The sequence below is a fragment of the Diabrotica virgifera genome, chromosome 5 (genome assembly GCF_917563875.1).
Source record: "Diabrotica virgifera virgifera chromosome 5, PGI_DIABVI_V3a".
Lineage (NCBI taxonomy): Eukaryota > Metazoa > Arthropoda > Insecta > Coleoptera > Chrysomelidae > Diabrotica > Diabrotica virgifera.
Window position 1 is genome coordinate 132,422,858 of NC_065447.1, and position 72,089 is coordinate 132,494,946.

A 72,089-nucleotide genomic window follows, 5' to 3' on the forward strand; every position below is an offset into this window, starting at 1 on the left:
CTTAATTTATCACAATTGCCAGATGTTCCGCTATCCTCAGCATTTCGCACGAAGAATATACATAACAGGATGCCATCTAGACTACCCGGTGTCCGGTCTAAAAATATCAATCGATCAAAATCGTCAAAAATGATATGGTGGGGTTAATATTCTCGTATCTTTATCCTATTTAAGGCAAAATAGTGGAGCTCCTCATTAGTTTATCGGGAATTATAAATACGTGTATTAAGTGTAATAAATCGTTTTCGCGCTCGGTTAACCTGTCGCGACGTAGGAACACATGTAAATACGGAAATGTAAATAGTGATAATAAGCCTAATGGTGATTATTATATTCCCGAAAAAAGATTAAGATCGCGTAAATTGGAAGTGATAGATGGATGTGTTTTAAAATTGACGCGTGCGTTTAAAAACAGAATTGCATCTTATCGTTTTAATAGTGATAAAAACTGGATTATAATGGATTTTTAAAACATGTTAAACCCAAAGTTTTGAACATTTTGAGTGAATATCACATCAGCACAATACGATTAAGGTAAATTTTGAAATAATTGCTATTTATCTAAAACCTGACACCAATCTATCAGATATCAAGTCCATGAACACATGCAATAAAATTATAACTATCAGCACTGAACTGTATGAAGTATTTGATGATTTCAATAAATATGTTAAATGCAGCACTTTTACATTGATTCTTATGAGAAAACAAGCACAAATCTGCTCATTTCCGGGGCCTTTTGAGCATAACGTATCACCATTCAGTGTTCCGTCCGACCAAAGTTTACTAAATACTTGACGCAACTTGTATTTTCTCATTCTGTTTCAGATCTTCCTTCAGTGCTTTGGTAAATCATTTACGTGTGCTCTGGTGAGTGGTAAATTTTGAAAATTTTGATTTTTTTTTAATTTTTGAATTTTTTTGATAATTTTTGAGTTTTTCCTAATTTTTGCTTTAAATTGGCAATTTTGAAAATTGTATTGTTAATTTAATATTAAATTTTATTGTTTTAATTTAACATGTTGGCTAAACTGTATATTTCATCCATCTTGGGGCTAATATCTGACAATTATAATGATAAAAAGTTAAGAAAAGGGTTGGTAGAGTGTAAAAAAGCGATTAAAATGATTCATGATAGAATGAGGTTTGTAAAGACGATTGGCGAAAAGCAGCACGTCTAAGCCCAGATGCGGCAGGTGAAAACATTAAGAAACCAACTAAAAGCCGAACAGAAGAAGGGGGCGGGACTAAAAACTCGACCGGAGACTGCAAAGCGTAGGGTAAAATGGGATGACTCTTTATCTACATTTAATTCAAGAATTCAGACTGGAGTCATTTCGAACCTTAAACACAAGGACCCGGGCAGTTTCCTGGTTGATTGTAAAGCTCTGTTCAAGCGACGAATCCAAAATGCCTTAAAAAATAACGCTGCAGTGAAAGTTAACATAGCATTTGGAGGAGAGTTCGAGATTGCTCAAGGCGATAAGATGATAAATGAAACCAAGTACTTCACTACTTCAAACTCAGCCATTTATAGAGACACCAATCTTGATGAATGGTTCGAGAAAAAAGTAGTGGAACCCATTAACAGAGACTTGGAAGAATTCCAAGAGAGAAATAGTGGCTGGGCACTAAAATCGGTTGTTAACCTGGGGGTTAATATAAACCAATTTACACCACAGCTTGGCTCCTCATACATTGAACTTTTCCATCAAATAAAAAGAAAGAAAGCCTGTATTAATGTTAAGAATGATGATGAGGCATGCTTTGCATGGGCTGTCATATCGGCATTATATCCATGTCAAACTAATTCTGCTTTAATGTCATCTTACCCACACTACTCAAATATATTAAAACTTAAAGGTATTCAGTGGCCAATGACCTTCAAACAGATTCCGAATTTTGAAAAGCAGAATAATATATCGATCAATGTATACATTTTGAAAAAGGAGAAAAAGAACTATACGACTCTCTCAACCTTCCTAACAAAAAACAAGAAGGATAAACATGTGAATCTGCTTTTGTTACAAGATAAATATAACGAGCAAGGTCCCATTAGATATCATTACGTTTGGATAAAAAATCTATCTCGCCTCCTTTCCAAGCAGCTTAGCAAAGATGGAACAAAATATTTCTGTGATGGCTGCCTCCATTACTTCCGATCACAAGAAAAGTTAAATATTCATAAGGCTTGCTGTAAAGGGCGATTGGATATTATCTGTGATCGATGTTTACAACCATTTTCATCATCTACACAGCTAGAAGCTCACATCAACGATTGTGAAAGAATAAATGAAACAGCCATTAAAATGCCTGAAGAAAGCCATAAAATGTTAAAATTTGAGAATTTCAGGAATAAACTAAAAGCCCCCTTCGCCGTATACGCAGATCTCGAAAGCGTTCTGGAACATAGTGCGGAAAAGAGTACCTATCAAAAACATATACCTGCTGCGATTGGGTATTACTTTAAATGTTCCTATGATGATTCTCTGTCATTTTACAAATCATATCGTGGAAAAGATTGCATGAAATGGTTCGCAGATGAACTAAATCAGCTTGCTGAGGATGTTTCTACGGTGTTTATGTGTCCATTTGATATTAATATGACATTTCAGCAAGAGAGTGATTTTCAAGCAGCCACTCATTGTCATATTTGCGAGCAGCGCTTCTCCCCCAGTGATAAGAATATGCGAGATCATAATCACCTGATCCCAGAAAATAATTATAGATTTGCAGCTCATGAAGGGTGTAACATTAATTACAAAGATGCTCACACTATCCCTGTGATATTTCATAACCTCAGCGGATATGATGCCCACTTCATTGCTACTGACATTGCTACTCACATCAAAGGTCCCGTAGATCGTCTTCCTATTACTAAGGAAAAATATATATCTTTCACTAAACACATTAATGATGCTCGAATTAAATTTCGTTTCATCGATAGTTTTCGATTTATAGCGTCTTCTCTCGATAAGCTCTCTTCTTATTTGACCGAATATCCTAATCTCCGCTCTCAATATGCTTTCCTTCCCGAGGAGCAGTTCATTCTTCTTACTGTGAAAGGTATCATGCCTTATAATTATATTGATTCTTTTGATCGGTTTATTGAAACATGTCTGCCGCCTATCGAGTCTTTTTATAATAAACTTGAGGATAAACCTTGTCCTCGTCGCCATTATCATCGCGCCCTCCAAGTCTGGTCCTCATTCTCTTGTTCTTCTCTCGGAGATTACGTCGATCTCTACATGAAAACAGATATTCTTCTTCTTGCCGACGTTTTTGAACGGTTCCGCTCCAGTTGTCTCGAAAGATATAATCTTGACCCCGCTCATTACTTTACTCTACCTGGATTTACGTGGGATGCAATGCTTAAATATACAAAACAGGAACTTGAACTTTTAACTGATCCAGATATGCATTTGTTTGTGGAGCGTGGCATTCGTGGTGGTTTGAGTCAAGTTTGCTCGAAACGTCGTGTTCATGCTAATAACAAGTACATGATATCTTACGGCCCATCTAAGCCCGACTCCTATCTGATGTATTTCGGATATACTAACATCGACGTTCTTAGTATTCCGGACGATTCTTCTGAAGGGTGTATTCTCGAGGTCGATCTGGAGTATCCTCAACATCTCCATGATCGTCATAAAGACATCCCATTCTGTCCCCAATCATTGAACCCGAAAACTATGAAACCTCCTAAACGTCCGCGAGAGCTGACCAAATTAATGGCTACCTTTCATGATAAAGAAAGATATGTAATTCATTACAGAGCCTTGAAGCAAGCGCTAGCTCATGGATTAATACTAAAAAAGATTCATCAAGTCCCGAAATTTAAGCAGTCTCCTTGGTTAAAGTCATACATCGACTTAAATACAAATCTCCGGAAGGCAGCAAAAAATGAGTTTGAAAAGAATCTGTTTAAGCTTATGAACAATGCATTGTTCGGTAAAACCTTGGAGTGTGTGCGCAGGCGCGTTGATATTAAATTGCTGACAGACTGGGAGGGTCGTTATGGAGCTGAAGCTAGAATAAGTAGCCCCCTGTTTAAAAACGCCACTATCTTTAATGAAAATTTGATTGCTGTTGAGATGCATAGAGCGGAAATATGGTTAGTTAAACCTATTTATGTTGGAATGAGTATTTTAGACTTGGCGAAAACGACCATATATGATTTCCAATATGGCTACTTAGCTAGCAGGTTCGGAGAAAACTTTTCGACCTGTTATACCGATACCGATAGTGTGATCGTGGAGATACGGGAAAAAGACCCGTATGAAGCAATGATACAAGATTGCTATAAATATTTTGATACCTCAGACTATCTTAAAGATAACATTTACAACATCCCTCTGGTTAATAAGAAGGTATTGGGTATAATGAAAGATGAGAATAATGGCTGCATTATGACCGACTACATAGGGCTCCGATCGAAATTATACACGACAAAAGCAGCTACCCCAGATGACGACATTATAAAGTTGAGGGGGAAGTTGAAAGAACAAGAGTATGAGGATGATGAAATTGATAATATTATACGAAATTGTGGTGTGACAAAGAAGGCGAAGGGGGTAAAGAAATCTGTAGTAAATACTAAAATTACTTTTGAGGACTACGTAGAATGTTTAGATTCCTTTACTCCGAAGATCGCCTCGCAAAATCTTATACGCTCTGATAAACACCAAGTTTATTCTATAACTCAAAGCAAGATTGCGCTCAGCTCCAATGATGATAAAAGACATGACATTCAGGGTTCTTGTGATACGCTTCCCTTTGGGCACTATTTAATTGATACTCTTGAGATGGATGTTGACTAGATTTAACAAAAAATATTTTAATAAACTTATTTTAACATTTATCATTGATGATTCGATTGACTTTATGATGGATGCTGATTGAATATAGTCATTTCTTAGAACTTTATTTATTACAACTGCAATATTGATAGGTACATCAGAATTATACAATTTTTTATTATATTCCTCTTATCACCATTTAATATCACTAATCGTTTTTACGTCACTAAAATTATTTAGATGATTGAATATTGTAATTTTTTACAACTTTATTTATTACAGCTAACATATTGACACAACAAAAGAATATTCGAAGACGTAACAACAATAAACAACGTAACAACGGGTAGTGACCATCGTATAGTTAGAGCAAAAATAAATATTAACATGAAAGAAGAGAGGAAAAGAATATTTAAAAAAACAACGCGAATAGATGCTTTTAAAGTAAAAACAAATGAAGAGCAATTCCGAGAGGTCTTAGCGGATAAGTTCAAATATGATCCTTCACATAATCAAGATGAAATTGACGAAATTAACAAAAACATCAATAGGGCAGTCCTTACAGTAGGGATCCTGGCCTATACAGAAAAATGCAGGCGGGTGTGGGGTAATACTGCACTTTGGTTGCATTGGTGGTGTATTGGCTAAACGTGCAGGACAGGGCAGGGTATGGTGCTGATAGAAAAGGCATTCAGGCATCAAATATCCAAAAATCTTTTCAGGCCATAATAATGAAAAGACCTTCTCCAAACGAAATAAAAACTTATACTGAAATGATGGCATCTCCTGAGGTAAAATGTTCCGGAAGTAAAATGAGCCTCCATTCGGATCTCCGGGTGAGGACTATCTCAGGGGGAACACCATTACAGGTTAGAAAAATCAGGATAGGGTCTTGGAATCTTGGTAGTCTTACAGGTAAGAGTCTGGAGTTAGTGGATGCGCTCAAACGAAGAAGAGTTCAAATTGCTTGTATTCAAGAAACTAGGTGGAAAGGACAAAGGGCGAAAGAACTAGGTGATGGATATAAATTGTGGTATGTAGGGAGTAGTAACACTAGAAATGGAGTTGGTATAATTGCTGATAGTGAAATGAAAGATAACGTAGTAGAAGTTGTAAGAACGAGTGATAGAATGATGTCAGTGAAATTTGTAATTGATAAAGAGGTATTGAATGTTGTGTGTGTGTATGCTCCTCAAACAGGTCTGGGTGAGAATGAAAGAAGAGCTTTCTATGATCAATTGGGAGACATACTGAGTGATATTCCAGCGGAGGAGAAAGTTATAATAGGAGGTGATTTCAATGCACATGTGGGCCAAGCCAAGACAGGATATGAAACAATACATGGGGGATTAGGCTTTGGAACTAGAAATGAAGCTGGAGATGACATGCTAGAATTAGCAACAGCATTGGATATGGCGATTGTTAACACATTCTTTAAAAAGAGAGAAACTCAACTTATTACCTACAAAAGTGGACAACATCAATCCCAAATAGACTACTTTATGATAAGGAAAGAAGACATACGTGAATGCAAGGACTGCAAGGTAATAGTTAGTGAGACAGTAAGCCAACAACATAAGCTGCTTGTTCTGGACATCGAAGTAAAAAGCGAAACTAAACAAAAATATCGGAGAGGACCACAAAAAATCAAGTGGTGGATGCTAAAAGATGAGAAGGAAGGTCTATTCAGGGAAAGAATAGTAGAAAAAATATGTTGGAACATGAAAGGAAGCCCTAACACAATTTGGAGAAAAATGGCCAATATTATTAGAGAGACGGCTATTGAAATACTTGGGAAAACGTCAGGAAAGAAGTTTGAAGATAAAGAGACTTGGTGGTGGTCAAATGAAGTACAAGGAAAAATAAAAGAGAAGAGAAAATTATATAAAAAGTGGCAAGAAACCAGATCGGACATAGATCTTCAAAACTATATGGTCGCCAAAAAGGAAGCGAAAGTAGCAGTAGCAAAAGCTAAAGCAGAAGCGTATTCAAACCTATACGATCAACTTGATACCAGGGAAGGCGAAACGAAGATATATAAAATAGCCAAACAGAGAGCAAAGAAAGCAAAAGATTTTAATCAGATTAGATGTATCCGAGATGAAAATAATAAAATACTAGTTCACGAAAGGGATGTCAAAAAGAGATGGAGAAAGTACTTTGACAGCTTATTAAATGAAGAATTTGACAGACAGCCTGTAGAGTCAACGGAGACAGTAGCAGCAATTGTCACCAAAATAACCAATGAGGAAGTGGCTCAAGCGCTTCAAAAAATAAAGAAAGGAAAAGCGGTAGGACCAGATGATATTCCTGGGGAAGTATGGAGAGCATTGGGAGAGACAGGAACAAGGTGGCTAGCAGGTCTATTTAATAGAATTATGGAAGTTGGACAAATGCCAGACGAATGGAGAAGCAGTATACTGGTACCTGTTTACAAAAACAAGGGAGATATACAACAATGTACAAACTACAGGGCTATAAAACTGCTTAGCCACACCATGAAAATATGGGAAAGAGTAATTGATAGACGGATACGTGAAGAGACCGAAATATCCGAGAATCAATTTGGCTTTATGCAGGGTAGATCAACAACAGATGCAATTTTCACTATAAGGCAGTTGATGGAAAAATACAGGAGTAAAGAAACAAACGCTCATATGGTATTCATTGATCTTGAGAAAGCATATGATAGAGTTCCTCGAGAGATTCTGTGGTGGGCACTCAATAAGAAAGGAGTCCCTGGTGAATATGTAAAGATTGTGAGGGATATGTATGAGGGAGTAACGACTAGTGTTAGGACAGGTGTGGGAGAGACTGATAAATTTCATGTGAAAGTAGGATTGCATCAAGGTTCTGTGCTTAGTCCGTATTTATTCTCATTAGTTTTGGACCAGATAACAGCAAAAATACAGGGTAACATTCCATGGTGCTTAATGTATGCTGATGATGTCGTGTTAGTAGGAAATAGTGAAAGAGACTTAGAACAAAAACTGGAACAGTGGAGACAAGCTCTGGAGGAAAAAGGTTTAAAACTTAGTAGGACAAAAACAGAGTATTTGGAATGTTCATTTAAAGATGGAGCTACTACAAATAAAATGGTATCTTTGGATGGTGAAATGATTGTAAAAAGCAATAGTTTTAAGTACCTAGGATCGGTATTACAGAGTAATGGAGAAATAGATGGAGATGCATGCAGTAGAATTAGGGCTGGATGGATGAAGTGGAAAGAAGCGAGTGGTGTGTTGTGTGACAGAAAAATTCCAATGAAGCTGAAGGGAAAATTCTATAAAACAGCCATAAGACCAGCTATGATGTACGGAACTGAATGTTGGGCAGTGAAAAAGAAAGAGGAACAGCGAATGCATGTGGCGGAAATGAGAATGCTTAGATGGATGAGTGGAGTGACAAAGAAGGATAAAATTAGAAATGAGTATATTAGGGGAAGTCTAGGTGTGGCACCAATTGATGCCAAAATGAGAGAGCATAGGTTAAGATGGTTTGGTCATGTTCAACGTCGAGGCGTTAACCACCCAATACGAAGAATAGCTGAAGTGCAGATTCCTGGAAGGAGTAGGAGAGGAAGACCAAAGAAGACCTGGGGGGAGACGATAAGGCAGGACATGTTGGTAAAGGGGATTAACATTGATATGGCCCAAGATAGAATTGTGTGGAGAAATGCAATTAGGGAAGCCGACCCCGCATAGGGATAAGGCAAAGAGAATGATGATGATGATAACAAAAACATCAATAAGAACCTTCTCGAAGCCGGACTACAGGTCGCAAAGAAAACAAGTACTAAAGAAGACAAAATAAGCAACGAAACTAAACAACTGATGACGGAAAGACGACAACTACTAACGCAAAACAAACGCCATACTCAAGAATACATAGAACTTAATAAAACAATTAGAAAAGAACTAAAACGCGACTTACAAAAATGGAACGAGAACTTAATAGAGCGAGTCATTGAAAACAACAGAGGTCTAAGACCCGCATTGGGTGTTCAAAAAATCATTAAAATTAAAGACGCCAATAGTAAGGAAGAGAAGGACAAATATAAAATAACAAAAATAGTCGAAGACTTCTACAAAAGCTTGTACAGCTCGCAAAGCCAGCCTAATGAATCAACAAAGGAGAACGTCAAAAGAAAAATAAAAAACGTTGGATCAGAAGTACTACCAAATATAAAGGGATTCGAAATAGAAAGAGCTTTAAAAGAACTAAAAAATAATAAAGCTCCAGGACAGGACGGTATAATTGCCGAGCTCTTGAAAACAAGCAAGACAGTAACAGTAGTGTGTATTTGTATGTCCAAACATGAGGAATATTAATTAGGTGAACATCCGCTGGCTAGGGTGAATATTAATTAGGTGAACAACCGCTGGCTAGGGTGAATATTAATTAGGCGAACATCCGTTGTATAGGGTGAATATTAATTAGTTTAATTAACGCCAGTTGAGTGGAAAAAAGGGGAACATATGATATTGTACTAGCAAAATGAGCAGGTCATCGACCTGGCGCATCTGGTGTGTCTAGACAACATCGAGAAGTAGAGGTAGTGGAAAGAGTAGGGGGAGGGTTATTGTGTATAAGAACCCGAGACGTGCAGACATGGATCATAATTTCAAAATGAGTGCTACATATCGAAACGTAGTCCTGGGTGAACGCCGGTTTTACCTGAACCCATCGAACTCAAAATTTGTTTCTGTTTGCCTAGCACATGAATTAAATTTTGAACCGGTAGTTGTTATCAGTGGTAACAAACAAGATCGCGTTTTGTTTAGTGAACCCGAGTGGTTAAACTTTTTATCACATAAAAGTGTAATTGACAGTTTTATGGCAGGGAATCCACAACAATCGATTAATGATGGTAAAGTACAACTAGAGTTCATGCATCTGCCCCACATGTCAGTTGTGAAAGTTACCAATGGTGAGTCACAGATAATTTTGGGTGCCAATTCCATTGTATCGCTGTGGACAACACTTCCAATAGTTAACTACCTTTTGGAAACTTTGAAAAAGGAAAACTTTATCAGCTCGTTAAAAATACTAAAGACGGGAGTTGATTCAAATAATCCTATTGAATCTGGGATGCAAATAATGGAACCAATAAAGAATATAAATAAAACAACTTATGGTATGGCGCTAGAGTTAATTCATAGATACCCAGAGCTACTCTATGATCAAATTTAATGAAAATGTTCGTATTCACTACATTGAATCAACTTGTTCCTGCAGAACAAGGTACTGGGAGTTTGTGGCTGCTGACAGAGTAAGATTTCAAAGTAGAATAAAAGAACTTGCTAAAATTATTAATCCTGTATTAGATGTAAGCCATAGAAATAAATATTTATATAAAAATTGAATATATTAATTTACCACACCCCTTCCACTACAGAAATAAATTATTTTATATGTAGGAGCACATCTTTTAAAAACTAATAGTCACCATGTGTCTAGAAGACGAGTCAGACAAACTGAATAGTTTTTATGGAAGGTTATCCACATTTAAAAACTGGAGGGGGTTGGTTCCTTCGATTGAGTTAGCAGCATATGGATTTTACTATCTACAAAAAGAAGATATTGTAAGGTGCTTTTGGTGTCATGTAGAAATTTATCATTGGTTGTCTACTGATGATGTGTATAAAGAACACATCAAATTTAGTCCAAACTGTAGTTTTGCACAAATAATTCACTCCAAATTTCCGAAATACCAGATCACTAAAGAAATCCAAACCGAAAACAATCAACCAAATGGAAAAATTAATTTATATGTAAATGTGCTTTTTAGTGTGGTACATTTTGTGTTTTTGCTATTAAGTATCTACGTAAGTAGAAAAATATGATCCAATATGTAGATATAAACAAAAACTGTATGTATGTTGAATTATTTACGCAAGTGAAATAAAAATATTTTTTTGTAAAAAAGTTTTTTATTTTAATATTATAATACATTATTTTTATTAATCCATGAATTATGAGTAGAATCCATCCCTAACCATTTCACAAACACCTTGTTACCCTTTCTTTTCAATACCTTCTCGACTAAGTAGACATCAGGATGCTGGGTTTTCATTAATTCTTCGCTGTAAAACGCCCCTTGAATTTCTTCTTTGCGTGAATCTTCTAGTAAGTAAGTCACTGGATTTGTCTGCTTGACTTTTCTTATTTTAAAAATCTCATTTGTCCAGTTGGGTAAATAACCCTTAGTAAACAAATTTCTATATCTCGAAATTCGGACGTAATCACCAACTTTGTATTTATTTTTTCGAGGGTCAATGATTTTAAGGTAAGTATATGCTGTTATATTCCTGGCATTCTTTTCATTAACTTTGCTAGGAATGGCACCTGTGGTTGAATGTTTAGTATTATTGTACTTTTTAACTATATCAGGAAGATTATTCACCCATTTGTAAGTACCTTGCAAGCTAAACTGCCTCCACAACATTGATTTTATTGTTCTGATGACTCTCTCAGCAATAGAGGCTTTTAAAGTCGAGAATGTGCTGTAGTGGTTAATACCACGTGACTTCAAGAGCTCATGAAACTGAGAATTGTAAAACTCTTTACCCAAATCTGTTTGAAGGTTTTTTGGTGTCTTCTTCATTTGATTTAAAATTTTTTCCATGGCTTTAGTAATTTCAGTCCCTGTTTTTCTTTTAACCGGTTCCGCCCATACAAATTTACTAAACGCATTAATAACAACGAGAATATATTGGTATCCACTATTTACTTTTACATAAGGAATCATTATAGCTAAATCTGCTTGAATCAGATCGTTTAATCCTTTGATGATTACATGTCTCCGTCTAAATTTTTTTTTTGCCGGTTTATGCAGTTCGTGTACGACTTGTGATTTAATGTTTGACATCTTTCTCTAAAGGACAACGAAGAGTAATATAAACTACAAAAGTAGAATCTTTATCTAGTTTAAAAGAAATTGTATCACCTTTAAAAATCTTTACTCCTGGTAATTGCTCATATTTATACTCTGTATTAACTGATTTAGAGGTTATCATTACATTTCCACTTGAAACATTAATTTGCACTTGATCAACAATACCACTTAGTGTAAATTGGTATGAAAATAAACCACTTTCTAACATATAATATTGTTTGTTCAATTTTGTTTCTTTCGTTCCTTTGAAAGTTAACACACATTTACTATAGAAAGAAGAAGGATCACACACAAAATATAATGGTGATGGAGATAAATCAGGAGTTTGACAACTTTTTAAAAAATGACTTCCAAATCTATTCATAGGCATTACTGTATTATACCACCTTCTCGAAGTTCCTCAATTATAGATATAATTTCATTCACCACTCCGTCGTTTCCTGCAGCCAATGATGCTAGGAGCAGTTGTAATCTTTCTATTAGTTCATTAAAATCATCAAAGTATTTATACTCTAATTGTTTGCCACTATATTTTTTGTAAAGTGCACCGCCTTTTTTATTCAATAATTCTTTAGCTAGGTTTCGTGTTATTATTCCTGATATATTTCCAGGAAGCGAATTTAAACGAGTTCTAGGTGGTTGAGGTCTAGTCTCCAAAGCTGGTTTAATAATAAAATTATATTTATCCTTTATTTTTGACGGAATACTTTTTGTAGGTAATGCAGGATTATTGTTTCTATGTATCGCATTTGTTCTACGTAATATATCAATATACTCATTAACATCTTCTTTTTTAAACGATACGGGATTAGCTTTAAATAAAAGCTCGTATAAACCAGGTGTTCCGCGATATGTAACGTCGTTGATAGTTAAGTCAGGTCCTTCAAAAGTAATTTGAGAATCTCCAATAGAAAATTTTTCAGTTTCAAGGTCGTGGTAAATTCCCAGGTCGTGGTCGAAATTACCTTCAGTGTCTTCAATGTTAGCTTTAATATAATTCTTTGGCAAGGGTGAAGTATAATTATCATAAAATTTTTTCATTACAGCTGGATTATTGATCATCTCATTAAATTCTCTAAGTGTATCCTCAAAATACCGATTAATATCCTCATCCGTGGTATTTGCTTGTCCTTCCGACACAAAAGTTTCTTCTGGTTGTATTGTTACTTCCCTCGGAATAATAGATTCATTTCCAAAATTAGTAGGTGTTTTCGATTGTTCATAAGTTACACTCTTATTTGGAGATGAATTTTCAAAAAATACACTCTTATTTGGAGATGAAAATGCTAAACGATAATTAGATTTTCGTATTTTATAGTCCTTTGGTGTGAGTGGTTCGTATTTAATATTTGGTTCTTGTTTAATAGATGGAACAGTATCGAGTTTGTGTAAAAGTTCATTAAGTGGTTGAGTAATTGGCTTATAGTTTTTTTCTAATGTAGACTGAGTTTGAGCTATATCCCTTTTTAAACTGCGATACTTTTTCTTTAATGCTTGTCGCGATAACAGCAGTTTTCGTGCAACTTTGGGATCCATTATGTATTCTAAACCACTTCTTTACAGCCTTATATACTTATCGAACCCACACCGATATCGCCCATTAGATTTGGGGGAGTCTTTATCAATGACAAGAAATCCATGTTTATCTTTCCAGCAGAATGAGCACAAATCCTTAAATTGTTGAAAAGTCATATCAATATTTACATGATCATCAAAGATATGTTTTAAATTCGTAAAGTCTTGGTGAAAAACTACAAGTAAATTAGAATTATCTCTAATTAATTGTTTTGGAATTGCACTGTAAGTTTGACACAGATAAAAACAATCCAAGTGTTTATGTCTTCCGTAACAATAATAATTTTGTATAATTTTTTGATCACAGGATGGAATATCGTCAAAAATAACTACTGAATTTTCTTTAATATCATCAGGAGGTGGTACATTAATGGAATCATTATATTCTTTATACCCAATTTCGTGTATAGGCTCAATCAAGTTTCGCAAGTATATATACTTTGGTTGGTACAAAGATTTGGAATATAAATAAATATTTTCAAATCTAAGACCATTTGGATGTTCAATTAAAGACAATAATACGTTAGTCTTGCCACACCCACTTGGTCCAACAATTAGAACCCTTTTGAGCCCATTGAAAAGATAACTATGTTCTAGTTGAAGCTCTTTGGTAATATCATCGTGGTTTGTAATGGGAAGAGAGAGTTGTTGTGGTTCAATCTTCATTGCGAAAATGAGTTTAAAACTTTGGGTATATATAGCCCAACACCTATATATATAAGAGGCAGACCATGAAAAAAAAGTTTCAACGAACTACTAAAAGAAAAGGACGTGGGTTATTAAACTCACTCATTAACAAGCTCCCTCTAGAACTACATCTTCCCGGATATTCATATTGTGGACCAGGAACTCGTTTACAACAGAGATTAGAGCGGGGGGATAAGGGAATCAATAAACTAGACGAGGCTTGTAAACAACACGATATTGAATACTCTAAACATAGTGATATATCAACCAGACACGAAGCGGATAAAATCTTAGAAAACAAAGCGTGGAATATTGTGAAATCAAAAGACACCCCGTTTGGACAAAAAGCAGCCGCCTGGTTTATAACAACAGCTATGAAAGGAAAACGTAAGTTGGGAATGGGTCTTAAACGCAAAAAAGGCGGTTCTCTTCGGAAAAGGATAAATAAAAAAAAACGAATAATTAAAACACCTAAAAAGGGAGGATTTCTACCATTACTTTTACCTTTATTAAGCGCACTCGGAGCCGTTGGAGGAATGGGTGCAGGAATTTACAAGGCCATCGGTGATGCGAAAGCTAATCGAATGAATCTTGAAGAACAAAAACGCCATAATTTAGCCATGGAACAAAAAGGCAAAGGATTGTATTTAAGACCGTATAAAGGGTATGGATTATACTTAAAACCGTATTCAAAAAACTAAACCTTCCTCATCACGCTTTAACAAATACAGATATAATGAAGTATGGTAAAACATTGCCATATTTTAGAGGTGTATTTATGAGAGACATGCTACCTAAAAATATTCATAAAAACGAGTGTGGTGTTATAAATTTAGATTCAAAACGTGGTGAGGGTACACACTGGGTAGCCTATGCAAAATCTAAATCCCATATAATTTACTTTGATTCGTATGGGGATTTGCCTCCACCACAAAATGTAATCAAATATTTTTTAAGTAATGGTGATGTACAAATATATTACAACTATGATAAAATCCAAAACGATTCATACAAGTGCGGTCATTACTCATTAGATTTTCTATTCAACTACTATAAATAGCAAATAATGTTAATTACCTGCGTAAAATGTCTTTAAACTTTACGCTTACTGGAAGCTCTTCAAATCTGAGCTATAATTTTAATCCTCCAATTTACCTCGACGATGAATTTGATTATGAAATTGGTCTAACCAGTTTCTATAGTTTTAATACTATTCCAAATGTTGATGAAAGCAATAACCTTTTTCTCTGGCATTTTAAAAATTTTACCCATAGCTACAAGTTACCTGAGGGGGCCTATGAGTTGGATGATATTACGAAGCTTATTCAAGAAAACAGAAAAAGATTGATAATGATGCGACTTTAGAAATTACTCCACAATTATCAACTTCAAAAGTTGTTATTAAGAGTAACCGAGAAATTTCTTTTCACCCCGTAAATTCCATTGGACTATTATTTGGTTTTAAATCACGACAACTAGCTCCAAACCAAACACATGTTTCAGATAAACCCGTGGAAATATGGGGGGCAAACACCCTGTGTGTTGATTGTAACATTGCTTCGGGATGCTATTTAAATGGGAATCCAGTTCATATCATCCATCAGTTCTTTCCGACAGTACCGATTGGGTATAAAATAGTGGATGCTCCTCAAAATATTTTGTATTATCCAGTTGGTATCAAGACAATCACCAACCTTACAGTAAAGATTATTAACCAAGCAGGTAAACTTATTAACTTTGGGGGAGAAGAAGTAACAGTAAATTTACATCTTAGAAAACGTATATAAATAATGGTTTTAGTTTTTTCCCACATACCAAAAACATATATAAAGAAATCACCTTCTAAAATAGTAACACCATCTATAAAAAAAACATATAAACGGAGATCACCTTCTAAAAAACCATCTATACCAAAAACATATAAAAGGAGATTACCTTCCAAAACAATAACATCATCAAATCGCCACTTTCTGCAATCGTTGGGACTTAAAGTCTTAATATAATGGAAATTCTACATGTTACTGGTCAACCTTTCAATGACAACACTATTGAAGAGTATCAATTTCACACATATCAACCATACATCCCTGGAAAGTTAGGTTATAATGATGAAATACGTATTCCAATTCAAGATTTAGATGCATACACATATCCGGCAAATAGTTATCTCTATATCGAAGGTCAACTTCTTACCCACGATAATAAAGTCCCAACAAAACTAAAATTTATTAATAATGCTATAGCTTACTTGTTTCGTGAAATACGTTTTGAATTAAATGGGGTAGTAATTGATTCAGTACGTGATGTAGGCTTAGTATCAAGTATTAAAAACTACCTTAGTCTTAACGAAAACCAAAGCCTGCAATTGGAAAACTCGGGATGGTTTCCAAAAAGAGGTAGACTGGAAACTAATAATGAAGTCCCCAAAGACAGTGTGTTGGTGGATTCAAATGGAAACTTTAACGTATGTATACCTCTACGACTGCTATCAGGTTTCTTCGAAGATTTTACGAGAATCATAATGAATTTAAAAATGGAATTAATACTTATTAGATCAAATGATGATATTGATGCTGTAGTAAGCGAAGATGAAAGCGAACGACCAAAGATTGATATTAATAAATTATATTGGGAGGTTCCACATGTAACACCAAGTATACAAGAACAGTTACGGCTTAATAAGATTTCACATACAAATCAAGAACTTCCTATTAAATTTCGCTCATGGCAAATGATTGAATATCCTGCTCTAAACAACTCTACCCGCCATACATGGTCTGTGCGCACTAGTACGAAAATAGAAACACCTCGTCACATCATTGTTGCTTTCCAAAATAACAGAAAATCGAAATTAACAAAAGATATGAGTAAATTTGATCATTGCAATTTAAAAAATATTAAAGTGTTTTTAAATTCTGAAAGATATCCTTATAATGACCTACAAATAGATTTTAAAACAAATAGATTTGCGAAACTTTATGAAATGTTTGCTAATTTTCAAGAAAGTTATTATCACATGGTGCTGAATCAACCTATATTTAATCCACATGACTTTAAAATGATTGCCCCGCTTATACATATTGACTGCTCTCGTCAAAAAGAAATCATTCAATCGGGGTCTGTTGTGTTACGTATAGAATTTGAGACAGATGACCCAACAACCTCTGATATCTCTGCTTATTGTCTGATATTACACGAAAAAGAATTTACGTATAATCCCTTAACTAAAATAGTAAAACAATTATAAAACTAAATATTTATATTATGCTGGACAAGTTAAGGTATATGTACATAATGAAGTCATGAGGCTATGACATTATATGGGGAACCCTCTCATGCGCATGAGTCAAATTAGGTTTATAAATATAGGTTAGACACCATACAAAGACAGACTTTAACATGTACCTAATAATAGATGTACAAGGTTTTAATACCGAGAAAAATAAATTTATCGCAAAAGAGTTGGCCACTTACGATGGTCAAACAATTAGTCATCATTTCTTCAAACCACCATATCCAATGAGGTTGCTGAATCCAGAGTTTCATAAACAAGCTGTATGGTTAATGAATAATTATCATGGTCTTAACTGGAATCATGGATTTACCCCGGTACATCAAGTTCATAATATTATCCAATGCTTGACAAGTAATGTCGATATCGTCTATGTTAAAGGAAGAGAAAAGTCTCAGTATATAAAAAAGTATAGTTTAGCTCCAGTTGTGGAATTTGATGAACAACCAGGTTTGGAAAAAATGGAGCCTAAATGTCCTTACCATATCAATAATAATAGTGTATGTGCGTTATCTAACGTATTTTATTTGTATGATACTTTTATGATGCAATAAAGATTTTTTTTTACATTTTGTTTTATTAATAAAAAACCTTAATAAAAAATAGTACTTTATTTAACCGCTATAATTGTTATATAAATTTTCAAGTGCAAATCTGCATAAACGGCAACTGGATTGAGCAGGAGCAGTACCTTCCTCTGTTCTCCATTCGGGACGATTGAAATGAACAAAACACGGAAGTCGAGTTCGAATTTCAAAATCTTGCACAAATTTCTGGGGTAGGAGATGCCAAGACTGAAGTAGTTCATATGGATCTACAGATTTTCTAATGTATGGTATGGTAAAGTTTTGTAGTTCTGCTTCTGTAAACAGGTATAAAGGTTTTTGCGGGTGTTGATTCATCACAATTCTTTTCTGGCAACATTCCATTATTGTTAAAACGATTAATGTTTTTAAACACCAAATCTATCCACTTTTGCTCCTCGATTGCAGAAACAAAAAATAGTCTATTTTCTTCTTCAGGAGGATAAACTCTTCCACTACGCAAACGCATCACTTATACTAAGTCGTGAAAAGTTTTTAAACATATATTCCTTATCTTTATATTTTCTTATTAACTGGTTAATACTCTTCTCTAACTGTTTAATATTTCTTGTTTTTTCATAAACTAAAATATCACGTTTTATTCTGTTAATACCTTTACTAAATTGTTCAACACGTTCACGAAGCCTTCTTGAGCACATACTGTTTACATTATCGATGTTTCTGTACTCTTATATCCTCCCTTCTCTCATTGACACCAGTTGCAGATGTGTGGGTCACTATCCCCCACTCCTAGACTTTACCAGATACGCGAGACGTGATCAGCTTGCGTGACTCATTCCCTTTGAAACTTGTTAAGCTACATCATAAACCAGATCGTTGTAAGCCACGTGAAACCACGCGTTGTGTTCAATTATGTCACACAAATATGCGGATAATTTTGACGATCTATTTAACTATAGTGGTGACGAGTGGGAAACAAGACTCCCCTTTTATTGTGTACGACAAAAGCTTTGTCTTATTTGTCGTAAAATGTGTGGAACTAAACTTATTCCAATAAGCTTAATATTTAAAGGGTGGAAATTGGTGTTTGAATTTTGTGGATTTTGTAGTGAGACTAGACCTATGGGGTTATCCCATCGAAGCGTAGGTTATCGTGATGGGCTAATGGAATCTCCACCATATACATGTGACTCCCCACGCCCAAAGTTAGATTTACTATAAATAGATGCTAAAATCTTGGTAGAGATTATTAAGATGGTATCATTAGACTTTATTGTTTTACAAGCAATTCTGCGAAATCTGCTTTTAATTCAGCAACCCATCAATGTTAGAGAAGTTTTTGTGTGCTTTGACAGTAATGGTACTCTAAATGAAACATGGCCTGAGACATGGTCAAGAATGAAATCATATCCGGGAAACAATTTTTTACCAACTTTACAAGCTGAAATACCATTAAATAGCACTAAATATAAATTGCGTTTTCGACATATGAGTGGTAGAAGCAGTGACTCCAAATGGCTAGAACTTTATAATGAAAGACCTAGAAAGGATACAGTCATATCTCCAATATTTTATTATATAGCTCTATGTTCGACTTTTTCAATAATTATGGTATTAATAGAATTGTGTAAGGTTTTAAATAAAAAAATATGTTGATATACATGTGTTTTATTAATACATAAAAATATACAATTTACAAATTTTACAAGTATGAATCATATTGAAAAGAATCGACTTGAAACAATTCTTCAAGAGGAATCTTTTCTAAATCGACCAATTCCGGGGTGTGTAGCAGCTCATTCCCAAACCTAATCAGATCATCTATAGTACCATTATGTGGACTAATTAAAAAATGACCCCAAGCAAGAGTTTTTACGTCACCGTTTATTACACAGCGTTTGTCATCCTTAGAAGATAATGCCACTTTATTCCTAAGTTCAGTATATATGGTATGTAAATTAGACACAAATACATACATTTTTCTAAAAATTACACCACCTTTTTTCACTAATAGTACATAATCACTCTTTTGCAACTGTGTTTTGGTTACGTGTTTTGAAATGCCTTTTGCTTTTTTTATTATTTTATTTGCTTCTATGCAATAAGCTTTAGCACCTGTACCATAGAAACATTTAATGGGTACAGATGCAAATTCATCTTTCATTTTTCCTAGTATTGATTGTGTTTTCGCTATCCTGTGAATATTTATCAGTTGGATAGTTGGAGGTATCGAAATGTTCTAAATTTCTTTTCATATCCTCATAGAAATTGGGGGTATATATCTCCATAATCAGGGAGTCTGTGTCTGTGTATAACAAGTTTGCAGCTTCCCCATATTTCTTTTTGATGTATCCATAATAAAAATCATATATCACTGTTTTTGATAAATCTAAAATTGTGAAACCAACATAGAGAGGCTTGTCATAAACTATTTTGGTTTTACCCAAATGGATCGCCACCAAATTCTCATTAAACACGGAACAAGACTTGAATTCTGGTTTGGAGATAAGTACCCTGGCTCCCAATGACCTTGTTTTTGTTTCCCAGCGGGTGCACAGGCGGATATCTCTTCTTTTTTCAACGTTCTCTAGAGTTTTACCGAATATTGCATTAACCAGAAGCTTAAAAAGATCCCGTTCAAACTCGTTTTTGGCCTTGTTTCTGAGTGATGTGTTTAGGTCAATATATTTTTTTAACCATGGTGATTGCGAAAACTCTAGTATACGATGAATCCTTTTTAGTACCAGACCATACCTAAGACACTGCTTAAGATTGCGATAATGGATAATGTATTTAGTTTTATTGTTGAAATTTGGAATAAGTTTAGGACATTTGCTTCCTGGAGGTACCATGCTCTCGGGACAGAATGGTAAATCATTATGTAAAGAATGTAAATGAGCTGGATATTCCAAATCCACTTCCAACACATACCCTTTATCCTCATCATCCTCCACCGAAAAACAGTTGAAGTTTTCTACATCGGTTACCCATTTAAAATTTCCATATGGAAGATATTGACACATGGCTGCACCATATAAATTTGTGGCGTCTAGATACATGATGTAAGACTTGGGTTGTTGTGGATCATAGTTAGGTACATATTGATTATTTGCCACGGTTTCTCGTTTGCTACATTGTGCCACACCTCCTCTTACTCCTTTCTTTAAAAAGTGTACCATGTCCACATCTGTAAGAAGCTCCAGTTCAATTTCGGTATATCTTAACATAGCATCCCAACTTAATGCAGGAGCAGTTATGTAGTGACAAGGATCCAAATTGTATTCTTTGTGACATATTTTTCTAAAATTTTCAAACACATCAGCCAATAATAAGACATCTGATACTAAGTACACCATAGCATAGTCACTCATAGATTTACAATCAAATGTGTTCCATACATCAATTGCTCTTGCATAATCTTCATCAGAAATGTGTTTGTTGGTTAAATTATTGTAGAAATTTTCTTTAGGTGGTAGTGTTTTTTCTTTAAGTCTATCAAATCCATCCATATATGAATAAGGAAAGACACCCTTGTGTCTCACAAGTTCAAAGTGTTTAGTATTTGGAAAATACTTTCTAATTTCTGTACACTGCTCCGAATTTAAGGTTGTGCTCAGAATATCCAAAGATTTTGCCAAAAATCTGTATGAATCAACAAATTTCAGAGTTATGTATTTATCTAGGCCATTTTTCGACTTTTCTACTAGTATTTTTTTAGAAATTGTGATATATTTTTCTTTCGTCTGTGCAATTACTGAAACTTTTTCACCAGTTGTTGAAAGCTCTTTAATAAAAAGATGACAATCATAATTACTCATGTTGTGAAAGAACACGGGTATTGTATTTGAGAGTTTGTTATTTAGATTACAGGAGTTATGGCTTGGTCCAAGATATAATGAATTGAGATGGTGATGATCTTTCACCTTACGATTGAAAGGATTAAATGGCTTTCCACACAAGTAACACTCGGTAGCAGTCTCATGTTTTTCAATTTCTTCTTTAGTTAACGGCGACATTGGTTTAATATGTTTAAGGTGATTGTTATATAGTTCATGCACTAAATCATCCAATTTCTGTATAAACACTTTGGGAGCATCCTGTCCTTCATATTTTATTAGTTTAGAAAGTGAATCATCATAGTTGCATTTAAGGTAAAATGCAAACGAATATGCTTGGTGTTCAGCAGTTTTAACGGAATATGAATTTCCATTGAAAGGTTCAGCATGGTCTATGGGTTTTAGCAAACTTTCAAAATCAGCATAGATCACAAATGGCACAGGTAACATTCTTTGGATATTTATAAATTTTAGTATATTTTCTGGCACCATTTCACCAAACTTATTAATTTTATGTTTCGTTGTGGGAAGTTCTGTGTAAATATGAGAACAGTCATTATTTTGGTGATTATGGAGCTTTTCTTCACTGTCAAAGAATTGTAGACATCCATCACATAAGTATTCTTTGCGACAATTTTTTGTTTTTTGACTTTTTACAAGTCTCGACATGTCTAGAATCAGACAATAATGACTTTGTTTATCATTTGTTATAAGCAAAAGGTTTACGTGAGTGAGATGGCGATTACTTGTAAAATGCAATGGTCCAACTATTTCATATTGCCTTTTATTATTTACGAAATTTGATTCTAGCCCATAAACATTTACTGAAATATTATTAAGGGTCTCAAACTTTTTAATGTCTTTTAGTTTCATCGGAAACTCAATTCCTTCAAAATTCAACAAAGTATCGTATGGTGGATATGATTCTGGTTTGGTTGGGTTGCCACTAGCAGGAAAAATAGCTGCAATAATACTCCATGCAAAACACTTATTATCTTTGTTTTCGATATTTAAAATAGCGTGTTTTCGTACTATAGGTATTGGGAGACGAATATATGTTGATGCGGAAATACTACTAAATTTGTTTATGTTAACATCTAAAAACATTATTTCCTGCAATACCCAATTTGAATCTTTCTCTTGAAATTCTGATGCTTGTGTCATCAGTTCTTCCTTAAAATCATCAAATACTTCATCCAGTTCAGTGCTGATAGTTATAATTTTATTACATGTGTTCATGGACTTGATATCTGATAGGTTAGTGTCAGGTTTTAGATAAATACCAAATATTTCAAAATTTACCTTTATGCTATTGTGCTGATGTAAATATTCACTCAAAATGTTCAAAACTTTGGGTTTGACATCGTTTAAAAATCCATGATAATCCAGTTTTTTATCACCACTAAAACGATAAGATGCGATTCTGTTTTTAAACGCGTGTGATAATTTCGAAACAGTTGAATCTATCACTTCCACTCCAAGTGGTCTTAATCTTTTTTTGGGAATATAATAATCCCCATTCTTATCACTATCCACATTTCCGTATTTGCATTTTTTTATATGTCGCGATAGGTTATCCGAACGCGAATACGATTTGTCACACCTGCTGCACGTATTCATGATTCGCGATAAACTACTGAGGAGCTCCACTAATTTGCCTTAAATAGGATGTTACAAGACCACTGCCCTCACACCATGTTACTTTTAGAGCCCCTCCTCTTCATTATTATACCGGATATTCTCCAGACAAACCGGATACTCTGTTTGTTGATGCGTGAACTACGGGTGCCCTGATTGTTGATGCTTGAAGACCACTGCCCTCACACCATGTTACTTTTAGAGCCCAAGTTCATTATTATACCGGATATTCTCCAGACAAACCGGATACCCTGCTTGTTGATGCGTGAACTACGGGCGCTCTGATTGTTGATGTTTGAACTATTTTTAGATGTGAAAAGCAGATGGTTATAACCCCATCCACTGATACATGTCAGACCCCCTCTATCCCTTCTACTTGAAAATACTATGCCAGACCCCCTCTATCTATACTACTTGATAAATATAAATTAATTTTTGTTTGCATTTATTTAGTTATAATTTTTGTAGTAACAGCAACAAAACCTTGAAATTCCAATGGACGACGTGTTAGTAAATCCCTTAGATATCATAGCACCGAGTAACGATGAAAACCTCGAAATTCCCATGGGTGAAGCAAGTGATAGTGACACTAACGACAGTTTTGTTTTTTCGCTATCTACCGAAACTGTATCAGACCTCGAAGACTGTGAAATCCTAGATATGGATTCTCAAGAAGTCGATACCAAAATATTACAAATGAATGATGTCAACAACAGGCGATTTTTGTCTTACGAATGCAGACAGACAGTATGTATGACCCAATGTTATTATGCTGTAGACAATCACACTTTGTGCCCATCGTGCTTTTTTGAGACTCTTCGTGGAATACCACCATACGTTCCTTCTGTCCATGTTACTGAACATTCAACTGGGAATTTGAGTGACATTAGTGCACATATTTGTGCGTGTTGTAATAATAATTTGTTCATTTATTGTTTAACTACATATTGTATTGTTTGCAATAATAAAAATCTACAATAATAAATAGGTTTTTATTTTACCCCTCCTTTTCAATATATATAGCATATGCTTTTTAATGATCAATTTAGAAATAATTTTTATAATAAACCAAGATTTTAAGAAATCTTTTCATAAATGACTTGGAAAATTAATTTTATTCATGTGTTAGTAAAAAAACTACCCCCCTTTGTATCTAATTTAAAAAATGAGCTATATATATTTTTGAATTGTTCATTTTTTTCCCTTTTCATTGATATATAACAATATTATATTGTTTTATGCTAAAATTCACTGTAAGGTAGCCCTGTTTCCAATAGTAAAATAATAAAAATAATATTAGTTTTAGAAAGATATTTCTTTTTAAAACAATAATTAAAAAATCTTTTCTTAATTTTCATAACTAACGTGGAAAATTAATATTTAAATCAATAAATACTTTAGCTAAAAATTTTATGGAGTACGTTCATGGCATTTATATACACCATCGCGAATCGGCTTTCGTTCAACCATGCTGTGTTTTTTACTTTAGCGGAGACAAACGTTCCTTCCCGCATCTAGCAAACAATTTACAACTATGGTGAGTAAAAGCCGATCGGTATATGGTAGATACACTTTTACGTTTAATATGATATATGATTATTATTTTATCAGAGGTTATTATTTTGTAAAAGTCACTCTTTGCTTTAAAAAATTTTTGGTTTTGCAACTTTTTTTGGGTTATGTTTTATGATAAAATTCACTGTAAGGTAGCCCTGTTTCCAATAGTCAAATAATAAAAATAATATTAGTTTTAGAAAGATATTTCTTTTTAAAACTTTAAGACAAAAAATCTTTTCTTAATTTTCATAAATGACTTGGAAAATTAATTTTATTCATGTGTTAGTAAAAAAACTACCCCTTTGTATTGAAATTAAAAATGAGCTATATATATTTTTGAATTGTTCATTTTTTTCCCTTTTCATTGATATATAACAATATTATATTGTTTTATGATAAAATTCCCTGTAAGGTAGCCCTGTTTCCAATAGTCAAATAATAAAAATAATATTAGTTTTAGAAAGATATTTCTTTTTAAAACTTTAAGACAAAAAATCTTTTCTTAATTTTCATAAATGACTTGGAAAATTAATTTTATTCATGTGTTAGTAAAAAAACTACCCCTTTGTATTGAATTTAAAAATGAGCTATATATATTTTTGAATTGTTCATTTTTTCCCCTTTTCATTGATATACAACAATATTATATTGTTTTATGATAAAATTCCCTGTAAGGTAGCCCTGTTTCCAATAGTCAAATAATAAAAATAATATTAGTTTTAGAAAGATATTTCTTTTTAAAACTTTAAGACAAAAAATCTTTTCTTAATTTTCATAAATGACTTGGAAAATTAATATTTAAATCATAAGATACTTTGACTAAAAATTTTATTAAGTACGCTCATGGCGTTTTCATTCACTATCGAGAATCGGTTTTCGCTCAACTATGCTGGGTTTTTACGTTAGCGGGGCGAATGTATCTTCTCCGCATAATGCAAAAATTTACAGCTGTGGTGAGTAAAAGCCGATCGGTATATGGTAGCTACACTTTTACGTTTAATTGTGGTCGTGAATATTTATTCAGAGGTATATGATTATTATTTTATAAAGAGGTTATTATTTTGCAAAAAGTCACTCTTTGCTTTAAAGAAATTTTTGGTCTACTCATTTTTGGGTTAAAAAATACCTGAAAAATTATTTCCTTTCGGGAAATTTTTTTTTTGAAAGTCAGGTGTGAGTTAATTTTCCGAAATGCAAGTAAAATTTATATTTTAGAATATATGTTTGTTTAAATATTTAAATTAATAATAAAATTTTATTACTTCAAATAGTTAAAAAACTGAAATAACTGAAATATTATCTACACTTTTTATTTTATTAAGATTACCATATAGTTTTCGGACATATATCCCGAAAAAAAAATTTTCATTTTAGAATAATATATGTGTTTACCTATTTAAACCAATAACACAATGTTATTAATTTAGATAGTTCCAACAAAGAAAAGTCAGGTGTGGGTTAAGAAAAGAACTGAAATATTATTTAAACTTTTTATTTTATTAAGATTACCTTGTTGTTTTCGCATATTACAAAATGAAAGTTAGACAATACAAACAATACAAATGCTTTTTATGCACCCCGTACACATATTTTTTTTTCATTTTCGTATCCAAGCCGACGACGAATTTTTGTTGTCGCGTTTTGATGTTTACATCCACTTGTTAGGCACCCCGTACTATTTTTTGTTCACTTGTCATGTTTTAAGATTTTTTATCACTTTTCATAATCCAAGCCGACGGCACATTTTGTTGTCACGTTTTGATGTTTACATCCACTTGTTAGGCACCCCGTACACATATTCTTTTTCACTTATTTTTTTTTTCATTTTCGTATCCAAGCCGACGACGAATTTTTGTTGTCGCGTTTTGATGTTTACATCCACTTGTTAGGCACCCCGTACTATTTTTTGTTCACTTGTCATGTTTTAAGATTTTTTATCACTTTTCATAATCCAAGCCGACGGCACATTTTGTTGTCACGTTTTGATGTTTACATCCACTTGTTAGGCACCCCGTACACATATTCTTTTTCACTTATTTTTTTTTTCATTTTCGTATCCAAGCCGACGACGAATTTTTGTTGTCGCGTTTTGATGTTTACATCCACTTGTTAGGCACCCCGTACACATATTCTTTTTCACTTATTTTTTTTTTCATTTTCGTATCCAAGCCGACGACGAATTTTTGTTGTCGCGTTTTGATGTTTACATCCACTTGTTAGGCACCCCGTACACATATTCTTTTTCACTTATTTTTTTTTTCATTTTCGTATCCAAGCCGACGACGAATTTTTGTTGTCGCGTTTTGATGTTTACATCCACTTGTTAGGCACCCCGTACACATATTATTTTTCACTTATTTTTTTTTTCATTTTCGTATCCAAGCCGACGACGAATTTTTGTTGTCGCGTTTTGATGTTTACATCCACTTGTTAGGCACCCCGTACACATATTCTTTTTCACTTATTTTTTTTTTTCATTTTCGTATCCAAGCCGACGACGAATTTTTGTTGTCGCGTTTTGATGTTTACATCCACTTGTTAGGCACCCCGTACTATTTTTTGTTCACTTGTCATGTTTTAAGATTTTTTATCACTTTTCATAATCCAAGCCGACGGCACATTTTGTTGTCACGTTTTGATGTTTACATCCACTTGTTAGGCACCCCGTACACATATTCTTTTTCACTTATTTTTTTTTTCATTTTCGTATCCAAGCCGACGACGAATTTTTGTTGTCGCGTTTTGATGTTTACATCCACTTGTTAGGCACCCCGTACACATATTCTTTTTCACTTATTTTTTTTTTCATTTTCGTATCCAAGCCGACGACGAATTTTTGTTGTCGCGTTTTGATGTTTACATCCACTTGTTAGGCACCCCGTACACATATTATTTTTCACTTATTTTTTTTTCATTTTCGTATCCAAGCCGACGACGAATTTTTGTTGTCGCGTTTTGATGTTTACATCCACTTGTTAGGCACCCCGTACACATATTCTTTTTCACTTATTTTTTTTTTCATTTTCGTATCCAAGCCGACGACGAATTTTTGTTGTCGCGTTTTGATGTTTACATCCACTTGTTAGGCACCCCGTACACATATTCTTTTTCACTTATTTTTTTTTTCATTTTCGTATCCAAGCCGACGACGAACACTCCACAACTACGGTTTAAGCTGTTTTCTATGTCCACTAGTCCACATCAGGTGACATTTTTAAATGATTTTGGTGACCTTTTACGATCGAAAACTTAGGTACGTGAAAACAAGAAGATGATATTAGTAAAACTACTTGGATAGTACCTACGGTTTTATAGCTTAATGGAATGGGTATGGAATTTTAAAATCCCTGCTTTGATCATGAGCAGGTGACCAGCCAATGAAATGTATGCAGCACCCCCACCTAGTGTGTTTTAAAGTACCAATCTTTACAAATGCATGTGATATCCAACTAAATCTTAAATCATGGTTGGGTACTTTTAATTTATGCAATTATAAAATACAATGTAGTGAAACACACGTATTTTTTAATTATTACTGTTCGCATGCATGAGGTTTTATTTTATTCCCCTTTGTCTTCGATTCTCACTATATGTCTACATGTGTAACTACGTCGATTAAGAGGGAAATATTTCTTAATTTATTCACCCCATTCCATAGCGTTCATTCACAAGCAACAATTATAACATTCCGCTGCTTTTTGCATGTTACAAAAATCATGGTTAATAAAGAAGAGGCATTAGACTGTTACTGTCAGATCTTGAGATATGTACAAAGTCAAGAATATAAGACACACATTACTTTGCGTACAGGAGAAGATGAAGAGCGTTATGGTCACTGATTTTTGTTAATGTGAATTCCTTTGCTAATCATATATATATATATATTGTTGGCGTTACCTAATTAGTATTCACCCTATTACCTAATTAATATTCACCCTAGCCAGCGGATGTTCACCTAATTAATATTCCTCATGTTTGGACATACAAATACACACTACTAGTAACAATCCCTATACTAACAGAGCTATTTAATAAATGTCTCCATAATAGCAAGATCCCTAAAGACTGGAACGAAAGTCTAGTAATACTTTTACACAAAAAAGGGGACAAATGTGACCTACAGAATTACAGACCGATATCGTTGCTCAGTCAAGTATACAAACTATTCATGAGAATTATTAACAACCGGTTGACCTACAAAATGGACAATTACCAACCAGTGGAACAGGCTGGCTTCCGCAAAGGATATAGTACATCAGACCATCTGCTGACAATGAGAACATTGATAGAGAAGGCAAATGAATACCAACTACCCGTATTTCTTGCCTTCGTAGACTATGAAAAGGCGTTTGATAGTATCGAGATGTGGGCCATAGAACAAGCTATTAATAATTGTAGAATAGATTCGAGATATAGACAACTAATACATAATATATATGAAAATGCAACTATGATAGTACAACTAGACGAAAATACAAATCCCATCCCTATTAAGAGAGGCGTGAGACAAGGAGACGTAATATCGCCAAAGCTTTTCAACCTAGCACTAGAAGACGTCTTCAAAACGACAAATTGGTCAACCTATGGCATTAACGTTAATGGCAAGAAGCTAAATCACCTCAGATTCGCTGACGACATTGTGATTATAGCGAGCTCATTCGAGGAACTGCAAATTATGATAGAGGAACTCGCAGGCAGCTCCCAATACGTCGGTCTAAAAATGAACATGAAGAAAACAAAAATAATGACAAACACAGATGACCCCAGACGCATAACTATAAATGGCAGTGAGATAGAAAAAGTCCAGGAATATATCTACCTAGGCCAAATCCTGAAACTTGACAAAGAGAACCAAAGTGCGGAAATTAATAGGAGAGCAAGACTAGCATGGGCAGGATTTGGAAAACTTGGTTGGATACTTAAGAACCGCAAAATACATCAATATTTGAGGACCAAAGTGTTCAACCAGTGCATCCTTCCTATCATGACATATGGGTGTCAAACCTGGACCCTAACCAAGGCAAATATGAATAAACTAGCTACAACAGAAAGAGCTATGGAAAGAGCAATGTTAGGTATACGACTGTCAGATAAAAAGAGGAGCGACTGGGTAAGATCAAAAACAAAAGTCGAGGACATAACAACAAAAGTTGCCAAACTTAAATGGAGCTTTGCAGGCCACACTGTTAGACAAAAAGACCAACGTTGGAATGCCACGATACAACATTGGAGACCTTACCAAAGTAAACGACCGAGAGGAAGACCACAGATGAGATGGGTTGATGATATTAAAAGAGTAGCCGGAACGAATTGGAAATATGTTGCTCAGGATAGAGACCGATGGAAGGAGTTGGGAGAGGCCTATGTCCAAACGTGGACGATAGAAGGCTAAGAAGAACATATTGACATCTGGAACAGGCCCTTTTTACTACATTCCTCAACCTTTCTAGCACTCATCGTTTTTATAGCATATGATGATTCTAGTAGATCGTAGTTTTGAATATATTATCTCTAAATGAAAAATAATTATTAAGATTAGCCCATATAAAAAGATGTTTAGTTATGACCACTAAAAAGATATCTGATATGGACCACATACCTGGCAAATTAATGAGCCGTTTTAGTTAACTCTGGAGCCGTTGCTCATATAGCCTTCAAGTTATGACAATCGATAACTTAATGGTCTTCTTTCCCCGATTTAGTTTTAAGTCTCCGATAGCCTGTCACAAAACAGGAGTCGGAAAATCCCTAGTTTTAAGATTAGATAACCTAGAGTTATCACATTTACCCCTAATAATTCATTTTGAATACTATAGAACTTAGTAACGAATGAATTAATAACCAAAGTATCGGTGTTTTAACATTAATAAGAATACATAAAAGATGTCCAACAGATCAATAAAAAGATGTCTACTAAACCAAGTAATGGACTGATCTTAGTAAGTAAGTTAAGTGTATTGCCGTTATTTAATATATTATCATATAATGTAAAATATTTCATTCCTACTAACCATCACCCCTACTAACATGGCGGTCAATGTAGTCGTACCTTCACGTCGGTGACCGCTGTTAAGAATATATTTTTGTTTTTTTTTCAACAAATTTATATTCGACCGAATTGGCTACCTTTCATTCATTGCATGCTTACATCATTTTTTATAAATCGCTTTACACACATTCCATCGCTTAGATACTAACATTATTTTATTAACGTTTACATATTATATTTAACCATTACTTACTGCTTGACTGTCCTTGCTAACCTTTTTTCAGTCTATGTAGTCTAAATATGTTTATGGTCATAGGTAAAATACAGTACATGTATTTTTCTATTTCAATAATACAACTTATTTTCACTATATTAAATGCCTTTTCTATGTCAACATATACATCATATCTATATATCAAACACTTGTTTGTGCTATGCTATATTGTTAAACGATTTTTCTAATAAAACAGATAATCCCATTTTTACGTGAGAATAATAATAACAACCTACATACTATTACCCGACTTGCCGTAGATAAAATAAAGTATGCAACTCACAATCTTTGTAAATAGCAGGTGTGTGATTGGATGGAGATTCTTGTATAGTGGTGTTCAATCATAGAAGACGGTGGGTGTTTGTTGGTTTGGCCGTAAGAAAGGTATATGTTCTTTAAAAGGAACAGGTGTATGATTGGAGGGCGATCCAGGGAATCAGAGAAGACGGTGGATGTTTGTTAGTTTTGCCATACTGCAAGAATGGTATATGTTCTTTGTAAGGAGCAGGTGTGTGATTGGATGGAGATTCATGTATAGTAATATTCAATCGTAGAAGATTATATTGTGGGTGTTTGTTGGTTTTGTCGTAAGAATGGTATATGTTGAATTGGTTTGACTTTCTGACTAAACCCTGTATATTATACTCTGTGACACACGGAAAGAAGAATTCGTTTGACTTTCTGACTAACCCCTGTATATTATACTCTGTGACAGACGGAAAGAAGAATTGGTTTGACTTTCTGACTAAACCCTGTATATTATACTTTGCGATAGACAGAAAGAAGAGTTGGTTTGACTTTCTGACTACACCCTGTATATTATACTTTTCGACAGACGGAAAGAAGAATTGGTTTGACTTTCTGACTACACCCTGTATTTCATACTTTTCGACAGACGGAAAGAATTGGTTTGACTTTCTGACTACGCCCTGTATATTATACTTTGCGAGAGACGGAAAGAAGAAGAGGCCTTTGTCTTAAATATGTTATTAATTTAATGCTATTTTTAGACCGAATGTTCACTACCACTGTTGGTCGTTGCTCCCCTCATCTGGCACGAAGTATTTCAAAACGGATGCCGACTAGACTGCCAGATGGTTAAGTTATTTTCAGATATTAAAAAACCTTGGTGCTTAGATCGGATATTTTTAAGACAAGCAGATGTCCTCATTTCACACTAACTACTCCTTACTCCTCACGCTTTAACAAATACAAATATAATGAAGTATGGCAAAACATTACCTTATTAAATTTATGAGAGAATATGCTGCCTAGAAATATTCATAAAAACGGGCGTGGTGCTATAAATTTAGATTCAAAAGTGGTGAGGGAATACATAAGTAACAGCATATGCGATGCCATGTCTTTGCGCATACCCCATATTCGTTATCCCTCCCCTTTCCTGCAAGCTGTCACACGCTACGATCCTACGAGTCTTGGCGCCTCCACCACTATACGCGTCAAAAATGACCAGAATGGACCTTAGCGATTTCTTATGGGATTTAACACGGGGAAATATCTAGAACTGTTGCTGTACTATTACTCACGTGGTATTAATCACTACAGTACTTTCTCGAATTTAAAAGCTTCTATTGCTGAAAGAGTAATACGAACAATAAAATCAATGTTGTGGAGGCAGTTCAGCTTACAAGGTACTTACAAATGGGTGAATAATCTTCCTGATACAGTAAAAAAATACAATAATACTTAACATTCGACTACAGGTGCTATTCCTAGCAAAATTAATGAAAAGAATGCCAGGAATATAACTGCCTATAATTACCTTAAAACCATCGACCCCAGGAAACGTAAATTAAAAGTTGGTGATTACGTCCGAATTTCGAAATATAGAAATATGTTTACTAAGGGTTATTTGTCCAACTGGACCAATGAGATTTTTAGAATAAGAAAAGTCAAGCAGACAAATCCAGTTACATATTTGTTGGAAGATTCGCGCAAAGAAGAAATTCAAGGGGCGTTTTACAGCGAAGAATTACAGAAAACCCGGTACCCTGATGTCTACTTAGTTGAGAAGGTATTAAAAAGAAAAGGTAACAAGGTATTTGTGAAATGGTTGGGAATGAATAGTTCACATAATTCATGGATTAACAAAAATAATGTAGTAAATTGAAACAATGTAATAAAATATATTTTTTACAATCGTTTTTTATTTCTGTTCTACATAGGATTAGTTACTAGTTTCCAACACATACTTTTTATTTACATTTTACATTATTTTTTACTTACGTATATACTCAATAACAAAAAGATAAAGTGTAGCACACTAAGAAGTATATTTAGATATAAATTCCCATTCTGCTGATTGATCTCGCTTTTGATATCTTTATTGATCTGGTATGCAGGAAATTTGGAATGACTCATGTTTTCAGTTTTCATGTCTAGTGCTGATCTGTGATTGTTTTGGTATGTAGGAAATTTGGAATGAGTTAGTGCCGGCGCAAATTGAACCTAAGCGAGCACAACCTGGCACCGGCGGGACGGGTGACCTGTGTAGTTATTTTTCTAGCGCACCGCATATTGTTCACAACAAAACCCAACCGTTGGCTGTCTCTGCAACGAATAGGGGGACGGGCAAAATCAGTGCGGACGTGTAACGGTTACTTTTGATACCGGGTCTCAGTGGTAGATACTGATTACAAAATACTGATGTATCTGTATCTGATGTGTTTCATAGATTATAACAAGGCCTTTGATAAAGTGCGGCATGATCATTTAATCAGACTCCTGGCAGAAAAGAATTTAGATAAACGAGATATCCGACTAATAGCAAAGCAAATATGTACTATAATCAGAAAGCAGTAGTGAGAGTAGAGAATAATACCACTGAACAAATTGAAATAAAGCGAGGTGTGAGACAAGGGTGTATACTGTCACCAACCCTGTTTAATCTCTATTTCGAAGACGTAATGAATAGAATACTCTCTGAGCAATCCATAGGTATTAAAATAAATGGTGTTAGATTAAACAATCTGAGATTTGCCGACGACACCGTTCTGATCGCAGAAACACTTAAAAAGCTACAGACATTGGTGAATAAGATAGCAGACTGCAGCGAAGAATATGGACTATCTTTGAACATAAAGAAAACTAAATTTATGGTAATATCGAAATCAACACGAAATGTCCAAAATTTATATTTACACAATGAAATTATCGATCGAGTTAGTAAATACAAATATTAAGGCACTTTTACAAATGAAGACAACGATAGCTCAGCAGAAATCAAAATAATAATAGAAAAAGCCAGATCCATATTCACTAAAATGAAAAGAGTGTTCTGTGGAAGAGATTTGAGCCTTGAAATGAAACTTCGCCTGATGAGATGTTACGTACTTTCTATGCTGTTCTACGGAATGGAGTCATGGTCGCTGAAAAAGATTGATACCAAAAAATTAGAGGCATTTGAACTGTGAATGTATCGCAGAATCTTGAGAATATCATGGACGGAGAGAGTCACAAACGTCGAGGTCTTGAGAAGAATGAATAAAGAAAAGGAAGTCATATTTACGATCAAAAAACGAAAACTGCAATACTTGGGACACAGTACAAGAGGCGAAAGATATGAACTGCTTCGAATAATTATGCAAGGGAAAATAGCAGGAAAAAGGTCCATAGGAAGAAGACGAAACTCCTGGCTAAGGAATCTACGGGAATGGTATAGCTGTAGCAACAACGAATTGTTTCGGTCAGCAGTTTCGAAAATACGTATAGCCCTGATGATCGCCAACCTTCGGAACGAAGATGGCACTTGAAGAAGAAGAAGATGTATCTGATCCTTGTACTGAATTGAGTAAGCAACTTTAAATCCGTATTTACGTACTTGTAACGTTTTAAATACCTAACATCTCCCTAGTACTCGTAGCGGCATGACTTTCGAAAACATCGAATTTGATCATAATAGGGCCCATAAAAAGATATCTTATACTGAATATTTTATTTTTGCACACAATACATATTTAAAATAATATCAGAATTATTTAATAAACCCTCCGCTACTGATAGTAAAATATGTTATAAAATAACTTTAAAATATTTTTATCTGGTGAGTGACACTGATATTTTCATACATCAGCATTACTAAAATGTGATTACTGATATACCGACTCACCACTAGTGGCCAGTTGCTAAAATGACTTCAATAGAGAATCTGTTGTTGAATTTACTGGAATCTGAATCAGAAGATGAAGACCTTATGATTATGTGTAATGTAATTGAAAATGAAAAACGAGGGAAAAAAAGGAAGAGAAATATGTATTTAAAAAGAAGAGAAACCCATGGAGAGTATAAGTTATCTACGGAACTTCCCGACAACGTTTTTAAGGAATCTTTTCGCCTCAATCGAAGCCAGTTCTCTGAGGTTCATGGTATAATCCGGGATGATATAGTAGGGAGAGAATGCAATGCTCAAAAACCTATTGGCAGTGAAGAAAAATTGGCCGTATGCCTCAGGTAAGTATAAATTAACTTATTTGCATATAAAATTTAATTTTAATATTTATTATACAACGCAAATCAATTTACATTTGAGATGTGCCTGCACCATCATCAGGGTGCTGTTGTCTTAAATATTCGGGGTGCGCCTGTCTTAACGTGGATCCACAACATGGTTCGGGAGTTGATGAGTAGGATGTGTTAGGTGAAAACGAATATGCATTATCACTTCTTATTGAACATGTCGACCCACTTTCGCTATCTTCTTCTGCCTTTGACACATCGTCAAACAAATTTCTTCTAATTTGCCTCTGGTATATCTTCGGGAGATTTTTCGTTATTTTGTACATCGACATGAAGAAGTGATACAAGGGGTCATTTTGCTGTGATTGTCTTTCTCCTTGGCTTAGTTGAAGTAGCAGGCTTCGCTCTTCGTCCCTTCTTTTGGCTCTTTGCTCGCTATTGTTGATGTATCGTTTGATGGGATCAATGCGGCTGACTGCAGTTTTTCTTTTCTTTTGGGGCTGAACACATTCAATTTCCTCAGCCTCATTTGGCCCTTCATCATTAGGTACTGTAATGTCAGCAGTCTGCTCAGATTGTGTTTCAGTCTGCTCAGATTGTGTTTCAGTCTGCTCAGATTGTGCTTCAGTCTGCTCAGATTGTATTTCTTCAGATTGTTGAACTTCAGGCCACCCTACAGTGGCTCTGTTTTTCATATACGGTTTCAAAAATTCCATTTGCTTCTGGTAGATCCACAGCCTAACTTGTACACTCTTTTGGCCGCTTTTGGTTTGTTGCCTTCGTAGAGCTTCGCGATAGGAATCACGTAGTTTCCGCCATTGATCTTTGACCGAGTTAGCCGGAAACAAAATAAAACACAATATTAGAGAAGAAACCAAATTAAAAAATTGATATGTATCAATAAAAAATCACTTGATTTTTATGTGCTATATACAGTATGGTGCAAATGTTTGGAATAAATTCGTTATCTCATAAGCTGACGACTCGAGGAAAAATCCCGAAACAGGTCGATTTTTATGTTTAAAATATGATCATTTGGCATATATGATACGAGTGACGTCATCAATATGGGCGTGATGACGTAATCGATGATTTTTTAAATGAGACTAGGGGTCGCGTAATCTCTCATTTGAAAGGTTATTCAATTCTGTATTCAGTAATATAAGTATTAACATAATTATTTGTACATTGTATCCAAAAATGTTTTAAAATTAAATTAATTTACAAAAAAGAAGAATATATGTAATTTATTCAATTCAAAATACGTTTTACTGCTGTCAGAAAACATAAAAAAAATGTTTATTTGACAAATAAGCATTGCTTTTGCCTTAAATTATATTTTCAAACTTCCAAGAAGCAGGTGGTTGGCGGGAGCTGGTTTGAACATTGAACTAAAGCAAAAGACAATGCTTATTTGTTACATAAACATTTTTTCCTGTTTTCTGTCAATAGTACAGTGTATTTAGAATTAAACAAGTTACTAACATTTTTCTTTTTTGTTTGTCAATTAATTTAATTAAAAATAATCATGTTTTTATTTATATTACTGAATATAGAATCGAATAACCTTTCAAATGAGCTATCACAAGACCCCTAGTCTTAGTAAAAAAATCATCGACTACGTCATCACGCCCATATAGATGACGTCACTCATATGATATATATGCCAAAATATCATATTTTAAAAATAAAAATCCTGTTTTAGTTGCCGGTTTACGAAATAACGAATTTTTTCCAAACATTTGCACCATACTGTATGTTACGAGGGGAGTTTCAAATATTAACTACTCTGTAATATGTATTTATATTACGGACGTTTAGTTTCAAAAGTAGTGAAACTAGTACAAGTACTAAATTACGAAATTTTTTTTTCTTACAGATATTTGTCCATGGGTGACACATTTAAAACTATAGCATTAAGCTATAGGATGGGGGAGAGAACTGTATCAAATATTGTACAACAAGTGTGTGAAGCCATTTGGAGACGTTTGCAACCAATTTACATGCCTCAGCCAACGAAGGAAATATGGAAGAGCATTGCAGGAGATTATGAAAGGAAGTGGCAGTTTTATAACTGCCTTGGAGCTATTGATGGGAAGCATATTTCCATTCGGAAGCCACTTAAAAGTGGGTCTTCATTTTTTAACTACAAAAAAAATTTTTCAGTAGTTCTCTTGGCAACTGTTGACGCTAATTACCGGTTTACAACTGTCGACGTCGGTTCCATGGGAAGATTTAGTGATGGAAACATTTTTGCCAACTCTCCGTTAGGAAAGTTGCTGTCCAGTGGGTCAATGGATTTACCTGAACCAAAAAGTTTACCAGAACAAGACACCCTAACGCCTTACGTATTTATTGGTGACGAAGCGTTTCCGTTAATGCCTCATTTGATGCGGCCATATCCTAAAGTCAGAGTCACCAATAATTATGAAAATAAAGTTTTTAATTATAGACTATCTCGAGGGCGACAAACCGTAGAATGTGCGTTTGGTATACTGGCGGCTAGATTTCGTGTGTACAAGAGACCGTTTGAGTGTAAATTGGAAACCATTGATAAAGTAGTGCTAGCTACCATTGTGCTTCATAATTATTTGAGAACTCAGACTATTTCCAGTGCTAATTTGCAGGGGGAAGACAGTGAAATCACTGTAGCGACACTTGACAACAATCAACTTGCTTCCTTACCAAGGAACCGGAGCAGATGTTGTAACGAAGCATTTTCCATCAGACAGACGTTTACCGATTGTTTCAATTCTGCTAATGGGTCAGTTGATTGGCAACGTAGAGCGGTTGAGAGAGGACAATTTTGAATATTACTAAAATAATTTCATTTATTTATATCTATTTTGTAAAGTAGTAGCAACTATCTAAGCGAACCATTAATATTCATTTCAGCGGGGTGCTATTGTTAGAGGTGTGGAATTCCATAAACAATAGATCTATGTCTTTTATGAAATGATCCCTTGTTTATGCAATTTCACACCTCTAACAGTATCACCCCGCTGAGCTGAATATTAATGAGCCTCTTAGATACCTGGTAGGTACGGGTATACGTTTCACTTACAAATTATTAATTTTATACCTTCAATGTGTTTAAAATATTAGTAATATCTTTAATTATGATTTTAACTGTGTAATAAATTACTACCACACCAACAACGCATTACATATTTGCATTTTTCTATAGTCAAAACCAGTTTACTGTAATAACTCGCACCTTTGGAGAAACACTGACGTAATTGCAAATTTTTCACAAAAATTTATTTAATCAACACTACGATATTCCTAATATTCGTTTTTGTCTAAAGGAACAAAAAAACACAAAGAATTATAACTATTCTCCATTTCGCTAGATCAAGTGTACCTGTGTATATCAAAGAATGTCAGATTGTCAGTTGTGCGTGACACAACATTAGTATGCAATGGTAAAATATATGGAATTTTTCGGGGAACAATGAAATAGTTATTTTCTAATATTTTGAGAAACAATACAATGAGATATTTGCTAATTTCCTTCCCTTTCAGGCACGCGGATTTGAGGTGTTGTTTAAGAATAATTCTAATCCTAAAATCCTAATAACTAGGACTGTGGACAATAGATTTCTACTTCCTCTTGTAATTTGCGTCTCATTTTTGGCTTTAAGTACCTTTTAAAACTTTAAATGCCTACGTTTTCTCAACAATTAACAAATTTGCTTTTATGTACCTCAGTGTCCACAAAGGTGCCAACTTTGCTAAAAACTAATTATTTTATCAGCCGATGCCGATACTATTATTATAAACAACACTGATTGTGATTGGATTGTCGTTGCAAAAACTGCTTACCTATTACATATATTTATATCTCGTCTACATATTTTGTTTTTAAGCATGAACAAGCCCGGTATGATGACACATTTTATTTAAGGGTAATGCGATATTCACAGATATGCATAACGGTTTTTAATACTGAATCATTTTTAATGATAATGTTGTGTAGATTTAAGAAATGAATGATATTTACAAAATTTTTATACCTATAGAAAAGGGATTACGCCATCATTTGTGACATTGTATTTCTAGGCCTGGATCCCGCGTACCAACAAAAAGTTGATTAATAGCAAGCTGAAAATTTGTTAATAGCTTAACGGTGTCTCGTCAGACAAACTTTGATGTACGGGAACACTGAAACTGAAACAGGGGAAGTTTTAATTGTGTAATAGGTTAAAAATTTGGAACGTCATACTACGAAAACGTCCCATGTATTTTGTCGGACAGAACTTCCAGTTGATTTGTTACCCTTTCATTAAACTCTCATGCAAAAATCAGACTGGTATTTATCACCAACTGGGCATTTTAATAAATCCGACAAGAGAACATGTCAAATGACAGGAATTATGACAGGTGATAAATAGCAGTCTAATTTTAGCATGAGAGTTTAATGAAAGGGTAAGAAATCAATTGGAAGTTCTGTCCGATAAAATACATGGGAAGTTTTTGTAGTCTGACGTTCCAAATCTTTAACCTGTTCCACAATTAAAACTACCCCTGTTCCAGTGTTCCCATACTTTAAAGTTTGTCCGACTAGACATCGTTACGCTATTAACATATTTTCAGCTTGCTATTAATCAACTTTTTTTGTTACGCGGGATCCGGGCCTATTCGTTTTAAGTAACCTTTTTTTTCTAATAATGTATTCTTGTAAAGGCATATCTGTTATCTCCGTTTATTTTGTCTACGAGTAGGTACTTATTACTGGTATCATATACACAGGGATAATTCCGAACGAGTTCTATTAGCTTCTCTACGTCCATCTCGAAACCAAAACCACATCAAAAGAATTGAGTCACGCGTCCCACGACACCAGAAAACTGTGTTTCGATGACAAACGTTTGCATGTGTAGACCTGGCACTGTATTCACTGATATAGGATGCGCAGAACTCTCTACGCACCTCGCCGGTGTCAGCTTGTGTTCGCTTAGGTTCAATTTGCACCGGCACTTATTCGTGCAAAACTACAGTTTGGACTAAACTTAATATGTTCTTCATATACATTATCACTTGTTAACCATTTATAAATTTCGACACCACAGTGGAAACATCTCACAATATCTTCTGTTTGTAAGTAGTAAAATCCATAGGCTGCTAAATCACTAGCTGGCACCAATCCGGGCCAGTTTTTGAAAGTATATAATCTTTCATAAAAATTATTCAATGAGATGTCCTCAAGACACATTGTGACTATTGATTTGGGATGGATGGGCACATATATATATATATATATATATATATATATATATATACATATATATATATATATATATATATATATATATATATATATATATATATATATATATATATATATATATATATATATATATATATATCTTGAACAACGGCTATCCAAGTAAAATTCTTAAGCAACTGATATATAACTCAGACTTATACGACGGGCAACGTGACAACAGACCATCAGATCCCGTGATTTACAAAAAGTTGCCCTTCATAAATGGCTTAACCAACAATATAATCAAGCTGCTGAACGGAATTCCGAAAATCAAAATAGCGAAATACAATAGCATATCCAACTATAGCTTATTCTCGAAGCTTAAAGACAAGACACCGCTTCTAAATCAGAGTCATATCATCTATCAACTTTCTTGTCTCGAATGTGATGGGCAATATATAGGACAAACATCGCAATGGTTGAAACAAAGAATAACGCAGCACAAAAGTGATTGCAAAACACACAAAAATACTTGTGCAGCAGCACACCATTCCATAACAACAGGACACCAATTTAATTTGTCAGATATCAAGATCCTAGATTCAGAAAGCAATTATAAGAAAAGATTGTTCCTCGAGATGTACCACATAAACAGTAATAAACGTTCAATTAATTACAAATCAGACACAAGTAGATTAAGCGAAATTTACTGCAATGTTTTAAAATTCTAAAAATAGCAGAATATTAAACAGATGGCTCGATATTGAAACTTTTGGCCCTTAACACATGTGAGAAAAGATACCTGATTCAGTGCCGCCCTCGACGTTCTCGTGAAACGACATGCATAGCTTTAAGTTAAATTGCTTTATATAACATACCTACAACAATTCGTAAGTTATATCATTGTAATATTATGTTTGTACCTAACTGTTAGTTAATTTTGTAGTTTGTTCCTGATGAAGATGAAAAATTAATAAATACTCATCGAAATATCGAATTCAACAGAATTAAATGTAGTTTCAATCTAAGCCACAGACCGCATTTCCCGATAATTTCAACACTGTTTTATAGTGTTATAGAATATACTTGCACGGTCGATAAATACATCGGATTTCGAATCCAGTTCTGTATAAATGATGGGTTTCTATCAACAAATATCAAACACCTATGGCTATACAACAACAAAGTTAATGAAGCAATGGTCAAGCATCAACATCGAGCTAGCAAGTGTCACCAACAGAAGAATTTTCTTATTGAGGTGTAGAACATCAAACACGTTTCCACGACACGTTCAAGACGGCACCAAAAATCTACATTACTTATTGACAACAGGTAACAATTTTAGCATGACTAATAGGATTAACAGTTTTATGTCGAGCACTAACAAAAAAACATTATCATTAGAAATAAAAATTACTTGCAATAACATCTCGAGATATAATCGACTTATATGTAACATCAAATCTGAACTTTCTGAGATTCTTCCAACTGATATGATACGTGAATACGAAAATCGTCTGAAAAGAAAATTTAGATCTGAATTTGAGGAAATAAAACTTACGAATATCAACAAATTTGAACGACTATACAGCAATAACGAAAAACACAACCGTGTATTTAAAGACAACAGCAAATGGTTTAAAAATATCTCTAGCATAACCATACCGGAAGAAGTCGCAAATTTCTTATCATTGGGACCTAAATTTAGTGTGCCCTGTGTTGGTAAAGATGTCAGACTAGATAGGTTTGTTGCAGACTTAGAAAATATAGTGGATGATATTCCAGATGAATCAAAGGATGTCGTACGAGCTAGAGCAACCAATATCATAACTAATTATGTGAACCACACTACAACAAACAAACCAAACCACTTCAACAGGATGTTTGAAAAAACACGCAAGTTTTTGAAATCAAATCCAGATCTATACATTTTGCAATCAGACAAAGGTGGGTGTACGGTTGCCATGGATAAATCAGAATATATGGATAAAACTGAGATAATGCTACAGGATTCTTCCACGTACACCAAATTAAACACTGATCCAACGGTGAAAATACAAACCAAATACAACAATATTATTAAGAACCTGAAATCCATAGGTAAGATAGACGCTAATGCTGCAAAACAACTAATGATCTACAACTCGATGTTTCCAAAGTTATACTGTCTACCAAAAATTCACAAAAGCAATGTTCCTCTTCGCCCTATCATCAGCTCAATCAACTCCACTACATACAACATCTCGAAATACTTGGCAAACATTCTAACTGCCACTTTTGAATATCAAACTAATTATAATGTGAAAGATACATTTACGTTTGTAGAACTAATTAAGAATGTTACAATTCCTCAAACCTATGTACTTATATCCTTAGATGCGGTATCGCTTTTCACGAATATTCCTCTCAACTTGATCATTGAAATTTTAGAGCAAAATTGGCACTTAATTGAACCCAACACCACACTAAGTAAGAATAACTTCTTCAAACTAATCGATTTTATTTTTTCTAATGTTTACTTTTCTTTCGGGGGAACTTTTTACTCACAGATTTTTGGCACTCCCATGGGCTCTCCTATCAGCCCCATTCTAGCCACCATAGTTTTAGATCATCTATTTGATATAGTAATTCCACGACTACCGTTCAAGTTACCGTTCATATACAAATATGTGGATGATGTGATAAGTGCGATCCCCGAGGACTCTATTCAAACTACACTGGACCTCTTCAATGGATTTAACAAACACCTACAATTTACCGTTGAGGAGGAGAAAGAACAAAGTGTGCCCTTTTTAGACACTAAGGTGATAAGAACCACAGAGAACAAGATAATTTTGGATTGGTATCAGAAAACAACTGACTCTGGAAGATATATAAATTATTTCTCTCAGCACTCAAAAAGCCAAAAACACAACACTGTTGTGGCAATGAAAAACAGAATTTTACACATCAGCAATGACCTGTTCACACAAAAGAATTTAAAAATACTCTATAACATATTCTTGAACAACGGCTATCCAAGTAAAATTCTTAAGCAACTGATATATAACTCAGACTTATACGACGGGCAACGTGACAACAGACCATCAGATCCCGTGATTTACAAAAAGTTGCCCTTCATAAATGGCTTAACCAACAATATAATCAAGCTGCTGAACGGAATTCCGAAAATCAAAATAGCGAAATACAATAGCATATCCAACTATAGCTTATTCTCGAAGCTTAAAGACCAGACACCGCTTCTAAATCAGAGTCATATCATCTATCAACTTTCTTGTCTCGAATGTGATGGGCAATATATAGGACAAACATCGCAATGGTTGAAACAAAGAATAACGCAGCACAAAAGTGATTGCAAAACACACAAAAATACTTGTGCAGCAGCACACCATTCCATAACAACAGGACACCAATTTAATTTGTCAGATATCAAGATCCTAGATTCAGAAAGCAATTATAAGAAAAGATTGTTCCTCGAGATGTACCACATAAACAGTAATAAACGTTCAATTAATTACAAATCAGACACAAGTAGATTAAGCGAAATTTACTGCAATGTTTTAAAATTCTAAAAATAGCAGAATATTAAACAGATGGCTCGATATTGAAACTTTTGGCCCTTAACACATGTGAGAAAAGATACCTGATTCAGTGCCGCCCTCGACGTTCTCGTGAAACGACATGCATAGCTTTAAGTTAAATTGCTTTATATAACATACCTACAACAATTCGTAAGTTATATCATTGTAATATTATGTTTGTACCTAACTGTTAGTTAATTTTGTAGTTTGTTCCTGATGAAGATGAAAAATTAATAAATACTCATCGAAATATCGAATTCAACAGAATTAAATGTAGTTTCAATCTAAGCCACAGACCGCATTTCCTGATAATTTCAACACTGTTTTATAGTGTTATAGAATATATATATATATATATATATATATATATATATATATATGTATATATATATATATATAAAAGATGAGAAGTTATTGGTTTAACGACCACTCGTACGATATCAATCAAATGAAATAGAGAATGTGGAGAAATCCCCTTACGAATAATTCACACATCCACCATTTTGGGTTGGGAAAATTTTTTTTGAATAGAATTAAAAATCCAAACACTAGTCCTTAGAAATGTGTTTCGCCCTCTTCAACCTCTCTGGGCTCATCGGTAAGGATGAGAGGTTGAATATCCTTAGACACATTCCACTCAAAAACAACATTCGAGACCAAGACATAGCAGAAGCGTAGATCTACGCCAAATCTGAAAATGACAGTCTCAAGTTTTAATTCCCTAATTACTTGAAGTAAAACATATGTTTAAAACAAAAGATGAGAAGTTATTGGTTTAACGACCACTCGTACGATATCAATCAAATGAAATAGAGAATGTGGAGAAATCCCCTTACGAATAATTCACACATCCACCATTTTGGGTTGGGAAAATTTTTTTTGAATAGAATTAAAAATCCAAACACTAGTCCTTAGAAATGTGTTTCGCCCTCTTCAACCTCTCTGGGCTCATCGGTAAGGATGAGAGGTTGAATATCCTTAGACACATTCCACTCAAAAACAACATTCGAGACCAAGACATAGCAGAAGCGTAGATCTACGCCAAATCTGAAAATGACAGTCTCAAGTTTTAATTCCCTAATTACTTGAAGTAAAACATATGTTTAAAACAAAAGATGAGAAGTTATTGGTTTAACGACCACTCGTACGATATCAATCAAATGAAATAGAGAATGTGGAGAAATCCCCTTACGAATAATTCACACATCCACCATTTTGGGTTGGGAAAATTTTTTTTGAATAGAATTAAAAATCCAAACACTAGTCCTTAGAAATGTGTTTCGCCCTCTTCAACCTCTCTGGGCTCATCGGTAAGGATGAGAGGTTGAATATCCTTAGACACATTCCACTCAAAAACAACATTCGAGACCAAGACATAGCAGAAGCGTAGATCTACGCCAAATCTGAAAATGACAGTCTCAAGTTTTAATTCCCTAATTACTTGAAGTAAAGCATATGTTTAAAACAAAAGATGAGAAGTTATTGGTTTAACGACCACTCGTACGATATCAATCAAATGAAATAGAGAATGTGGAGAAATCCCCTTACGAATAATTCACACATCCACCATTTTGGGTTGGGAAAATTTTTTTTGAATAGAATTAAAAATCCAAACACTAGTCCTTAGAAATGTGTTTCGCCCTCTTCAACCTCTTGAGACTGTCATTTTCAGATTTGGCGTAGATCTACGCTTCTGCTATGTCTTGGTCTCGAATGTTGTTTTTGAGTGGAATGTGTCTAAGGATATTCAACCTCTCATCCTTACCGATGAGCCCAGAGAGGTTGAAGAGGGCGAAACACATTTCTAAGGACTAGTGTTTGGATTTTTAATTCTATTCAAAAAAAATTTTCCCAACCCAAAATGGTGGATGTGTGAATTATTCGTAAGGGGATTTCTCCACATTCTCTATTTCATTTGATTGATATCGTACGAGTGGTCGTTAAACCAATAACTTCTCATCTTTTGTTTTAAACATATGTTTTACTTCAAGTAATTAGGGAATTAAAACTTGAGACTGTCATTTTCAGATTTGGCGTAGATCTACGCTTCTGCTATGTCTTGGTCTCGAATGTTGTTTTTGAGTGGAATGTGTCTAAGGATATTCAACCTCTCATCCTTACCGATGAGCCCAGAGAGGTTGAAGAGGGCGAAACACATTTCTAAGGACTAGTGTTTGGATTTTTAATTCTATTCAAAAAAAATTTTCCCAACCCAAAATGGTGGATGTGTGAATTATTCGTAAGGGGATTTCTCCACATTCTCTATTTCATTTGATTGATATCGTACGAGTGGTCGTTAAACCAATAACTTCTCATCTTTTGTTTTAAACATATGTTTTACTTCAAGTAATTAGGGAATTAAAACTTGAGACTGTCATTTTCAGATTTGGCGTAGATCTACGCTTCTGCTATGTCTTGGTCTCGAATGTTGTTTTTGAGTGGAATGTGTCTAAGGATATTCAACCTCTCATCCTTACCGATGAGCCCAGAGAGGTTGAAGAGGGCGAAACACATTTCTAAGGACTAGTGTTTGGATTTTTAATTCTATTCAAAAAAAAATTTTCCCAACCCAAAATGGTGGATGTGTGAATTATTCGTAAGGGGATTTCTCCACATTCTCTATTTCATTTGATTGATATCGTACGAGTGGTCGTTAAACCAATAACTTCTCATCTTTTGTTTTAAACATATGTTTTACTTCAAGTAATTAGGGAATTAAAACTTGAGACTGTCATTTTCAGATTTGGCGTAGATCTACGCTTCTGCTATGTCTTGGTCTCGAATGTTGTTTTTGAGTGGAATGTGTCTAAGGATATTCAACCTCTCATCCTTACCGATGAGCCCAGAGAGGTTGAAGAGGGCGAAACACATTTCTAAGGACTAGTGTTTGGATTTTTAATTCTATTCAAAAAAAATTTTCCCAACCCAAAATGGTGGATGTGTGAATTATTCGTAAGGGGATTTCTCCACATTCTCTATTTCATTTGATTGATATCGTACGAGTGGTCGTTAAACCAATAACTTCTCATCTTTTGTTTTAAACATATGTTTTACTTCAAGTAATTAGGGAATTAAAACTTGAGACTGTCATTTTCAGATTTGGCGTAGATCTACGCTTCTGCTATGTCTTGGTCTCGAATGTTGTTTTTGAGTGGAATGTGTCTAAGGATATTCAACCTCTCATCCTTACCGATGAGCCCAGAGAGGTTGAAGAGGGCGAAACACATTTCTAAGGACTAGTGTTTGGATTTTTAATTCTATTCAAAAAAAATTTTCCCAACCCAAAATGGTGGATGTGTGAATTATTCGTAAGGGGATTTCTCCACATTCTCTATTTCATTTGATATATATATATATATATATATATATATATATATATATATATATATATATACAGTATGTCCCTGTAAGTTGTATCCATATGGAAAACTTTTTTATTATTAATTTTACGAAAAAAAGTAATTCTTCATAAAAAGCTCTGCATGGTCCCCAAAACTTAAGATTCAACCATCAGATACAAAATTTTATGAATATTATACGAGGTATGTCAAAAAGTTTGAATTTCACTCAAGAGTAAAGTAGCTTTATATTTCACAATATTGAAAATTGCTATTATGAAAAGTTGTTTGGAATTAAAAACTATATTCTAATATTCAATTACATCCTTCTAATTGAAAAATTTTTTTTTGAAAAATTATGGATAACTAACATTATTTTCAGTTATTTCAATTCTGATAACTCTTTTATTATTAATTTTACGAAAAAAAGTGATTCTTAATAAAAAGTTTTGCATGGTCTGAAACCTAAAATACAACCATCTTATGTCAAATTTTATCAATTTTATACAAGGTATGTCAAAAAATATGAATTTGGCTAAAGAGTAAAATACCTTTATTTTTCACTATATCGAAAATTGTTATTATGAAAAGTTATTAAGAATTAAAAACCATGTTTCAGTATGTAATTACATCCCTCTTATTGAAATATTTTGAACTATAAAGGTACTTTGTTTTTGATCTAAATTTATCTTTTTTGACACACCTCGTATAAAATTGACATAAGATGGTTGTATTATAGGTTTTAGAGTATTTTAGACCATGCAGAACTTTTTATTGCGAATCACTTTTTTCGTAAAATTAATAATAAAAGAGTTATTAGAATTAAAATTACTGAAAATAATGTTAGTTATCCATAATTTTTCAAATTTTTTTTTTCAATTAGAAGGATGTAATTGCATATTAGAATATAGTTTTTAATTCCAAACAACTTTTCATAATAGCATGTTTCAATATTGTGAAAAATAAAGCTACTTTACTCTTGAGTGAAATTCAAACTTTTTGACATACCCCGTATAATATTCATAAAATTTGATATCTGATGGTTGAATCTTAGGTTTTGGACCATGCAGAGCTTTTTATAAAGAATAACTTTTTTTCGTAAAATTAATAATAAAAAAGTTTTCCATATGGATACAACTTACAGGGACATACTCGCTATCATTATGTCATCTTTTCATGTTGCAGTCATTTGGCATCACTAAGAAATACTATCATTTTCGAATTTTAATTCGTGTATGTTTGTTGAGCGCATTTTTTAATGCCCTGTATCGTTCTCAGTTTTCTAAAATTTTGATTTTAAAAATTTAAATTATATACAAAAATTTTTACACTTCACGGCCATTTTGACTTCCACCACATAAAAATGTGTATTTGCGGTCTATTTGCCGTCAATCTACGTTGCCACGAGTTAAAAATATCGAGCGTTTGAGGCCAGGTAGAAAAGGTATGTTATAAACTATATAAAAGGTGGGTTCTTTACCTGTTCGGCTGGTTCGGCTGGTAAGGGTCCAAATATTTTAAGAGTTGAATTGTGTTTATTTTATTTTATCTGTTAAATTATAATTTTCTCATAACGACTTAAAATATTTGTTTGAAAAATTAATTTTGGGTCATTCCATTTCAAATCACTCAATTTTGGAGCAAAAAAAAAATTTGGACCTCCGATTTGTCTGAAAATTGGTATATAGCTTCTGCGGGACGTAAAAATAAGATATTTAAGGTCAAAAAATCTTCTTCTTTTTTTCTCAAAATGTTATTTTATTCGATTTTACAGTGATTTGGTGTTTATTTATACAAATTTCCATTTTCTCTCCTAAAGTATCAATGGAAAACATAATATTTTAATAGAAGGGACTTAAAAATGTCATTATATGGCATTATAACAAGTTACTTTGATTCAAAACAAGCTTTTGATCAAATTTTATAGTGTAGAAAACGTTAAAATACCGTTTTTTACATTTTTCTCCATTCCCAAAATGCATCAAAATCGATTTGGCTGAAAATTTGCCCACAGATACACAAAACATAGGACTTTAAGTGGTCATAAGGATTTGAATTATATTACAATACCCAAAAAGTTACATGCAATATTATAGTCAAAAATATAGGCGTCTACTGTAAGTAAAATTAACTCGAAAATATCGACCTCACGACAAAAATTGTTAAAAAGAAATTGTAATAATTGTAAATACGATTTAATTGGAACAATTTCAGTTTCTTCCATTTTTGTCGAAAAGTTAAAAATGGCGGAGATATTGAGCAAAACAGGTTCTCCTTTAAAATCAAGATGGCCGCTAACGTAACGGAGGAATTCATTCGCGATTTTAAATTTAGGCTACTATTGACTCCCCTAAAGATCAGAAAAATAAATTTTTGTGCAGCTTGGCATTCAAGGTCAAATGCTATCCCGACTGGACTAATATATACTTTTGAGTATGATATTACTGCATGTAACTTTTTTGGTATTGTAATATAATTCAAATCCTTCTATCCACTTAAAGTCCTATGTTTTAGCTATCTGCGGGCAAATTTTTAGCCAAATCGATGATGACGTATTTTGGGAATGGAGGAAAATGTAAAAAACGGTATTTTAACGTTTTTTACACTATAAAATTTGATCAAAAACTTGTTTTGATTCAAAATAACTTGTTATAATGCCATATAATGACATTTTTGAGTCATTTCTATTAAAATATTATGTTTTTCATTGATACTTTACGACAGAAAATGCAAATTTGTTTAAATAAACACCAAATCACTGTAAAATCGCATAAAATAACATTTTGAGAAAAAAAGAAGAAGAAGATTTTTTGACCTTAAATATCTTCTTTTTACGTCCCGCAGAAGCTATAATTTTTTTGCCTGAGTGATTTGACTTGGAATGTACCTTTTACATTTTCGTTTAATTTACTTACGGTTTTTGTTCAGAATTTTGAAGAAACGCTTGGTTTGACATAAAATTTGGGACACGCATAGCTAATATGTTAAAGAAAAAAAGTGTTATTGTGCCGATATGTGCTTTTGATCTGGAGGTGAGTTTCGTCCGTTATCGGGGATGAAAACAAATACGTTCAAATAAGTCCGGAATTGGATAAACTGACTAATTCTAAGCAACTTCTATTTTATAGAGTTTTTTCACTAAGTCAATACTTTTAGAGATATTTGCGAGTGAATATGTTCATTTTTCAACAAGAAAAACACGTTTTTAGACGGTTTTTCGCAAATAACTCAAAAAGTAGGTACCTACTTTATTGAAAAAAAATTAGCAAATAGCAAATATAGCTTATAGAAAAGTGAAAAAATGGTATATTTGTCAGGTCTGTAGACCCAGTAGAAGCAGAGTTATTGCTAAGCTTTGTTTTAAAACCAAGAGGAGTAGGTAAACTAACCCTAATAGCACACGACGTCCTCTGGACGTCCAAAATAGGTCCATTTTTGGTCCTAACGTCCATGGACTATGAATGGACGTCCTTCGGACGTCCGACGTTGGACGTCCTTCGGTGGACTAAATATGTACGTCCTTCGGACGTCCGACGTTGGACGTCCTTTGGTGGACTAAATATGTACGTCCTTCGGACGTCCGATGTTGGACGTCCTTCGGGTGGAATAAATATGAACGTCCTTTGGACGTCCGTACTGGACGAAATACGGACGTTTGCTGATCGTCCATATTGGACATATTATACGAATTACGGGATAAAATAGCAAAATAATTCAATAAAATATTAACTTAATTATGTTAATAAAATAGTTTACATCGAAAAGATAATTATATTTAATTCAAAATTGCACAGTTTAATATTCTAAACATGTTTTTGTTTTTTTTTGTAAAGTGTGAAAATCTTATTTGTAAATTATTTGTTTCAATGTTTTATTATTCTAGTTACCAAGATGACATAAGTTTGCTAATTAATTCTAATAAGCAAAAATATAATTTTTATCAATGTATCTGTACTAAAAATGAATCTTAAGAGCATCTTTTTGAAGTTGAATATACGTGGCCGTGCCCAAAATAGGTCCAGTCTTAGTCCTAATGTCTATGGACTATAAATGGATGTCCTTTGGACTTCCGACGTTGGACGTACTTCGGGTGGAATAAATATGAATACGGTGGACTAAATATGTACATCCTTCGGACTTCCGATGGTGGACGTCCGATGGTGGAATAAATACGAACGTCCTTTGGACGTCCGTACTGGACGAAATACGGACTTTTTGTGGACGTCTGAAAATCACCCCCACTACTTGGTTCATCTGTTCACAAAACTATAACGATAGGCGATAGATTTTCGATTCACCCACCGATATCAGTTCGAAGTTGGAGAGTTGATCTCTCAGTCGTTGTCGTCGTTAGGGCTCCCGCGTAGAGTTTTATTCATTAACCACTGATTTTCATAATGTAAGAAATTATATTATATACGAATTAAAGTATAATATACTTATACATATACTATATATTACGTAAAACTATGAAGACGCTGTTTCACAACATAACACAGATTCCGACCGCCTCATCGGGCCATTTAGAGCATCAATGCATAAGCCCATCCAATGGATTATTATGTGCCCCTTTGACATAGGCGCACAACATTTTAATCTACCACCCTGAGGATTCCTGCTCCTGGAGTTTTTCTGAAGTGCCGAAACAGTCTATGTTCCTGATTCCTCGATCAGATGAGGAGTTTTCGGAGCCATCAGCCCCAGACAGCTACTGGAGCTCCACGTTGCAGCCAGTCACTTCTTGGTAAGTGAACGCCAAAGAGGAAGCATTCAGACTCTGCTGCTACCACCGTCTGGACATAGCCTATCGATCCCTGATGGCCTAGAGGACAAACTCACCGAGAATGATGGACAAAACCACCAGCCAGGACAACTGGTATCCAAACATTGGTATTATTTACGTTTTTTATTACATTTACATATTTTTTCATGCTCTTTGATATATATTTCTTATTCTTTCTGGTATATTTTTCATACATTTTTCAATCTTATGGGTGTTTGGTAAAAAATAGCCCATAGCTTAACCTTGGATTACTGAGCTTAAAATAGGTCGATTTAAGCTAACTTACTTTAGTACGAAAGATGATAATAACCGAAATACAGGGTGTCAAATTTAAACTTTTATTTTATTCTTGATTATTTCCTGGGCAATACATCATTTTTGGTGTTGAATTTAGATTTCTTGTCCCAAAAAAACCCCGCTTACCAAATTTTGTGATATTATCCCATGCTTGTTAGGAAATATTCAAGAATAAATAAAATAAAAGTTTAAATTTGACACCTTGTATTTCGGTTATTATCAACTTTAGTACTAACGTAAGTTAACTTAAATCGACCTATTTTACCCTCCGAAATCTAAGGTTAATCTATGGCCTATTCTTTACCAAACACTCTGTATTAAGTACATATTTGTATTCTAGCCAATCTTTTTGATTTTCTATAAAGTATAGACTTCCTTGAATTTTGAATTACAATTGTTAAAGGAAAGTTTCGCTACCGCGGTCGCCTTTTGTTCGTCTTAACTAATTACCTCTACCCATAACGGTTCTTTTGTCAAACAGATTGGGTTGGTTATTGTACCTAGTAAGCAAAAAGTATTTATCTCAGTATTTTATAATCTATTTATAATATTGAATTATCTAAAGACAGAAAGCGAAGGCGGATGAAAAAAAAATTAGACAAAAGTTGAATGATTATTATAATATTATAATATAATATTACAATATATAATAAGTATACATAGATAGAATATCTTCTTTTTAAGAAATTGTCCATTATCTCCAAATGAGCAAGGTGTCGATTTGAAATATATGTATAATATACAGCCCATTACGCACCACCTTAAAAATTGAGCATTTTTGATGTCTCGAATTTCCTAAACCAGTTGTCCCATCTAAGTGATTTTTTTTATAATATTATAGCCTAGGCTATAGGTTACCTCCTTAAGCTTGTCATGCACGGGGAGCTATATACTGTAATATATATTATATCACATCGCTCTCTATAGTAATGAGTGAGCCTGCACACACGGAACCATTATTTCCGTGTCTCCAGGCTCACTCATTACTATAGGGAGTGATATGATATAATATACATAATATATTACAGTATAGCTCCCGTTCATGACAAGCTTAAGGAGGTAACCTGTAGCCTAGGCTATAATATTATAAAAAAAATCACTGAGATTGGACAACAGGTTTAGGAAATTCGAGACATCAAAAATGCATCATTTTTAAGGTGGTGCGTTAATTTCTTGGAGAAGTGTAATTGTAATTTAATGTAAATAATGTAATATCCAATAATTGTAATTTAATATAAGATGTAATATAAGTTCCTTAAAAAATGTATTTTTTATTTCCCACAATACATTCTCCACAGGTCTAAATATCGTCGCTAGACGTCCACCGAACGTCCTCTCAGGACGTTAGATGGACGTTCGGCAGCACGACATTGGACCAAACTGGGACGTCCTATGAAGGTCCAATTGACGTCCACTGAACGTCCCCTCGGACTTTAGGTGGACGTCCGTTGGACGTTAGATGGACGTCCATTGGACGTTTGGCAACGAGGCATTTGGACCAAACTAGGACGTCCTGTTAAGGTCCAATTTACGTCCCCTAGGACGTCCGATTAAGGTCCAATTTACGTCCGATTAAGGTCCAATTTACGTTCGATTAACGTCCAATTTACGTCCGATTAAGGTCCAATTTAGGTCCCCTCGGACGTTAGGTGGACGTCCATTGGACATTTGGCAATGTGGCTTTGGACCAAACTAGGACGTCCTGTTAAGGTCCAATTTACGTCCCCTAGGACGTCCAATTAAGGTCCACTTTACGTCCGAGTAAGGTCCAATTTACGTCCACTCGGACCTTAGATGGACGTCCAATGGACGTTCGGTAGCGCAACATTTGGACCAAAATAGGACGTATAAAGGACGTTCCTCGGACGAAAACGGACGTCCAAGGGACGTCCTTAAAGTCCGTGAAGGACGTCCTATGGACGTCCTTGTGCTATTAGGGTAAAAAGACAGATTCACACCCAAGAAAGTCACTAGAAATATCTTCAGATACATCTTCTTTTTTAGTTGATCATATCGGCCTTTGACGGTAATATTGACTAAAAATCTAAAAATAAAAGGAATAACGCAGAAAATGCAAAAATCGCTGATAAAATAAATAAACTAACTATGAAATGCCAATAGTGTTAAAATTTCATAAATGTCATTATTGTCAAAATTTGATATGAGTAAAATTGCCTGAGGTTGTACCAATTACAAACAAGGTTTACGGCGCGGGAAATTTGAATTACTCCTCTTGGTTTAAAAACAGACTATAGTGAAAAATAAGCTCTTATATGTCAAATTCCAAATCGAATATTTTAACGTGAAATAAAAAAAATGAAACACTTTTCTGGGAAAACTTATTACAACTTTTTTAAAGTGTTTAAGAAAACGTTTAGTTTTATTTTTTTTTTTAAGTTTTTAGCAGCAAGAGTAAGCAAGTTACGCTCAAAATACAGTTGTTCCTTATTTTTTGGTTAAAAATATCGTAAAAATCTCCCTCTAATTAACAGCCCAAATGGAATTAATCGTTACCACTTCACAAGTAACTTTATGTATTGTTTGTGTTTGTAAGTTTCATCAGTTCAAAGTGCTTATTTGTGAAAAAATTTGGTTTTAAAGTAAATTTTAAATCTTTAATTAAAAAAAAAAGACTTTTTTCAAAATAACTTAAAAATTATTAGTGATACCAAATATCTTAAAGAGTAAAAAATGTAGGTTTTGCTTTTTTAAATATTTGGGATTTTTTGATTTTCTGGAAGACAAAAATTGGTTAAGCTATGGCTGTTTAAAATTTGCATATACATACTCGTGACTAGTGATTCGTTCGAGCCCTTTCAACAAAACCCCTTTCAAAAATAAGCATTTTTAACCAATGCAACTTACAGATCATATACAGGGTGTCCCCGAAAATAGTGCGTTCCTTAAAGGTATAGATAGAAAGCACAATGTAGAGCAAAAAATTCTTATAATATTTTCAGCCGTTTAAAACTTTTATAGAACAAAATTTGCTTAGAATTAGAATTAGTCAGTTTATCCACTCCCGGACTTATTTTGAACGTATGTTTTTTCACCTTCAAGAAGGGGTGAAAGTCACATCCAGGACAAGAGAACATATCGGCATAATATCACTTTTTTTTTTGGCATTTTAGCTACGTGTGTGCCAAATTTCATGTCAATCCAAGCGGTTCTTTAAAATCTGGAGGTTTGCGATATTTTACCGTGAGTGAATGGAATGACTGCCGTTGTCACTTTTAGATAAGAAGTCATTATCACAATGACATAGTCAGGTTAACTGAATTATATAATTATTGTTTTTATCATTAAATGTGAAAACCTAGAATTATCCATGTCTGTCCGTCAATAAACACAACTCCTCTGTTAGTAGGACAGAAAGAATGACAAATAAGGTGTCAAATGAAAGCCTATAACCAAAATATGATATTACATGTGAGAAGTTTGACCTCGGACTGCCTGTTCCAGAGTTGCAACCGAAAGTACTGTTTTAAATTCGTCGAAATAGTACAAACTATTATTCAACGCGACTAAGAAAGACCAGAACAAATACATACTTCCGGTTTCATGCCTGTCTGTTCGTCCATGTCTGTCGGTGAACAAAATTCATCCCTCATATCAACTGACAAAAAGTTACACGAAGAGTTCAAATATCGACTGCCGGTTCAACTTCCGGACACTTTGGGTGAAAAATTAGAACTTACGATGTCCAATTGCTTGTTACAATTTTTTTATAAGTGTTCTACTCTATCTATTCTGACTTTTTCTATAACTTACTTAGATCACATATAATTTAATACAGTTTTGATGTCAGGGTCTTCAAAATTTATGTGGTGAGTTTCGGTATGTGATGAATGAAAAACGACTCTATAAACAGAAGAAAAAAGTGTTCTTTAAAGTGTTCTCAAGACCTAAGGCAATACATCGACTCACAAGAGCGTTGTCACAGTAGCAAAAATTCGAGTTGGGGTTCGAATTACTTTCTCATGCGGCTTAGTCTCCTGACTTGGCCCCCTCCGATTATTAAGTGTTCCCAAATCTGAAGAAATGACTCGTAAATAAAAAAATCAGCTGAGATAATTGAAGAAAAAAATAACTATTTTTCAGAGCTTTCAGAATCGTATTATGCGCACGGCATCGACATAAAAAATTTGTAAAACCGTTAAAATCGCTGTATTGAACATATTGAATAAAATTAAAGAATTTTCATGAAAACATGTTTTTCATGAAAATATGTCTACTTTTATAGGACGCACTTCAGCAGTTCATAAAAAAAGCTTACAGACTTTCTAATGCTGTTTGCTAAATAGCAAAAATAACAAAAATTTTATTACTCATGAAGAAGATCAAGCAGCTAAATTTAAAGTAAAATCATTAGATGGCATATAAATAGATATGGAATAGAAGTTGATATCCACTTCTGAACCCACCTCAGAAGAAGTGAACGAAATAGAGTAATTGGGAGTCCTTCAAAGGTCACCTGAGCACTCAGAGAACCTAGTACCAGTGCATGCAGCTGCGATAATTTTAAAGAGAAATCCGACAAAAGAATTGAGAGGGAACTTTGGACCAAATATCAAAAACCAGTGTAACCTAACACTTCCAGCTTCATATTAATAATAGAAAATCACCGAAAGACAAATATGTAATGTAAAGAATTAATATCTCAATATTCCGGTCTACTAAACAATAACGACTGGCAAAACATTAAAGTCTTTATTCAAGTCGTATATTCAAAAAATAAGACAAGTAGAGTAATAAATGGATAATTAAAAATTGCGAGAAACAGTGCAAGAAAATTATTTAATAGACCCGAAGACAAAACAAAAATTAATGTGCTAAATAAAAGTATTGATTCGTTACTGCAGAACTAGAACTGTTATATGGAGCTATACTAGTCTGGATCGGTGTAAATTAAATGAGAAAGAAAATAATATAATAAACACACTTTAAGAGCAGATAGAGAAAATATATGGATTATCAGAAGGTTGAAACGGCAGAATTATCAACGATAAACAAGAAAAAGTCAACGAGATAATGATTCTGGGCCAACTGTTTTATTATAATTAGGGGTACGGAATTTTCGTTTTTACGAAATAGATGCGAATTTCGGCGAAATTTTGAACATAAATGCGATAAATGTGAAATATGGAGTTTTTGTTTATTTCCGCGAAATACCTGCAGGTGCCCAACTCGCCCGTAAATAAGTAGGTAGTTACGTAGTAAATAAGGCATGGAAAGATTTTACGGAAATTTTTTTATTGTAAACAATTTTTGAAAGGTTGTTTATTTTTCTAACACGTGTTGAAACAGAAGGAACTTTCATTGTTCATCATTAAATACATAAAGATAAGATAAGGAATTGATATTTTTCAATGTTAATTCTTTGAGAAATATAAATAATCCGACTGTTGTTATCTGCATTTCGGTCTTTTGTATTGGTAAAAATCTAAGTAGGAATAAAAGTCGGCTAATTCTTATTTTCTAAACATATAAATTAGTCAAACAGGACAATCAGTGCTCATTCCGTCAATTTTTATTAAGAACATGGTCTATCAAAAAAGTTTTTATAGTAACATAAAGTTACTTAAAGTATCCCCTAAAATGGGACGCCCTAAAACAATTTTGAGTGATCGAGTCAAAGAATTTGCAACAGATGACCTATATCTATGTGGCACAAGACACAATTGCTACACAGTGCAGTTTTCCGTCATTTGCTAAAGCAGCATTACAGAGCATTTGGAGTCCAACGAACAGCGTAGACGCAGAACGATTCTTCAGCACATATAATATTGTAGTGACAGATCGAAGAACAGCTCTTAAAGAGTCGAATGTCGAAATTACAACGATGTTAGCTTTTAATTAATGTTTTCTGTTGTTTTACTCGAGGTTAAAAATAAATGCGAAATTTTGTAATTATAAAAAAAGTAAATGCGAAATTCATGTTTTTTATTTGCGAAAATTCCGTACCCCTAATTATAATTAGTTATAAAATAGCTTCAATGGGGAAAAGCTGTAAGCTTAGACCAAACACCAGTAGGGGGCATCCAATTAATTGAGGAAAAAAATTAAATGTATAACAATATTCACTTCATTTACTGAATAGGCATTGTCCCGCAAGAATGGTTGAAATAACAAATAATAGCCCTACAAAAAGACAAGCGCTTAAAAGTGATAAGACCATTGAACAATAAGCATGTAAGCTACCTTTTAAACACATTCTCAAAAATAATCCATAACACAAGGATTGTTAGGAAATTCTTTTATAGACTTCAGGCAACAAATTCTCCTGATCATGTTTAAAAAACGTACGGAATGTACTAAATAAAAAAATATATTTATCATTTAAAAATATATACCATTATACTATAACATAATTCTAACGTTGAATATATAATGCTTTCCTGTGGAGTATACAAAGGATGGTCCTCTTTTTCCCGCACGCTTCCTTGTTTAGTCTTCTTTGTCGTTTAATTCGTTAAATTCTATCCTCTTATGTCACGGCTTTAGGAAGCAGTGGATATATGCAGTGAACGGAAGGCCTATGTCGAACAGTGAACGAACGGAGCCTTTTCGCCTTTATCATGTAGAGAAGTCACTTGTCAAAAACTGGACGTATGTAATCGTATTCAATTTGTTAAATACTGTCACATAATATGTCATACACCTCTGTGCGTTAATCCATTTTATTTCTACAATTTTAAGGTGCTATTACATGCCGCCATTTTGATTTGTCTACAGTCGCATTCTGCCCGTTAAATCCCATCGTTTGAGGCGCTGTGCGTCACGATTGGATCAATCGTAGCGAAGCTGCATGACTAAGGCCCTTTTAACATATTGCTGTATTTGATTTTTCTGTGCCATTTTATATTATTTGTCAAATATTATTATTTGAAGTGCTGTACATCACGATTGGACCAATAGGACCGTAGATACAAGACTAAGGCCCTTTTGACATGCTGCTGTATTTGATTTTTCTATGTCATTGTATTCTATTTGACAAATCCAGTTATTTGAGGTGCTGTACTCCACGATTGGACCAATAGGAGCGAAGATACGTAAATAAGGCCCTTTTGGCATGTTGCTGTATTTGATTATTCTGTGTCATTGTATTCTGTTCGTTAAACCCTATCATGTGAGTTGCTGTATGTCACGATTGGACCAATAGGACCGAAGATACATAACAAAGGCCCTTTTGACTTGTTGCTGTATTTGATTTGTTTGTGTCAAATTTGATTCTATTGGTCAAGTCCTATTATTTAAGATGCTGTACGTCACGATTGGACTACTAGGACCGAAGATACGCTACTAAGGCCCTTTTGACATGCTGTTGTATTTGATTTTTCTATGTCATTGTATTCTGTTTGTCAAATCCTATCATTTGAGGTGCTCTACATCACGATTGGACTAACAGGACCGAAGATACATAACTAATGCCTTTTTGACATGCTGCTGTGTTTTGATTTTTCTGTGTCATTGTCTTCTATGATGCCTAAGGCATGTCTATGATATGCCTTATTTTTAAACAAAACAAGTAATTGGACTTCGTAAGTCCTAGGTTTTCACCCAAAGTAATCGAAAGTAGAACTGGAAGACGATATTTGAATTTTACGTGTAACTTTGCGTGGATTGATATACGAATTTACTAATTTTGAGTCATTTTTACTAAACTTTGACATTTGTCACCTCACTTGTAATTCTACCCGGTATAATGGCGGAGGAGTTATATTGGCGGTCGTACGAACCGACAGAAAGATTGCCTAGGTCAAATATCTCACCTTTAGTACCATCCTTGGATTATAAGCTTTCATTTGACACCTCATTTATCATTCTAGCTGGTATAATGATGGAGGAGTTATATTCGCGGTCTTACGAACCGACGGAAAGACAGCCTAGGTCAAATATCTCACCTTTAGTACCATCCTTGGATTATAATCTTTCATTTGACACCTCATTTGTCATTCTACCTGGTATAATGATCGAGGAGTTATATTCCCGGTCGTACGGACCGACGGAAGGACAGCCTGGGTCAAATATCTCACCTTTAGTACCATCGTTGGATTATAATCTTTTATTTGACACCTCATTTATCATTCAAGCTGGTATAATAATGGAGGAGTTATATTCGCGGTCGGAGGGGCCGACGCACAGACCGCCTAAGTCAAATATGTCACCTTTAGTAACATCCTTGGATTATAAGCTTTCATTTGACACCTCATTTGTCATTCTACCTGGTATAATGATCGAGGAGTTATATTCGCGGTCGGACAGACCGACGGACAGACCGCCAAGGTCAAATATCTCACCTTTAGTACCATCCTTGGATTATCAGCTTTCAGTTGACACCTCATTTGTCATTCTACCTGGTATAATGACGGAGAAGTTATATTCGCGGTCGTACGGACCGACGGAAAGACAGCCTAGGTCAAATATCTCACCTTTAGTACCATCCTTAAATTATAATCTTTTATTTGACACCATATTTATCATTCAAGCTGCTATAAGAATGGAGGAGTTATATTCGCGGTCGGAGGGGCCGACGCACAGACCGCCTAAGTCAAATATGTCACCTTTAGTACCATCCTTGGATTATAAGCTTTCATTTGACACCTCATTTGTCATTCTACCTGGTATAATGATCGAGGAGTTATATTCGCGGTCGGACAGACCGACGGACAGACCGCCAAGGTCAAATATCTCACCTTTAGTACCATCCTTGGATTATCAGCTTTCATTGGACACCTCATTTGTCATTCTACTTGGTATAATGACGGAGGAGTTATATTCCCGGTCGTACGGACCGACGGACAGACCGCCTAGGTCAAATATCTCACCTTTAGTACCATCCTTGGATTATCAGCTTTCATTTGACACCTCATTTGTCATTCTACCTGGTATAATGACAAAGAAGTTATATTCGCGGTCGTAAGGACCGACGGAAAGACAGCCTAGGTCAAATATCTCACCTTTAGTACCATCCTTGGATCATAAGCTTTCATTTGACACCTCATTTATCATTCAAGCTGGTATAATAATGGAGGAGTTATATTCGCGGTCGTACGAACCGACGGAAAGACAGCCTAGGTCAAATATCTCACCTTTAGTACCATCCTTGGATTATAAGCTTTCATTTGACACCCCATTTGTCATTCTACCTAGTATAACGATCGAGGAGTTATATTCGCGGTCGGACAGACCGACGGGCAGACAGCCAAGGTCAAATATCTCACCTTGATACTATCCTTGGATTATCAGCTTTCATTTGACACCTCATTTGTCATTCTACCTGGTATAATGACGGAGGAGTTATATTCCCGGTCGTACGGACCGACGGAAGGACAGCCTGGGTCAAATATCTCACCTTTAATACCATCCTTGGATTATAATCTTTTATTTGACATCTCATTTATCATTCAAGCTTGTATAATAATGGAGGAGTTATATTCGCGGTCGGAGGGGCCGACGCACAGACCGCCTAAGTCAAATATGTCAACTTTAGTACCATCCTTGGATTATAAGCTTTCATTTGACACCTCATTTGTCATTCTACCTGGTATAATGACGGAGGAGTTATATTCGCGGTCGTACGGACCGACGAAAAGACAGCCTAGGTCAAATATCTCACCTTTAGTACCATCCTTGGATTATAAGCTTTCATTTGACACTTCATTTGTCATTCTACCTGGTATAATGACGGAGGAGTTATATTCGCGGTCGCACGGACCGACGGAAAGACAGCCTAGGTCAAATATCTCACCTTTAGTACCATCCTTGGATTATAAGCTTTCATTTGACACCTCATTTGTCATTCTACCTGGTATAATGACGAAAAAGTTATATTCGCGGTCGTACGGACCGACGGAAAGTCAGCCTAGGTCAAATATCTCACCTTTAGTACCATCCTTGGATTATAAGCTTTTATTTGACACCTCATTTATCATTCAAGCTGGTATAATAATGTAGGAGTTATATTCGCGGTCGGAGGGACCGACGCACAGACCGCCTAAGTCAAATATGTCAACTTTAGTACCATCCTTGGATTATAAGCTTTCATTTGACACCTTATTTGTCATTCTTCCTGGTATAATGACGAAGGAGTTATATTCGCGGTCGTACGGACCGACGGAAAGACAGCCTAGGTCAAATAATTCACCTTTAGTACCATCCTTGGATTATAAGCTTTCATTTGACACCTCATTTGTCATTCTACCTGGTATAATGATGGAGGAGTTATATTCGCGGTCGGACAGACCGACAAACAGACCGCCAAGGTCAAATATCTCACCTTTAGTACCATCCTTGGATTATCAGCTTTCAGTTGACACCTCATTTGTCATTCTAGCTGGTATGTTGACGGAGGAGTTGTGATTACAGGCAGACGGACGGACAGACGGAGGTGGATAATACAAAGTTTTCACATTTTTTCAAAATTGGGTGAAAACAACATGATGCCAGAATGATTTGTTGATAAAAATAATATATACATTCTTAAATTGCCTATTTTTCGGTGTGGATAATATTATATTCAACAGTGATGCCAAATTTCTGATGCCAAAATGATTGATAATGAAAGTGGGATATACGTTTTCATGTATATAGCGGCAGCGACAAAACGGTAAAACACTGAACTAAATGTATATAATATTTTCACTGTACCATCATTTTGGACTCAAACATTTTATGGAATAAACTTATATAACTTAGTAAGGGATAAACAAAGAAAGCTGATATATTAAAGTAACATCAAGAAATCAAATCTCTAACTACCGAGTTGATTACACTTCTGGTAACTAATGCAGAAAAAAAGTTATTAAGGTAGTGTAAAGTGGCATCGATATACAGATGCCACTTTGCAAGACGATGCCAAATCGATGGTAAATGCATAATGTATCGATGCCAAATTGATAGTAGGATATAGTGATATATATATATATATATATATATATATATATATATATGTTATATCCGTTTTTACCAACTAACCTTAATAATGAAGTACCTACTTATTTCCCATCAGGATATATCAGGTGTCAGCCATCTGAATCGACGCATCCAGTTTCAATGCCAATGTCAGCGAGAACTACTACGTCCAGGCTTTCTCACAACCTCAGCATTTTGTAAATCATATAAAACCATTTGCCGGTGTTTAATATTTGTTCGTAATAATTTAGATTTCATTCATGTAACTTTAATTCTTGTATTTTCAAAATAAAATATTTTTTAAAAAGTCAAAAAAGTTTTAAGTGATATAAAAATTGGCGCAGTCAGTAGGATCTGGAAACGTTGTTAGAACACGGAAAGGCCTAACTAACAACGGTGGATTCCAATCCTTTGATTCAGAAACGAACCATCCAAAAGGCAGAGCCGTCATCACTTTGCAGATATCTACGGATTAGGAACACCTGGTGAAGCCCCTGGTAGAGACGCTGTCGAGAACAAGACGACTAGATGTTTTTGGATTTAGTGTAAGTCTAATATTGAATCATCTCGTATATTATTATTACATTATTTTACAATATTATTATTATTATTATTGAATACTGTTCGATATTCCAATATTGATTATACTGAAAATCAATAAAAACAAGTACATATTTATTCTCATTATTTGACGTTTATACTGTAAATCGTCAAATTTTTTTTATTTATTGTTGTTATAAACGCCTGAAACACGCACTTTTCGCTCATCGGGCGGTTATTATAAGAACATTTTTTTTAAATATTAAATACAACCACTAAATATTTTTCTGATTATCTTTTAACTATTTGACGTTTATTCTGATAATCGTCATTCCTTTACTTTCACTATTGTTCTTATATACACGTCTGAAACACGCACATTTCGCTAATCGGACAGTTGTTATAAAAACATTTTCTGGTATATTTTTTATTATTTCTGATTTTTATTTGATATTTAAATTGATTTATTTGACCATTTTTATTTTTACTATTTGATATATTGACTATTCCACATTTAAATTGTTTTATTTGACCATTTTTATTTTTACTATTTGATATATTGATTATTCCATATTTAAATTGTTTTATTTGACCATTTTTTTTATATTTTTTGATATATTGATTACCTATTTTATTTAAATTTATTTGATCATCATGACTGACAGTAGTAACACTTCTCGCCCCGCAGTCCCCGTATCTCATATCGAGAATGAACCCGAAGTAGAACCTTATAAACTATCCGAAATATTTTCGATCGTACCCGAATTTGAAGGCGATCAAATATTTTTACAAACCTTTCTAAATGCTTGTGACTATGCCTACAATATGTCTACGCGTGATCAAAAACAACTATTAGTAATTCACATAAAAAATAAACTTCGCGGAAGAGCAGCGCAACTCATAAGCTCTAGAAATCCCTTATCATATCTAGAAATTAAGCAACTTCTTAATTCCCACTTTGGAGACACTAGAGACCTATCTTCTCTCATACAAGATTTACAGAGAGTCAAACAACTTCCAAATGAATCGGCTCTTACATTCCTCAATCGTGTCCAAGTCCTTAATGCAAAAATGCATGCCAATATCCAAAAATCTGGCCTCACTCCTGAAGAGAAACAAGCCCAAATCGTACTAATCGAATCAATGGCGCTCAATACCTTATTGACCGGCCTAGATCCAAAAATTGCACATATTGTTCGTGCTAGTAATCCGAAAGACCTTCTTCAAGCTCAGGTCCGCATCAGACGAGAGCTACAATTATCTTATTTCGAGATACAGAAAACCAATCGCCCCAATCCTCCAAGACCCAATCAAAATAATCAAGCCATTAGAAGACCAAACTTTCAACCACCTAGATGCACCTTTTGTGGACGCATTGGCCACTCAAACAACGAATGTCGCTCTAGACAAAATTCCCAAAATAATTCCCAGAATTTTAACGATACTCGAAATTTCAGTAGCTATCAAAACTTCAATAATGCCCAAAATAATGGCTTTCAGAGGCAAAACTTCAGCCCGAATAATAACTATCAAAACACTAGACCTAACGACCAACAAAGACCTCAGTTCAATCAAAATAACCCACAAATACGCCCTTCTGTAATTCATAAGAATCCAAATTTTTCGAGCGATAGACAGAGAGCTCATTTCGTTAACTATGAACCTGACTATGTTAATGATTATACCTCAGATCCAATTGAAAGCTATCAGTATGACGATTTTTCCGATAATAATTATCCACCTCCTGATTTCTACCATTCATTCGATGAATCCATCGATCTAATTGATACCCAAGACTATCAGGATTTTCTCACAGTTCCAAATCAGAACCACCCACCAGACAATGCCATTTCAATAAACGAACCTTTGTCTCAAATAAAAAATCAGATCCAAACTCTAAATTTGGACGACATGAACCCGTCTCTAAATTTTCCAGAACAGAAATTTCTCTAAGCCCTCCTCTTGCTGTAAACTCTAAAAATCCTTATTATATAACAGACGCATCAAACAAGTTTAAACTACTTATCGATACCGGTGTTTGTATCTCTATCTTTAATGAAAATACCGCGAAAAATTTCAAACCACGTTTTCCCGAAAATATGACCATACAGTTTAATACAGACCAAACAATTCATATCAACGAATCTACTTTATTCCCTTTCCAAATGGGAAACCCCCATAAAGTATTTATCTATAATCTAGATACAGATTTTGATGGAATCTTAGGCCTCGATTTTTTTGAACATTACGAATGTGCAATAGATTTCAAGAACAAACAACTAATCACAAATTTTCAAACATTACCTCTCTACAAAGTAGAAACTAATTCGCTTAACAATGAATCTCCTAATCAAATTAAAATAGATCCCAGATCCGAGCAAATATTTAATCTAACATGTCATCTGTCGAATACAGATGCAATTTTGCACAAAAATGAAAATGATAAAGTCCATACCCCCAACGCATTAGTACATGCGAATGAAAAAGAAGAATTTCTGACATCTATTATAGTAAACTCAAACACAATCCCCAAAATTACCGATTTTTCCGATACCGCAATAATTGAACCCTATTCAAACTACCCGATTCTAAATTTCCAGTCAAACGATAACTTAATAAATTATTGCTCTGATAAAATATACCGAAACGACAACATTAAGTCTCGACTTCCAATACAACATATTAACAAGGAAGAACGAGAACTAGTAAAAAATCTTTGCTTAAAATATAAAAACAAAAGAGCTAATCAATCTGAAAATTTCGATGAACATCCTTTCAATATCCTGCCTTATGCAATTATTTGTCCTAATAACACAAAAAACAAAACTAACGAATTTACACCGTACAAACTTATTTTTGGATATATTTCTATTACACCACCCGAAATATTTTATAACGCGAAAACTCACGGATTTATGCCCTACGAACTCATTTTTGGATATACTTCCATTAGACCACCCGAAATATTTTATAATGCTAAAACTCACGGATTTATACCGTACGAACTCATGTTTGGGTATACTTCTGTTAGACCACCCGAAACATTTTATAATGTAAATTTGCTTATATCAAAGTACTTTAGGAACTTAAGTAATCCTAAAGCCAAAACCCAACATAAGTTTATTCATCCTCCAGCCCTTTGCGTCCATTGCTGGACATAGGCCTTCCTCATTTTTGTCCATTGTGCTATATTTTGAGCACTTTGCATCCAACCCCAAAATAAGTTTATTAGCCCTTTCGAAACCCAAGAAACTCGCGTAAATTCTGTTACTTTATTAAAAATCCAATCCAATAGAACAATCAAAGTAAATTTTAATAAATTATCTATCATGAATTCCCTTTCAAAGTCCTTAGACTCATTTCAGTCATCCACTCCCAATATATGTTAACCCCAGTTAACAACACTATTGGAATCTTCTTTCATGAAGAATTCATTTTATTTATTAAGCTCAAGAGCCCTCTAATCCATAGAGCTGAGAAATTTAGTTTTCCTCACAATTATTATTAAGTACATAATAATACTACACTGTACCTACTCCTACTACTATACCTAATATAGACAATATTACATTTATTTTTATTAAACACTTAATACCACACTTAATATTAAATATTTACAATATACAAATTTTATTATAGTCTTTCCATACATTTTTCTTAACTACTTGTTTCCATTGTTTTCTGTCTAAAGCTTTTTCTTTCCAATTCTCGATATTTATTACTTTTTCGTAAGTCTTCATATACTGTAACATTTAATATCCTTCCTGGTCTATCTTTCCTTCTTGATGTATTGATTTTCGTGAGAGTACCATTTTCAACATTCTTTCCTTTCCCATTCTTTCAATTTGTTCTAAATATCATATTCCATATGCTCTAATTTAAATAAATATTTTTGACTCGTTATTTAAGTCTATTATTCCATACAAAAAAAAAACAAATAGTCTGGCTAGTTGACTAAGCTAAAGCCATTATAAAATAAAAAGTCTCTTATTATTCTTTCTACTCTATTATTATTTATTTTCACACCTCTCTATATCGCTCCTGTATTTTCTCTCCCATCTCTCTAAAAAATATATTTCTGATTTTTGTACCCATGTTTCACATGCGTATGTAGCTGTACGTCTGATAACTGTTTTGTAGATTATAATTTTTGTTTTTCTCGAGATATATTCGAATTTCACTAATGATCACAACACTCTATACTTTTTGTTTCCTTTTACTATTTTTGTCTTTATCTTTCCTTCCCCGTGTCCATTTTCACATAATTTCAGACTCACCTGAGTAAACTCGGAAACTCATTCGAACAGAAATTTTTTCATTCTATCTAAGGCGAAATTATCTTCTTTTTCTTTATGTCTTTCTCCCATTATCATGCATTTTGTCTTTTCCTTATTTATTAGAAGACTAAATCTTTTACCCCTTTTCTTTTCTATTATTATATTATTGTTCATTAATCCTTTTAGTTCTTTCTTACTTGTCATTAATAGTGTTAAATCTATACATTGCCATAATTTGATGGCCGTGTTGAAAATATTTCCTGCATCTTTATTTTACTTTTTCTGATTATTCCTTCTAGTATTAGATTAAAAAAAAAAGAGACATTGATAATTTGTACCCTTACTGTCATCCTTCGTTTCTTTCAAAATTGCTTGGTTTATGCCGTTGCCCTTGTTTACTATTTCGTTATTGTGTTATCCATAGGCATTTTGTTTTCATCATGACGATTTTAATTAGTAGGCTTATCTCTTTCATTAGATCGTATATCTGTTGCCACTTTACCTTATCTTAGTCGTACTTGAAAAGTCAACGAACAGGACATAATACTGATGTTTATATTCGTAGCACGTAGTGCGGATTCCTTTTAGCGCAAACTTTTGGTCTGTCGTCGACCTATTATTTCTAAATTCTGCATGATATTCGACCAATATATTTTCCTTATATTGATTTAGCTTTTTCTTATGATTTGTGTCAAGATTGTCTAAACTAACTACTTATAACAGCGCGATATCTCTATTATAGTTGTCTCTACTATAATAGTTTTCACCTTTCATTTCGTCAAATTTTGTGTATAGGACATACCCCTGCTATCGCACACTCTGTTGACGTTTTTCTGTTTCCCATGTGCTTTTATCAAGTTATGTATCTCTTTGGGTAGCCTTTTTTCTTCGGCTATTATCATTTCCACCGATATTTCTGTTATTCCTAGACTTTTATTGTTTTCGTCTTTTTTATTATATTTTTTATTTCTCCTATGTACAAGTTTCTATTAATATAAGGTCATATTCGCTTTCATGGATTATTCTCCTTCCTTCTTCATTTTTGTTTAGCAGTTGCAAAAAGTAAGTTTGCCAATTTCTCATTAACTCCCTGATTTATTTATTAATGTACCCACCTTCATCATTTTTCGTATATGGGATATTTTTCTTATATCCTCTTTCCATTGTTCTTGTTTCCTGGTAAAAGGATTTAATGCCTTTTGTTTGGAATCTTTCTTCGACCTCTTTGAGTTTATCTTCATTGTATTTTCTTTTGTTTTACACATTATTTTAATCATTGTCCTCAATTCTCTGAATTCTTATCTATTACAGTCACTATTATTGGTTAACTTTTAATTCTTATTTTTCTAATTGCTTCTACCAATTTCAGCATTTCCCCCATCACACCATTCCTTTATTTTTGTTTTCCATTTTTAACTATTAACTAATTAATTTAACTAAGGTAACTTTACTAATGTTTAACACTGCTTCCTGTATGTTTTCACTAAATCTTTTAAATCAAAATTTCAAACGACAAATGGACCCTCCTGGTATACAAAGACATGTAACCAATCAGAGATTTTATCGACAAAACGACAGAATCTTAGACAATTCATTAGATACCACTGAATAAAATGTAGTTTGAATACTATCATTCAAATCTGAAGTCCAAACTCACATACGTCTCCTCAAACAAATCTCTAGTTCCGTTAATGTCAAATATACAGAAATAATCGCTGATACGAAACAATACGCTTTACGAGAATAAAACATGAACTTATTAACGGAATAGGTTCAATATGGAAATCAATAACAATAACCGGAAACTTAGATTCGTCAGATGGCGAATATTTCAATGAATGTATAAATTTAATAAGATACCCCGCGATGAGTATCAAATCGAAAACCTATTAAAAATTCAAATATCGGTTACCACTTCTTTCATTAAGAGTTTCAACGCGACAATCCGAAAATTACAAATAGATGAGGAAACCTTCAACAATAATATTAAAGAAATTAGAAAATCAATAATGAATATCTCTGACCAATTAAAATTCTATAAATCTCAAATCGATATGCTGAACTTTTGTGAATTGCTAATGGAAAGCTATTCATTTATCGAAGATTCGTTAAATGATATAGTAAATGCTATAACTTTTGCTAGATTAACCTTATTACATAGTTCAATCATTACCCCGTTTGATTTAATTGAATCGCTTAGGCATATAAATATCACAATCATTACAGAAAAATAATCTTCCCTATCTATCTATACTTCAAACCTCCCTCAATATCTCGATATTATCGAATTACATGCCTATCAATTAGACACAAGAATTGTGTTCTTCTTAAATATTCCTTTAACTGTTTAACTGATGTAGAACAATATACTTTATATTATCTCTATCCAATAACGATACTGGATAATCGAACAGGTTTAAATTCGATATTAACAACTCATAAATATATTGCGCGAAACGATGATTCTTTGTTATACCTTACAATAAATAGATAGCCTTGAGTCATGCAAAACACTTCGAGCCAGAACCAAGATCTGTTATCCAATCGACAGCGACGCCATATGCGAAGCCCAACTTCTGAAGCGACAAGAACGCCTTCCTAGAACATGCCAGACTTCCGTAATATTTGCCAAAGACTACACCGTTCAGAAGATCAGCTTGAATTTTTGACTCGTAGCAGTTTCTGACCCACTGCCCAATACAATCAAATGCTAATTCAGAGAAGTCAAGTCAGAAATCATCAAAACTAACCACGTGCTCAAACTACAACCCACGTGCGATGCCCTTATCGGTAGTACAAGAGTACACTCCCAGAAATTGATCGACGCTTACGACAATGTTACGTACTAAAGTCATCCAGTTGAAATACCATTCAGTTGCTGCAATCACTTCTCAGACAAAATCTTTCCAAGACAAAGACCCAGTATCCACCTAAGCGACTCCATAGACGAAGAAGAGCAAATCACACTGAATACCAATAAACAGACACTCTGGAAGTTGCTGCCACGCGTCAACTTCCTTCTAACAAGGGGAGCTGTTATATCCGTTTTTACCAACTAACCTTAATAATGAAGTACCTACTTATTTCCCATCAGGATATATCAGGTGTCAGCCATCTGAATCGACGCATCCAGTTTCAATGCCAATGTCAGCGAGAACTACTACGTCCAGGCTTTCTCACAACCTCAGCATTTTGTAAATCATATAAAACCATTTGCCGGTGTTTAATATTTGTTCGTAATAATTTAGATTTCATTCATGTAACTTTAATTCTTGTATTTTCAAAATAAAATATTTTTTAAAAAGTCAAAAAAGTTTTAAGTGATATAAAATATATATATATATATATATATATATATATATATATATATATATATATATATATGGATTCCGACTTTAGGAAGCCAAAAACGCTATATCGCACCGGTCATACGAAGCCCGACACCTCCTTACGAAGCCCGAATTCGGGCTTCGTAATTCTTTAATGTTATTTCCCCAATAAACGTACTTTACACCATCTCTCGATATTTTAACCAAGCTCAGAACATGTGAATACGCTTGGGTTTCATATATATTCGGACAAAT

General features: G+C 34.1%; 3 protein-coding genes across 3 annotated transcripts; 1 reads left to right on the forward strand and 2 right to left on the reverse strand.

Moving 5' to 3' along the window:
- Positions 1 to 1,187: 1,187 nt before the first annotated feature.
- On the forward strand, positions 1,188 to 4,820 carry LOC126885475 (uncharacterized). Its single transcript, XM_050652049.1, has one exon. It carries the CDS (start codon positions 1,188 to 1,190, stop codon positions 4,818 to 4,820), a length of 3,633 nt encoding a protein of 1,210 aa, XP_050508006.1.
- A 15,129-nt stretch (positions 4,821 to 19,949) lies between these two features.
- On the reverse strand, positions 19,950 to 23,252 carry LOC126885476 (uncharacterized). The gene has a single exon (XM_050652050.1). The coding sequence runs from the start codon at positions 23,250 to 23,252 to the stop codon at positions 19,950 to 19,952; it is 3,303 nt and encodes a 1,100-aa protein (XP_050508007.1).
- A 12,376-nt stretch (positions 23,253 to 35,628) lies between these two features.
- On the reverse strand, positions 35,629 to 36,411 carry LOC126885477 (uncharacterized; the record flags this gene model as incomplete). The annotated part of the gene is made up of 1 exon (XM_050652051.1): positions 35,629 to 36,411. A coding segment is annotated over one exon (783 nt), but the record flags the coding sequence as incomplete, so codon positions are not given.
- Positions 36,412 to 72,089: the final 35,678 nt, after the last annotated feature.

Bases quoted from the DNA above. Each gene is read 5' to 3' on its own strand.
- LOC126885475 (XM_050652049.1), top strand. From the start codon at position 1,188: ATGCGGCAGGTGAAAACATTAAGAAACCAACTAAAAGCCGAACAGAAG.
- LOC126885476 (XM_050652050.1), bottom strand. From the start codon at position 23,252: ATGAATACGTGCAGCAGGTGTGACAAATCGTATTCGCGTTCGGATAAC.